Source organism: Pyrgilauda ruficollis, unplaced genomic scaffold (genome assembly GCF_017590135.1).
Source record: "Pyrgilauda ruficollis isolate IOZ18807 unplaced genomic scaffold, ASM1759013v1 scaffold10, whole genome shotgun sequence".
Lineage (NCBI taxonomy): Eukaryota > Metazoa > Chordata > Aves > Passeriformes > Passeridae > Pyrgilauda > Pyrgilauda ruficollis.
The window spans coordinates 5,493,711-5,565,454 of NW_024508101.1; the positions used below are offsets into that span (position 1 = coordinate 5,493,711).

At 44.8% G+C, this 71,744-nt stretch overlaps 2 protein-coding genes across 2 annotated transcripts; both read right to left on the reverse strand.

The window, feature by feature from the left end:
• Positions 1–9,258: 9,258 nt before the first annotated feature.
• Positions 9,259–42,722, reverse strand: LOC121351595 (monocarboxylate transporter 2-like). The gene is made up of 5 exons (XM_041463879.1): positions 42,674–42,722; positions 32,254–32,492; positions 18,668–18,811; positions 12,089–12,937; positions 9,259–9,551 (listed from the first exon to the last, which is right to left on the reverse strand). The coding sequence occupies exons 2-5, from the start codon at positions 32,462–32,464 to the stop codon at positions 9,259–9,261; spliced, it is 1,497 nt and encodes a 498-aa protein (XP_041319813.1). The 5' UTR covers positions 32,465–32,492; positions 42,674–42,722.
• Positions 42,723–51,581: 8,859 nt separating this feature from the next.
• Positions 51,582–60,965, reverse strand: KBTBD8 (kelch repeat and BTB domain containing 8). The gene is made up of 4 exons (XM_041464134.1): positions 60,856–60,965; positions 59,344–59,554; positions 57,600–58,714; positions 51,582–55,264 (listed from the first exon to the last, which is right to left on the reverse strand). The coding sequence occupies exons 1-4, from the start codon at positions 60,869–60,871 to the stop codon at positions 54,801–54,803; spliced, it is 1,806 nt and encodes a 601-aa protein (XP_041320068.1). The 5' UTR covers positions 60,872–60,965; the 3' UTR covers positions 51,582–54,800.
• Between the last annotated feature and the right edge of the window lie 10,779 nt (positions 60,966–71,744).

A 71,744-nucleotide genomic window follows, 5' to 3' on the forward strand; every position in this document is an offset into this window, starting at 1 on the left:
ACGCTCCCTCTGCAGGAAAACGCGGCTCTCGTGCTGCCGGCTAAACAACCTCAGCCGAGCCCAAAGTTTCGGAGGGAAGCACGGGGGAGTGTGGAAACACACTGGGAAGAGAACGCGCATTGCAAAGGGAACTCGGTGGGATGAGAGGATCCCGAGGGGGGAGGATGGTGTCTCGGAGGATGGTGTGAGCATCCCTCGGGGGATGGTGTGGGCATCTCGCGGGGGAGGATGGTGTGAGCGTCCCTCGGAGGATGGTGTGAGCATCCTGCGGGAGAGGATGGTGTGTGCATCCCTCGGGGGATGGTGTGGGCATCTCGCGGGGGAGGATGGTGTGAGCATCCCTCGGAGGATGGTGTGAGCATCCCGCGGGGAAGGGTGTGAGCATCCCTCAGGGGATGGTGTGAGCATCCCTCGGGGATGGTGTGGGCATCCCTCGGAGGATGGTGTGAGCATCCCTCAGGGGATGGTGTGAGCATCCCTCGGGGATGGTGTGAGCATCCCTCGGGGCGGGAGGAGCGCAGGGCGGCCGCAAGCGCGGGGCAAGGCTGATCTCTAGCGGTGCGCTGCGGCTGCGGCTGCACCGATCCACACTTCCCAGATTAATTTTTTTCTTTTTTCACTTTTAAGTAATACATCAGATTGTGATTTCTCCTGCCAAAGCCGTTTCTGTTTTAGCACTACGTGTATGTCTTGGAGCAGTGGGGAGAGATACACTGTGTATCTCTCTAGAGTCCCGGGCTTCCTGACAAAGTTTGTTTGGATAAAAAAGGAAAATGTTGATTTACGATCTTTCTGGAATTTTTCAAATCGTGGTTCAAAGTGATTGCTTCTCTTTATTCTCTGCTGAATACTTGTTTTTTATTTATTTCCCTGTCATGTCCTACCTAGCTCCTCCTATGACTGATGGAAGGGGAAAAGTTGGAGAAAGGAGACGTAAATGCCAGACTTGACGTATTTTTCTTTTGTTTTAAATGGTTTTCTTCCTAGTTCCAACAAAAATAAGTGATGACCCTTCACGCATAATATTTGCAGGGCTAGAGGAACGTGTGCAGGTCTTGCACAATGTAGAAGTTCATGCCTTGAGCTGGTCAGGGCTGGGCTGAGCAGGAGCCTCTGGAGGCTTGAGGGCATGGTGTGAAGTCATATTCCTGCCAGCACAAGCTGGGAACACAAACACATGTACAGGAATCTCTCAAATTTTTACCAATCTCTCAAATTTTATAACCTTTCCTGGACCTCCTTGGTTTGTGTTTTTGTGGGGTACACACTTCTCCAAACTCCTGCTCTCAGGACACTGTGCAAAGCAAGCATTCAGGGCTCACACCCTGAGCATTTTCTGCTGCCTTCTGCCTGCTATTCACCTTTTCCCACTGGCTGTCCCTCTCACAGCCCTGGCAGCCAGTCCTGACAGCATTTGCTGCCCTGTGATGAGGAGCTGTGTGACAGCCAACAGGTAATAACAGTCCTGCAGCAAGCTGCTGTCATCTCTGTGGATCCTTCGGCTGATTCATGCCTCTCCCTCTGACACACCCTGCTCCTCCTGGCGTTAAGGAGAAGCCAGTGAAGAGCTTTGCAGCTGGAGGAAACCACATGCAGAAAATGCCTCTCACTGAGTCTTGATGGGGAATCCTCCTCATCCAGCTGCGTTCACAGCTCCAGAGGCCAAGGGTCCATTTGGTGGCCACTCAGGCACAGGCAGACACAGGAGAAGGAAAGAACTGCCCTATTTCCATGCTCTTTGGCGTCTTCCGGGGGATGAGTGATGGTTCCCCTGCAGGGTTTGCTTTTCCCCCAGCAGTTCAGGCAGCACAGGCTGTGCTTCCCCTCGAAGGGGGCACCAAAGTGGCTCTTTGTCCTCTGTCCCCTCTCCAGGTAAGGCTACTTTACTCCCTCATTTGGAGGCCACAGTGATGGAAGACACACTTAAAAGGCTTCCTGCTTATTTATATAAATATTTATATAGCTGCTGCAGGGCATTGAGGTTTTACTTTTACAGGCTTTTCTAGGTTTTCCTGCCCATATTGACGTCATAATGTCATGGCCTGCAAATTAAAGTAGGATGTCTGGGAAGTGCAGAATGCAACCTGTAGATAAGTGTATGAAGGTCCCAAGTGTTCTCTGCAGCCCTAGGGAGCACAGAGAGGGTAGGAGCCACCAGCCCAGCAGAGTGTGGGGCTCATGGATGGCAGAAAAGCTGCAGCTGAAGTGATAATGGATCAAAAACAAGGAACCAGTGGTGTCTCAGGATGTTGTTAGGGCCACTAGAAAGCTCTAGAAACAGCCTGCACAGGTAGGACTGTCTGCCACATACATATATATGCATATATATATGTGTGTGTGTGTGTGTATATGTGTGTGTGTATATATGTATGTGTGTATATATATATGTATCTCTTTATTTCTATATATGTAAATATATCTATATATCTAAATATATCTATTTCTATGTATATGTATTTATTTTTATATATGTGTATATATATATATATATGTATATAGATATAATTTTCTTAATATATATGGTATCTGTTGTCGGCTTGCAGCACATGCACAGGGGTGTGTGTGCCGTGTCCAGACACATCTGCACATCTGGATGTTCTGCACACTGGCCAGAGCTGTCCTAACTGGATACCTGGGGCCTGGGCTCTTGGCTTACAATGGCCCTGAAGCAAGAGCTGCTCCAGGCCGTGTCCCTGGTGCTGCCTCCAGCTGTCCAGCAGCCTTGTCCCCTCCTGCACTGGCTCTTGGAGACCACACTCACATTTCTGTTCACACTGTGCAAAGCAGGAGCAAAGGCTGCTGCTCCCAGCAGTGCTCTCAGGCTGAGTGTGTTGAGGGCAAAGCCCTGCTCTGCTCATGTGCTCACTGTCATTTCTCACAGGTAATGGCTGCTGCTAAATCAGCCCCAAATTGGTTCTCCAAGCAGTGCTTAACTGCTTACATGCTTAGAAGTAAACCACGTTTAGCTGCCTTTAACGCTTTTCCATCTTTATTTTTATGCATTAAGATCAATTTCATGAACTTTCCTAGGTAAGATGATTGCCATCGGCAGGAAGAATGTAGTAAATTAATTATAGATGTGTGTTAAATTACTTTCATTACCATTCTGAGTTCTGGGAGGGAGTTGTGTGAGCAGGATGACTGATGAAACAGTGTTTTTACATATTCCCCCGGTAATGGATATTTTTACTTGGCTGCCAGTGTTGTTTCTCAGCTCAGAGAAACTGGAATTGCGCATTTCAGAAAGTGGAGGTTCACTGTAAAATTGATCTCCAAAGATTGCCAGAAAACTGTGGCTGAGACAGACTGGCTGGAACACAAGCTGTCTGTTGAGGGCCCTGGTGGAGCACAAAGGTGAACTGAGGGAGGGTTCATCCTGTTTACCTCAGACCACCCCAATCCAAGGGAGTCACTTGCATTTGGGGTGCTGTTCCTGCATGCTGACAAAGGCATAACAGCCAAGACAAAAGTCAACATGAGCAGAAAGTTATTTTCCATATTCACCTTATAACAACCTTGGTGCAGGGTATTTTCTAGGGATTAATGGTCAGGCCAGTTTTATAGCTCTCTGCTGAACTTCAGGCTATCAACTTTCCACAGGGTATCATTAATCCCTGGAAAATATCTAGGTTTATAGCAGATATGAGTGAAAAATAATACACATGTGAAGGTAAGTGTAGTGTTATATATACTGGTATTGGTGAAGGTAAGTGTTTAATCATGTGCTGGCCCTAATTGCTAACTCCAGATGCACTTCAGAATACAAGTAAATGAGGTACAGCTTAGTTACACTGTAATTACAAAGCAGCTTCACTGCACTTCTTTTTATATGGTGTATAATTACTGACTCCTCTGGCTGAAAGCTGAAATCATAATATCATTGTTCCTCATGTGTCATACTGAAATGTGCTACAAAATACTGTATTTTAAAGGATTTCTGTAACAGGTAAGTCAGAGGACAAAAAAGTACTCGGTAAGCTAATTCTATTTATTTCTAGCCACTGCACTCATAGTCCTTTTTGATTAAAAACCCAAAAAGTCTAAAGAAATAAGAAACACAAATCAACATACATCATGTCCCAGGTCATGAGCTGTGAACAAACTTTGTTATATGGTTTGTCCTCCCTGGAAGAGTGGAAAGTGGAGCACAGACATGGAGAGCAACCTGTGTTCCCTCCCCAGCCCCTGGCTGAGGTCTGTGGGTGATGCTGAAAAGAGCTCCCTTCTCACTTCCCATTGCCACTGGCGCCTCTGGGATCAAGGATGCACCCTCAAAGATGCTTGAGGATCGCTCCTGATACCAGATTTGAGTGACTCATTCCTTTAACACATCAATCCAGACATCCCAGAGGAAAGCAGCCCCTGCATGCCAGCCTTCAGCAGGTGGGTTTTCCCTTAGCTCTGTCAGAGCAATGCTGGCTGTGGGTGTGTGCATGTGCACACAAGGTGGGTAGGGCTATCTCAGGACTCTGAAGCACATCACAGAGATTTCCCTGCCCACGCTGCCTCTGCAGGAGCAGGGCTGTGGAGGTTTCCATTAGACTTGTAAAAGTGCCAAAAAAACCCCCTCCACGGTCTGCTGGGAGAATAATTAGAGTTGGCAAGTTTGCTCAACAAGCACTTCTTATACATAGTATTAATGGGTGATAGGTAGAGTCTGTGGTTTTTTCACTTAATAATGCATGGAACCTCCTGGATATCCTAAGGATCTCTCTCTGGAGTTGTGCTTTGTGATCACAGGCATAACTAATGGTCAGGACTGATTACATACTGGTTAAAACTACTTAAGAATGTCATCTGTCCAGGAAGGGAATGCCAGGCTCTGCAGCAGGAGGCAAGAGCTTGTCCCTATTCCATTTTAATCATGCCCATTCATCTGAAAGACTCTGCTTTGCACAGGATCCAGTATTCATAAGGAATCTGATGTGTCAGAATTACACCCTGAAGCTGCCATCTTTGGTGGATTATCTTCCCCTTCTTGGCAGCCAATGGATTTGACCAGGGAAGCACAGAAGCACATTCTTGTTTGGTGCCTGTTCCAAACAGCGGTGTTCCCACAGGAGGTGGGAGTTTCTTCAGGTGACACATTTTGTTGGGATACCTTTGCACTCAGCAGGCAGAAGTCCAAAACCTCTGGAGAGCCTGTGGGAAGCGTGTGTTTCTCTGTGTCTCTCTTTCCATTGATTTAGTCTGATGTGAAAAATGACAAATTTATGGGCTGGACCATTCAGACATGGTGATGGTGTGAGGGTGGGCAGGACCAACTGAGGTGTTTACACCATTAGACTGTCAGATATTTTATCAGAAGTAGATGCTGACTCTGCAGGACAAAGGGTTGTACAGTGTATAAAAGGGAATTTTGTGGTGCTGTTACTACTGATAGCAGGGTCTTGACCACAGTGACACGAACACCCCATTTACCCATGGATGTTCATTTTTTTGGTGTCAGGATGTAAATGAGCCTCTCCAAATCCAAGCTAAAGCACAGCAATACTTTAGTGAGTGTCAGAGAGTTCAGCAAATCAAATCTGTGTTCCTGAGCCACGCTGCCATGGTGGGAATCTTTGCTGACAGTTATGAATGTCACTCATGAAAACGCCCTCACACAGTTCTGATAAGTCCAAATAACACTATTTTATAGACAATGTCACTGTCACTGCAGAGGGCACAAAAGTCATCTTTTAAATTCATTTCAGATGTAATCTGAATGTACCTGTATTGTCTATGAGGTGTTTTCTGAACACAACCAAATAAATTTGGTGTCAGCTGCCATGGGAACTGTCCTTCTGAATAATCTCCTGTGTTGTCTAAAATGATTGTATATTTCAAACACAGAGGTTGGCACTTCATTTGTTTGTTTGCTTGCTTACTAATTTTTAAGTTACTACCAAATTGCCTCTAGTCTTTTGTGGTTCCAGACTTCTCAAGTTTCCTTGTGTGTTTTGCACTTTCTAGACATGGTTCATTCATTCCATTTAAATGATTTTTACATGTGGGGCAAAGCAGCACCTGGCCCAAGGTGTGATGACAGAAAATGTCCCCATCTAGTAGCATGACACTCCATCATGTGGCAGAGTCACTGCTCTAACATTCTTTTAAAAAAGGGAGGGAGAAATGTGTACAATTTTTTCACCAAAGTAGTGAAATATTTGAATTCCACCTCCATGCCTTTGAATTTGGAAAGCTAAATATAGAGAGGGTGGAAGTGAGAGGAACTGTAAACAAAAAACGAGTACATGGGATAAATCTAAATCCAATCTGTGGCACTTGTCACACCTCCCCATCAAACACCACTCTCTCCTGGCTTCTTTTGTGGCTGTTGGGAATGATGGTCCAGCATCCAAATCAGGCTCTTGATGAGGTCTGAGCAGCCCGGGAAACAATGGCAATTACTTCTAATAAGGTCACAAGCTAATGAAATATGAAAAGTCTCATATCATAACTGCACTCCAAAGAAAGTGTTTGCAATCATCCCTGCACATCTGATATCCCGAATATCCCCCATGTGCCCAGCACGCATATTTATGGCACAGCTCTCACACCTCTTGACTTGCTTACACAGGTGCTTTCCAAACCTAAGTAAATATGAATTTTGTGTTCAATTTGCCACACAAATCACTAAATTAGATGCACAGGCAGCTTCTGCTGCGTCACAAGAGCTTTTTGTAATGGTTATTTCATATTGCACTAGTTATTTTTAATAACTGAAAACGTTCTTAGGAAAGTTTGAGAGCTTTCCAAGAAAGGATTACAGCTTGAGTCTGCAAGGTGTTCATAGGATTCATAGGATTTGAGTCAAGGAAGCATTTCTAGGGCTTATAAGTACAGAATTATTTGGCATTGCTTTGCTGCAGTGATTAGTGGGATGTCATGATCAGGGGTTTGAGTGCAGGGTGGCAGCAGGAGCAGCTAGCAGGGAAGAGCCAGGCCACCCACCACCGAACACCAGCCATAACCACAAAATTACCCTAAAATAGTCTGGCTTCGTACCTGACAGAAATAGTGCCATAAGCTTAAAGGCAGTGTAAGTTTCTTTGACAGGAGAGTGAGTAGGTTAAATGAAATACCTGCTTTGTGTTAGAAGAATTCTGAAGCCTTAAAGACCTACTTATCCAATGAAACATTTTTTGCCCTCAGGGGCAGTTTAACAAAGGCATCTTTTCCAGAGGATTTTCACAGATAGCTGAACAGAACACCTTTTTTATTAAAAATCTTATCTGTATTAACAAAGTTTTATGACCTAAAAAGCTTCCTTGGGGTTTCTGAGAGATGAGGAGCCTGAGTATCAGCTCCTGCCATAAGGACAGCTGGGGATCTGGGTCATTGCACTGAGGATTAATTGGTACAACCTGGTGGGAAGGTTTGAAAATCACCTTGTCAGGTCCTTGCCAGGTCATTCTGCACAGCTTTCACACTCCTGGGCCCACACAACTGGAAATGTGAGTCAGCCTGGCCCAGACCACCAAGGATTTCAAAGGAAGCCAAATCAACAAGAAGATGAGGTTGTGACCAAGAGCTGTGTGACCATGTGCGTGGAGCCAGGACTAGAAACCCTCAGAGGACAAACTCCTTACTGAATCAAGAAGCTGCATTACACACACAGGAAAATGCAAACTAATTTGATTTTTTAAAATAATTTTATTAAGTATATGACAGAAGGCATATTGGAAAATATTCATGACCTTCTATTAATGCCTTTTAAAATGAAATATCACAGATATATTTGGCAGAAATAAAGGGTATTAAAAACAAGCACTGAAGGCTAATTATTTTGTGTAGATTTTGTTTTTTCAGAGAAAATAAAAGTTACAATATAAAGCTAAAATTTAAGTCCTACTGAAGTCAAAGACCACTATTCTTAAAAAAAAAAAACCAAAAGAATTCACAGAAAAGGTTTTGTACAAGAAGACCAGAATGATCTAATTTTAAGAGTACAGTGTATTTATGAAAGTATTTTTACAAGCCTTTCTTCATATTGTGTACACAAGTGACAAGAAAATACAGTTCTTTGAAGACAAAACCATGAAAAAAATATGATCTGACCACATATGAGTACCAATGAAGCAAAGAAACATGAGAACTAATGTTTGGACAAGTCTTAGCTTTGGATTTGGGTGATCTGTCTGAAAAGTCCTTGTTTTTATCTAATCAAATCCATGAAATTCCACAGAAGCCTGATGATTCAAATGCGTGGTGCCATGCTCAGCATCCACAGCTCTTGGGCAACAGCTGCTTGGTATAAATACTTTAGAGTACAATTCTTCCCAGATCAAAATTATCACCACAGGATGAGAGCCTGCTATGTGGTCTGAGCTCCACCTCTGCACCACTGACCTGGCAAACCTGACTTTGTGCAGCAGGGTGGCATGAGGCCAGCAGGCATTGCAGTGCCAGCAGCAGGGGATGCCCACCCCAACCCAAACAAGGGGGAGGCAGCTGGCTTTGGATTCCCTCCAGGATGGATGCAACTGAAGCAGGTTAAAAAAACAGCCTGGCACAAGGTCCCAGCTCTGAGACAGCGCTCAAAATCACTAATTGTGATTAGTGTGAGTAGTGTGAGGCACACAGGGAGCAGAAGGCACTGTACAGGTTTAATGCACTGCTATACATTGTATTCCCTTTTTCTAGCAAGGGGATATCTGGGCTCAGCAGGGCTTTTAGGCAACTCAGGGCAGTGGATTCCACTTCAGCTCTGGCACAACTAAGCTTTATTCACTGATGCAATGATGCCCAAAGCTCCTCTGTGCTTCAGTTGTTCATTTGTACAATTAATTAATAGTGGCAACACTTGCTGTCTCACCAGGGTGTTGCAAAGAAAAAGCTCACTGGAAATGGTAAGGCACTCAGAAATTGGATAATAACCACTTGGTAACCTCCTAGGGAAAGATTAAATTTGCACTGTTGGAATGTAGGTCAAGGGTTAAGCTTAAGACTAAATTTCTGCCCTGCACAGACAAAGCATCTGAGGAAGGACTCCTGTCTGATGCCAGCCTCATCCTGGCCCCCTGCAAAGTATCACATTTCCCTTTTCTCTGGGAAATGGGGAATATCTAAAGGAAAATCTTGCAGTGGATAATGCAGTGTCCCAGCAGTTTATGAGAATCGGGACTTGTTTCTGTTCTAGTTTTCTCCTACAACAAAGAAGAGGATGCACATGGCAGAGAATAGAGTAAAATTTTAAAACCTAGTGTGATTTCAGAGCTGGTGCTCATTTGAGCAACCCAGAAGTCATTTCCCATTCAGCCCATGAGAACAGGTTTAAACTTCATTTGTGCCATTCAATTCCTTCTTTAATCCTTCTCCCTTCTCTCTCAAAGGTTCCATCTCAGGCCCATCCTGTATGGAGTCTTTGTTCCAGATTTTTTTGTCTTCATTTTCTGTCCTTACAGATTTAGGATCCTCTTCTCTTGCCTTTCTTTCCTTCTCCTCCTTGGCAAGCATACGATAATTATAATAATTCATGATGAACAGAAAGGTTCCTGCCAGGACCATCACACTTCCACATTTAATGAACATATATTTATAGTCCCCAAAGGTATCAATAAGAATTACTGAAAAATATATATTAAAAAAAAAAAAGGAAATTTAGAGATGAAGGCAAGGGTATTGTGTTTTCAGATCCTGTATATCAAGGAACACTCTTGTATGCCTGAAAAATATATATTAAAAAAAAAAAAGCAAGGGTATAGATGAAGGCAAGGGTATTGTGTTTTCAGATCCTGTATATCAAGGAACACTCTTGTGGCTTTAGGATAAAATATTCTCTGAACTTCTGATCTCTTCCACAAACACTCTGAGCCTGCAAACACTGAACATGTGCTGCACTATGCAGCCTGTGGGTAGTTGACTTTGGTACAGGTAATGCTCTGATAATTTGCACAGTTCAGTAGAAGGGGACAGAACCTACACTGCAAAGTCTGGATCTTTCCAGCACACCTATTTTTTTCCATGCTCCTCTGATCACAGAGCCTGCAGGTAGCCTTCCTACTATCTCCAAGGATCAATTACAAGGATGTCCATTTGGCTTGGCAGCCAAAAAGCAGCAGCTTTTGGGAAGACTTTCATGAGAAGGCACCTGGCCACTGGGTCTCATCTCAGGCTCTTGGCAAAGACCCTGTGATTTATTCCACCACGGGTCACCCAGCAGCATTAGAGGGGGCTCAGCTTTTGGTCACAGCTGCCCTTGCTGCAGTTACACTCATGATCCAAAGAGGAAAGGGCACAGCGTGAAACTGGAAAACATTAGTTCCAGGGAAAGCAAAGATGATGCTGTCAGTGTCAGATAATTTCAATGCCAAGACAAATGTGACAGGTTCCTCTCAAAGGTTAATGCCTCTGCTACGGAGTTACAGAGTAATTGAAGGGAGAGGGCTTAATTGAAATGTCACTGTTCTCCATTATGTCAAAATGTAATGCAAATCTCATTGGGATTATGATCCTGAGCATTAATTCCCATTTACTGGGCAACACCGACCGTTCTTAACATCCCAAATCCTAATTAAAGTAAGACCCACTCCTAACCTGGCCTTCACAATACAGACAATCTTCCCTGAAACTGGCCCATCATCCATTAGCTCTCTGACGTTTTGGAATATGTTCTCCTCCTCAAAAAGAGGGACCTTTAATTACATCTCGATTGACCCTTAATGTTGAAAAGCTGATGATTAATTATCCCACTGCATTACACTAACAAGGGTTTTTATGTTCACCAAATAGATTTCCTGATCACAATAATAATAATTTTTAACTGGTTTTGGTCAGTGGCTTTTCCTGAATCATCCCTAGCTGGCTTGGTACACCATTTTCAATGCAGTGTGTTTTTCATGCTACTGGTGAAACATCAACCAAATGCTAATTGTAACAATTTTTCCTTTTCTGCTCATCAGGATGACCTAGAGGTCTCCTAAATAGGTTTCAATGAGAGTTTTAATGAGTAGAGTATTGGAAAATTCAACAGTAGGATAGTCTTGCCTCTTTTCCTTTGAGAATAAGATAAAGTCATAAAACACACTGAGAACAATTTACTTAGTTCATTAAAGCAGAACCCTGCAGTAGGTTATTAAAATGCCAAAGAACCAATAAATTTGCTGCTTATTAAAATGGTGGGGAAAACCCTACAAAACTAATATTACCGATTATTACACAGAACTGTTTTAGCCTCATTAGCAGACTCTGGTCATTAACTTAATCTCCCACACAGAAAATTATATAATTCAGAAAATAGCCATTTTAAAATTGTATTTTCCTTTGTTTGTCATTAATTAAATAATGAATCTCTAAGACAGCAAGAGGATACAGCTGCCTCTGTCACACTGTATGAGCTACCCAGTAATATGAAGAATTAAACAGCTCTGCAGGATGTGTCATATGAAGCATTAGCCAGATCTGAATTTTGAATCCAGGAAAAGGGTTCAAACTGCAAAAGGAGCACATGCTATAGAGGGAATATTAAGGCTGTTAAATCACTGGAGATCACTGCTCTTACTTATCTTTAGATGACTGAAAGTCCTCCTGGAGACTCAGTATTGTCCACATGGACCTTGGTGGGCTCTGTCTTTTGATATTTCAAACCATGCCATCCAAAATAAATATTCTTAAAAATTATTTTTAGAACAGACTTAAATCTTTCAGCTGCACTAACATGACTGAAATTCCTAAGTGGTGTACTCAGAGCCTTAGAGACAAACAGCAAGGTTTGAGTCAACAAGAGGCTTTCACAGAACTGTTGTGTTTTACTTAAATTGTGGTGGACTCCAGCCTTTTGCAAAAGGAGGAATGTCCAGGAGAAGCTGTCTGAAGTGCAAGGTTGTTGGTACTGCAGGAAGTCCCACTCTGCAAGATCATTTCAAGTATTTGGAGGGATCCAGGATTAAAAGATGACTCTCCAAGACTCACTTCAACAGAAAAGAGGAAAGAGGAAATGCTGGAGGAGACATCAAGGACACCCTTTCCTGTCCAGTTACTAGTGGAAAAATGGTGATTGTGAGGCAGAGAAAACACATGCAGAATAATTTCCCACAAGCTATGCTTGCAAAAGTCTAAATCCAAGTGGCAACCCAGGGGCAGCAGGGGAGGAGAACACACTCACCTCCAATGGGGGGTCCCAGCAGTATGGTGCAGCACTCGGCGATGGTGACGAGGCCGACGGCGCTCGTGAACCGGGCAGCTCCCACCAGGTCCATCAGCGTCTCGAAGAGCATGGCACACACCATGCCAAAGGCCAGCCCAAAGAAGCTGGAGTACACGATGAGCCCCGTGTAGCTGGAGGCCAGCGGGCACAGGAGGTGGCAGGCGCCGTTGAAAGCGATGGCGAAGCTGAAGAAGTACTGGATCCTCGGCCTCACCCACTTGCTGTTGGCAACGATACCGGTGGTGGGGCGAGCAACCATGTCCACAATGGCCAGGATGGAAAGCAGGAAAGCAGCTGAATATTCATCTATGCCAGTGTGCTTTGCATAGGGTGCCAGGAAAACGATGGGGGCAAAGAATCCCAGGAACATGAGCACGTTTCCGATCAGGTAAATCAAGAACCCTCTGTGTTTAAAGAGGGAAAAGTCAAGGTACTGATTGACTTTTTCAAAGCAGTCCTTTTCTCCTTCCTCTTCTGTTTTGTTCTCCATGGGGCCATCTTCAGTGATCTTTTCTTTCAGAGCATCCTTCCCTTCCTCAGTCACCTGGGTTTTGACCAGTGCAGTGCCTGCCCCGATGGGCCTGAAGAGAGCTCCTGCCACACAGCAGTTTAACAAAATTGCCCCAAGAATTAAAAAGCTGCCCCTCCAGCCAAAATTGTCAAAAAGGAATTGGTTGAGAGGTGCCAGGGTGCAAAGCATCACAGGGCTCCCTGCCATAGCAAGGCCATTGGCAATGGGTCTTCTCTTCAAGAAGTATTTCCCTATGATAATCACTGATGGCTGAAGGTTGAGAGCAAGGCCAAATCCTGGAAAACAGTTCAGATAAACAAAGAAAGATTTGAGACTCATTTCTCCTCAGCTCATTGTTTAAGGAAATCCACAGTCAGTTGGTTCACTGGTGGCTCTTCAACACAACAATCTGGATGAAAATCTTGCTCAGGGTGTCCCTGAGTTCTGGCTGCCACATTTGAGTAACGAGACCCCAGAAACACTCTTTCAGTCAGAGAACCCCTTCCTTTTGCACTGAAAATCTCTTGGGTGGCAAAACTAGCACCAAGAGTTTGCTTCAGAATGAACCAAAACTAGTCCCTCATGGAATGCTGCTGGGTTCTGTCCACACACAGCGCCCTTGCTGAGGGAGAGGATGGAGCTGTTTTTAAAAAATAGCAACTCCCAGTTTGAGGAAGGTTCTTTTGGCTTGGACAGTGTCAACCACCAAAGTGACACAAAATCCAGGGCTGGCATCTCCTTTCATGGGCACCCAACTCTGCCCTGGGCAGCCAGACCTGCGCAGAAAATAACACCACCCTCCTCAGCCACAACTGATTTGGTGTTGTGAGCAGACCAGGCCTGATGAAAATGATTAAGAGGTCTGCAAATACACAGCAAAACAGCTACTGAGGATGCTAATTACACAGGACCCCAGAGTGTTTCTTTTAATTAGAATTTATTTTTATTGCATTTAGATATATAAAAGCCATTATAAATCTGCATTGCTAATTCAATTGGCCAGCTTCTCCTGCACAGGTGGAATCTGCAGGCAGAAATACCAAATGCTGTGATGGTGTCAATTTTCTGTGGTTCTGTTTGAGAGCACTGCCATATAGAACCACAGAATCACACAATCAGTAAGGTTGGAAAAGACCCCCAAGACCATGGAGTCCAACCTCTGACCAGTCATCACCTTATGAACTAGACCAGAGCACTGAGTGCCACCTCCAGCTTTTTCTTGAACACTTCCAAGGATGGTGAACCCACCACCTCCCTGGGCAACCCATTCCAAAGCTTAATCACCTTTTCAGTGAAAAAATTCTTCCTGATGTCCGACAATTCTTCCTGATGCCCAACACCAATAATCAGTAGATAAACATCAGTAATATTTTTAAGCATTTCTTTGGCATGCAGTATTTTCACAAAAGTTCATTTTTCAGAACTCCATCAAAATGGCATTTAAAAGTCATGCCACATATTTTCCACTCCATCATCCAGGAAAGAATGAACCACATTAGAACAAAGCAGAAATGTAATCCTTGAAGTGATTATATCAGAGAACATGAGTCCTGAAAATAGGGTCATGCAGATTTTTTCTTGTTCATTAGTCGATATAATTAGTTTGTTTAACTGTGCAGTACATAATTAGGCATATTGCTTTACAGAACAGAATTTACAAAGGTCAAGGTCCTCAAAATTAATTATGGAACACTATCATTAGTCACCGATAGAGTAGAATCCAACTGATACAGCAGAATCCAGCCAATGCTGGATAGCTTCAGTTTAAATGGATTTACAAAATTATGATTTTTGCCAAGTCTAAAGTTCTTTTTTTTAATTACTTTAACGTTTACAACATTAAAAATAAATTCAAATAGCAACACATTAAAATAATTCTGGATACAAAACATTCTCAGCATGAACTTTTTTAGATAGTCCATATATTAGGCAGGGCACATCTTTGGGAAGTGCAACCTGCTTGTAATGCCTGTAGGGCCAAATTCAGGGTGACCTGGGAACCACAGAGGAAAACCACAGCCCTGGTTAAAGAACACCCTTGGACAGTTCTGAAATATAGAAATGTGTCTTTTTCCACCTGAGAAGATGCAGCACAGCAGGTGAGAGTTTGCATTAATTCCCCATTTCCCAGGCTGGTCAGCAAGGGCAGAAATTGAGCCATGGTTTCCACAGAGTCATTTTTGGTAGGGACACACCACACATCTTCCAAAGGAGGAAAATCAGACTGGATGCCAGCTACCCACTTAAACAATAATCAGCTCAATTTTTTTTATTATGTGAACATTAATTTGCCAGTCAGACAAATCTAATTTAATATTACCTCATGCTCTTCCCATTAATTAAATTTGGAGTTTCAAATTGAATAACTGGAATTTCAATTTACTTTAAGCTTTTGGCTGACTTTAATAGGAAATATTTACATCCATTTTATTGCAGTTTTCAGAAACTACAGCAGCTTTTCCATAGCTGGAACTGTTACTCAATAACCACATTTTCTCCCCAGGGATATGACAGAGAGATCTGTCAGTGGTATTGCAAGAACAGAAGCAAACCTGTGCCAGAGGGAGTGCCCTTTCCTGGATTAAATACATCTCACTCATATCAGAAGGAAATAAGTGGTGCTACAGGACTCAGCTGTGTAGTTATTGATCTTGTTCTTGCTTTATTAGCAAGGGACAATCTGACCAGGTATTTCAGTGCTCAACGTTTACAGCCATGGCAAAGACTGCTCTCGTTAGTCCACGTGCCTCACCCAAGATCCCATTTTATTTCATGGCAGTCTAATTGGTGCATATTGAAATAAACTCTGACCAGTCGTTACCACCTTGCAATTAGCTTTGAATTTTGCTGCTTCCACCTCAGACTATAGAAGAGGCTGCATGCTGAAACACCTACATAATGCATCCAGGCTGGCATCTGTCCAGGTGGACAGCTTGCAAACCCCATTTCTTTTCCTAAGTGCTGCAGGGAAACAAATGGGAAGAGGCTGTGGGGTTTCCTGTGCATGCAAAGTGCCTCGTGCAGCCCGGAGTGCCATCAAGGACAGAGCTGCCTCCACCAGCAGAGCCTGGTTCCTGCTCTGCATGCAGATGGAAACAGGCATAATCAAGTCAGCAACTGAGATTGCTGTGTCTAATCCCTCCACTGCAAACAGATACTTCCTGCTCTGCTCCTCTGAAGAGATTTCTGTTAATATGCCAAAGGCACAGGGTAGCAGAGACCTCCTCGTACCAAGACCTTGTTTTTACCTCCATCCCTGTGACTTACATGAGCACAGGCTTTTACATCAGTCTATTTTCTTTCCAGGCTAGTAGGAAGGAGGCTACAAAGAGTGTGATGTTTACAGGTTGCTTTACAGTTACTGCAAATCCCATTTACAAAAGCCTATCTCCTTGTGCAGCAGCCCTGTCACAGCTGTGTGATGGGCAGGTGGCTTCCTAATTGCCCTTGAATGCTTCCATGCTAGGCCTGACCAGCAAAGATACTTCAAGCTTAATTGGAGGCATCAAGCATGTTAGCAGGCTTACAAGCGTCTTTCCGTCTGTGTCAAATTAATATTCCTTCCCCAGCACACCCCCCGTGCCTGGAGATGATGGGTTATCAGCCAGCACCTCATCCACACAGCTGCCCTTGCTCAGCAAGCAGGAGGAAAAGATGCACACAAAAGATGTGCCCTGCTCAGAGGAATCAGCACAGCAGCGCAGAGGTGTGGGTGTTTTAGCCCTGTGCCTCGGGGCTGGCACGAGGGTCACCTGTGTGCACTGAGCACTGCCCACACTCAGATCTCTGGTGGGTGGTGGAGCAGACCTGCAGACACGTCCAGGGACCGAGAGCAAGGTCTTTATCAATCCTAGATCTGTTGGGGTTGTGCACAGAGCTCCCTCCTGTCACCTTTTTAGCCAAGTGCTTTAGAACAGAGAAGCTGGTGCCTTCCTACAGCCCTGTTTCTTGTCTGAGTCCTTCTGCTCACCAAAGTGCGTGGAATACTTTCAGCAAAGGATTTATGGTGTCCAGATGCTAATCCAGCATCAGTCAACCTAGAATCACAGAACGGTTTGGGTTGGAAGGGACCTTAAAACTCATCTCTTTCCAACTCCCCTGCCATGGCAGGGACACCTTCCACTGTCCCAGGCTGCTCCAAGCCCCATCCAACCTGGCCTTGGACACTGCCAGGGATGAGGCAGCCACAGCTTTTCTCTTTACAACCTGTGCCAGGGCCTCCCAACCTCACAATAAAGAATTCCTTCCTAGCATCTAATCTAATCTGCTCTCTATCAGTTGAAAATCATTCCCCCTTGTCCAGTCACTCCCCCCTTTGCCTTCCCAGAGGACATTTGTTTAGGAGGAAATGATGCAAGCTCATGCATTAAGAAATATTGGGAGACATTGGTTAATTTTATTTCCCATCACTTTGTTTCTGGAGTCTCTTTCAAGGAATCTGCAAGATTTATTCATCCAATAATAACACAGTTTCATTTAATTACAGTGACAGTCCTTAGGAATGGTAAAGTTTAAGAGAGGGAGTGCTACAGAGGTATTTATTCACTACTGTACAGATTTAATAAAAGAATATTGATATAGAAGAACAGGATGACAAAATTTTTGTCCCAATTTACTTTGCTAGTGGCTGGTTTTATTGATTTTAAATGTTGAGCTCACATTTTCACATTCAGAAAGCAGCAACACTTAATGCATCTGCAGAGAGATTGGGAACATTCATTAAACCATACACCTGGCAACCTCAAAAGCCAATTTTGAACTCATTGTGTCATGCTTCCAAGCAGATGTCCTAGCTGCACTGGAATAAACTTTGGCTGTACCTTATCCAAAATAATAAAACAAAAATACTTACAATTAAGCATCCATACACACACAGGTGGAGAGCTCTAATCCATCTACTTTTAAAAGCAATAACCTGGCACCTGCAGGCTTTAAAGATGCTGGACTGAGCCTGTGCCTTATTCTACTTGAGTTTCCAATATGGTATTTCATATTTCAATACAGGCAATTCAAATTGGAACTTCAAGAAGGAAATACAGGGTTGGGTTTTTTTCACAGTAGGGATATTTTTGGTCAATTCCAGCAGTTCTCATTTTCAGATAAAGGACCTCCTCACCTCACAAGCTGGAAAAGGGCAAGCAAACTAAAGCAAACCCCTGAAGTCTCACCTCATGTATCTCACAGAGGGAATAAAACACACAGAAAATAGGAACAAGAGTGCTTTCTTTACAGTCACACTTGTACCCAGAAGGACTTGCCTTGCCCAGGGTAGAGCACAGTCAGCCTGGGATTGCTTCAAGGGGAGCTGAGGGCACTGGTGGCCACCGTCCCCAGCACCTGGCCCAGAGCATGGGGCTGCACAGAGCCTGCCTGGATCCCACACACCATGTCCAGCCAGGAACACAGCACAGGGAACTGCTCTTTGCTGGAGTTCATCCCCAGCACTGATAAGAAATGTGGCAGTCATATTTTCTGGAAAAATCCCTTTGCCCAGGATTTCTCTCCTGGGAAGCTGAGAAGCCTCAGAGAAAAAGAAAAACAATATTTTCTCATTTGCTTCTCCTGTGTTTTTCTGCTTTGGAATGTGGTTGGAGATTGTTTATCCAACAGGTGATTGTTTAATTGGTTTAATGTGAATTGTTTTGACTTAATGACCAATCAAAGTCAAGCTGTGTTGGGACTCTGGAAGGAGTCACGAGTTTTCATTATTATCTTTTTAGCCTTCTGTAAGTATCCTTTCTGTATTCTTTAGTATAGTTTTAGTATAGCATTCTTTAATATAGTATCATAAAATAATAAATTTGCCTTCTAAGAACACGGAGTCAGATTCATCATTCCTTCTTTCATCTGGAAACCCCACAAACACAATAAAGGAGGGCCTTTGTCCCACCGGATTTTATCTCACAAGATTTTTATCTCCCCAGCTTCCCAGGTGTTTGTGCTGGTGCAGGCATTGCCCAGGTGATGGCCCCAGGCCATCAGAAGGGAGCCTCCCTGTGCAGGGGAAGGAGGTGCTGTGCCCTCACCTGTGATGAAGCCCACGCAGATGTAGAGCTGCAGGATGCTGGTGCAGAAGGCAGCTGAGATCATCCCCACGCCACACAGGAGGCCCCCAAACATGACCACGGGGCGGCTGCCATAGCGGTTCACCAAAATGCTGCTGATGGGACCTGGGGGAAGAGGGAAAAAAGGACCTTGAGGTTGGATCTTCTGATAGGAGGGCGTTTTTGCCACAAAGCAGGTAAAGCTCTGCAATATCAGTGGGCCTGAGCGCTGCTGACAGCTCCTAGGGTGAGCTCCGGAAGAAAAAGGAAAAGCAGAGATCTTCCACACGGAGATGGCAGCATGTCCAGTGGCACGGGGGTGTAACCAGTGACAGCTCCTGCCCCCAGGACTTCCAAGTGTCACCAGAGAAGGCAAACAGCAATAACAAATCGTGAACACAGGATCCCAGCACGGGAGCTTCTTGATTTATGATGATGTTAAACTGCACACGCAAAGCAGTGGCTTATATTGTGAGGCAGATATCACAAATGCTGTTGCATTTTTAATGCCTCTATTTAATGCAATTCCAATATTGCTGACCAGGACCGAAGCTTCAGCAGAACAGTGGTTAATTAAATCTTAATAGCAGTCCATGTAGGTAGGAAATGTTGGGTATGATGGATTAGCCAGAGCTCAAAAGAACCAGTTTGGACTTGCATTTATGCAAAGAGGAGGTTCAGGGCAGCGCAAAATTATGAAAGAGGGAAATGGCTTGATAAAAACTGTGCACACTGAAACGAAGCATTGAAATCTGAGGAAGTGAGACCAGGATCACAGTAAGATATATATTGGAGGGACTTTGATGGTGCCTCAGGACCAACCTCCTGCTCAAAGAAAAGCCAGTTCTGAAGTTAGAACAGACTGAGAAGTCAGAACTAGGAAAGCCAAGCTGAACAGGAAAGAGCAATCCAGAAGTCCAAGCTGTGAGATGTAAAAAAAAAGATTCTGTATTACTCAAAAGTCCTGAATCAAAATGCTTCAAAAGTGATACCGGAAATGAGGAAGGGGAATAGAGGCAGATTTAACATCTGAATTTACCTGGCTGTTTGTGGTGCTACTTATCCTACAATAATGGTGTTTCAGAGCCCAGTGTGCCTGCTTGCTTCCATTCCTGCCACTTCCCACACCACTCACACAATATTGCAAACTGGTATTTTAAAGGCACGGGCATCTCTGAAAAGTTTGGCTGTGGGACCTACCTCACCACAGAGCCATGGTAGAATATTTACCTTTGCTTAGATAATCTCAGCTGGAAATAGCTCCAGAGCTCTCTCCAAATCCTGCAAACCACAGCACTCCTGATCACAGGAACGAAACCCAGAAACCCCAACACCCCCTCAGCATGGCTGACAGCATCCAAAGAAGCTCTCAGCTGTTATAATGTGCAGGAATAGAAAACAGTAGATATGGCTGGTTTAATTTGGGGAATGGAGCCCACAGAAATACTTGCCATTTGATGTCTCAGGTCAAAACATTCATAAATTAAATGGACATGAGCACAGTCTCAACAACATCCCTGAAATGATCCCTGTGTGATCTGCGATCTAGTCCCTATCAAAATGCACCATTCAATTAAAATTTCTGGGTGTCTAAAATTACAGGGAGAGTTTTTCTGCTAATCCTGTAACTGGATTCACACAGGTGCATCCTTTTGCTGCACAGAGCACTACAGAATTCAATGAGAAGTTCTGGGGAAAGGGATATATATTTCAGATCAGCACAGTGAGAAAGACACCCCCTTCTGTCTGAGTTTCCCCTGGTCAGGGCCTGAACTTGCATCATGCTTGAGCTGGTCTCAGCACATCCAGTAATTCAATAGATTGAGCCAGAGTTCCTCAGAAAGGCACCAACATATTCATCTGCAGCCTCAGGGCATGCAACTCTTCCATTTTTCAATTTTCCACATGTCTGCATTTCTGCAGAATCAATCTAATTACTCAGCTAAGAAAATGTGGTTTCCATTACCTTTGCCCACTGGCAGGGTGCTTTCACCCTACAGGGTGTTGTAACATGGAGCAAAGCATTTAAAGCCCACAATATTCCTGCTGAGGCTCCTCTCCTGCTCTGACCTGGGACAGCTACCATGGAGAGAGGCCCCTGCTCTGAGAGCAAAACCAGGACAGTCCCACTCCTGCAGCATTCCAGCTTAGGAGAAGGGAAATTGGGATTAATGTCCCTCTCAGTCCATAAATGGTTGTATTGGCTTCACCCATCAGAAAGGATAGGCTTGCAGATAATGAACTGGAAGGGGCTGAGGGTGGGATACATTCTGCCCAGCTGTGGGGACAGCTGTAGACAGCTTTATTTTCCTCTGCTTCAGCTGTAGAGGTTGAAGTAGAGAAAAAGAAATGTTTGTATCCCAACTACATTTGTCTTTACAAATGTGTCTTTACTTTCTGTGTCCCTGTCTCATGTGTGCTGTGTCCTCAGCCATACCCCAGCTCCCCAGCAAGCACTTATTAAGCCATGAGACTGAAACTTTCCCCCATTCTTGTCATGTGTGATCTCTCAGCAGTGTTTTACAGGAGGTCTGCATGACCTTCACCTGCTGCATCCAGAGCAACCAGTTTTACAACAGGAAAATCAGCCCCACGTTTGCCAGTCTGGGTGGGAGAGCTGTGCTCTCAAGGGCGTCACCTGCCTGGGCTGGGCTGGGCTCACAGGGGACTGGCACAAAATTCAGAAGCACAGAGGCTTTCCCCTTCCCAGCCTGAAGTGTCCAGGCCCTGTGAGCCTGCTTTGGTGCAGAGCCACAGCCTGCAGGATCACAGCCTGGGGGACAGCACCTGACCAGCCTCACCCACACAGGACCACGGGGAGCTGAGACCTCTCAGACACTGAGAGCATCCAGTTAGAGCACAAAACAGGAGCAGAACATCTGCTAAACCTTCTCAGCCACAGAGAATCCACAGTAAAAGCCGTGATGAGCACTCAACCTGCAGGAAAAGCTAGACCTAGCAGGAAAACCTACATGAGACACCAAAAAACCCAACACAAAGCCTCAAAATTTGGGAAATCAGACTTCCTTGACTTGTTGCTCAAAGGCTGAAGGATTTATAAAAGTTCTGAGCAGACCTTTCAAATGCATTGAAGCAAATGCAAAAATCACATACCCAAAATTACTTCCACTTAAGTAATTTGGACCTAGAGAAACATCCACAGGCTTTAGCAGAGCAGCCTTTTGAAATCTGTCCAAAATTGCACACGCAATCTGTCACATTTGGGAGCTGTGCACACTTCAGCTCCCAGCCTGGGCAGGTGACAGAGCACACACACAGACCCCCTCACCCTGCCCAGGTGTCTGCAGCAATCAGCATCACACCCAGCAGGTCTGGGTGCACCCCCTGCCCTGCTCTGCAGTAAATTTCTTGAGGGGGAAGTTGATTAAACATCAAATATTAGATGAGTTTAACAGCAGCATTGTGGGGGAGCTTCAGAAAACATTAAATAGCTCAAGCTGGGGCAGAGGGCTGAAGAAGAGGGAACACAAAGCCAGCACTGCAGTTGTGGGAAATGTGAAACACAATTACTGCCATGCTTGCAGCTATTGCACAAATTAAAAGTGTGACAGGCCCTGGCAGCAAGGTGGAATTGAAAAGCAGGACCTGTCATTTACCAGTTATTCAGCTGGCATGGAAAGAATGAAAATATTGTATATTAGCACAGAGAAACCATTTAGGGGAACAGTGTGTGCAGCTTGGATCCCAAGGCCCCTTTAGCTGCTGATACCTGCCTGGTCAAACGTGCAGGACCACAGGCTCCCTGTCCTGGCATCCAAATGAAGTCATTGCTCCCTCCTACAAGTCTGCAGCAGGACAAGATAAGAGGATGATTTTTGGGGGTGATTTTTACTTCTTAATTTACAGCATCAGGTGAGAACAGGGCAGGAGATACAGCTGGCAAAGCTCTCAGAGAGCTGCCATTTGCCTGGCTTGACCTTGCAGGAGCAGCCTCACAAACGCTGTGCCAGTCCCTGGAAAGTCAGAGCGAGGAGCAAGAGCCTTGCCAGCTGCTGAGAATGTCCCCAGTGCCCTGGGGCTTCTCAGGGAGCAGAGCAGTCAGGGCTGTCCCCACAGCCCCAGCACCAGCACAGCCCTGCAACTTCTAATGATGGAATTAGAGGTATCATTCAACAAACCCCTTGCCCCCCAGTGCATTCCAATGACAAGAAAGCTGACATTAGGGTGGTGTTTTGGTGCAGGAAGGGATGGCATTCCCTCCCACCCACCCAGCCAGCCTCATGGCAGCCTCTTCCATGACCCAGTGACTTCCTCCCTTGCAGTGAACTTCCAGCCATGGCCATCTTTATCATCCACTGCAGGGGGACAACACGGGACAGCACAGGACACAGTGGGGATGCTGAGACTCATCCTGCTGCTGGCTTCACTCAGAGCTGTGCCTGTGGCTCTGCACCTCCCCTGGCTCTCAGGGACCTGCTCTCCCTCATCTCCATCTTCATCCATCTCCATCTCCATGGTAAGAGCAAGGAATGCCTGCTCAGAAGTGCTTCACTTTTACACCCCAAGACCTTGCAGAGCAGGGTGCACACCACGAGGCTTCCACTTCTGCCTGAAGTAAAACTCTGCAGCCTGGAGAGCAACAGTTTGCACCAAATATCCCCAGAAGATGCAGCTGGGATCATGGAGCCCCTGGAAGACTGATGAAATGTAAAGCACCAACCTGAGCTCATATAAATCACCCTGGTTTAGTGCCTGTCCTGTTTAAAGCCTCTCTTTTCTCACACCTGTAGCAGATTTCCATTCTTTGTTAGCTGGTACATGAAAGGCCATGTCAGAGGCTGCTCTTGGTGGCAAGAGAAGCACAGAGACTCGCCGGTGGGGAATGCAGCAAGCCTGAACTCATTTGTTAGCTTGTCCAATTACTTTTCACCTTGAGTTTTGTGTTTGCACAAGTGAAAAGGGCCCTGAAGAGGAGACTGTAAAACCATAAAGAAGAAGCAAAATACCCTGGGCTCTCCTCTCTTCTCCTCCACAAACCCAGGCCACCTTGTCACTCATTCTTCTTGAGTCACTGAACTATGATCCAGAGAGGATCATAATGCAGAGCTGGCACATAACAAGAAATATCAATCCAGACTGGCTTAGACTCTTGCAAGTATGACAGTGCTCAAAAAATAGACACCTGAATTGCCTTCCTGTTTTCCTCAGCAAGCCTTATGAATTTTTTATGAGCTGCAAAACTTCCAGCACCGGAGTGAAACACTGATGTATTTCTAATGGGGACTAAAACATTCTCCTCTCCCATACCTCTGACCCTGTGTGTGTATATATATCTCCCTTATTTGTAAGGTTTGGTTTTTTTTTTTTAGTTTTTTTTTTTTGTTGTTGTTGTTTTGGTTTTTTTTGTTTGTTTGTTTTGTTTTTGGTTTTTTTTGGGTGTTTTTGTTTTTGTTTTTTTTTGTTGTTGTTTTTTTTTTTGTTGTTGTTGTTGTTGTTTTTAACTTAACCTGATACTAATAGTGACAGTATTCCTCCTTTCTGGTGGAACTTGTCCTGGATGAATTTCTGCTGCAGTATTTCTGTGTAGGGCTTTCAGATAAGCAGCTAAGAGCTGAGGCCCTGACAATCTGTAACCCAGAGCCTTCCAGCAATGTGGGTTTTTTCCAGGTTTCACAACAATGACCTTCTGACAGTGTAAAGTGGCACAGAGCCAGTGCAAATGTTCTGCTGGTCAGACCATTTGATGACCACACAGGTGATAAAACAACAACACTTTAAAATACTTTAAAATAGTCAACTCACAGGGCTGGAAGGTCTGGGACCACCAGTGCCCAAACAGCTGGGGCTGGAACATGCAGCTCAGCTTCTCCACAGTGACAAGTGGCTCTAAAGAGCTCTTCCTGCCCAGGGACATTGGCCAGCACCAAAAGAACTGCCCAGATAGTTAATATTTCCCAAACTATTGTGAAAATACAAATAGGAGCTCGGCATGCCATGATTGCCATTGACTGTGGGGAGTCACTGGGGACATAAGAAGGAGTAGAACAGACTCAGCAGAGAGGGAAAGGGGGGAAATCATTTATACTAATGGAACAGAGTCTATTATTACACCAGTAGTAAAACAACAACAGGAGCAGGCCTGCAATTTCCTCAGTAATCATCTCACGCCCTCCGTGGAATAACAGCACTGCCTTTGGCTTGGTAATTTATCCACCAGGGTACCAGCCCACCACAACAGAGCCACCTCCTCATTACCCCTGCATGAAAGCAAGTGCCCCCACGTTATTAATGTGCTGCCAGAGCCCCCAGCCTCGGGAGATGGGGGGATCAGCCAGCAGCTCCTGGTAACAATGCACAGCCTGAGAGGGAGGCAGCCAGAGAAAACACAGGGCCCAGCTGCAAACATGGGGGGAAAGGGATGAGAGGGTCCAAACCTGCAGCCTTTCACTCTTTGTCATGCCAGAAGAGGCTTGGATAGCTCATGATTTTAAGTGTTTGGGTGTGGAGAGCTGCTGCTCACCCTCAGGTAACTGAGCCCTGCTCCTGGTACTGCAGGTCACTGGAGGATAACTGGTGGTACCTGCTAATCATGAAGCCCAATAATTATTAGTCTCAGCTGCTTGGTTCAGGTGGTTTGGTTTTCACCTGCATGAGCTGAGGAGCCCACAGGGCACAGACCCTTCCTCAGGCAGTGCTGCTGGAGACAGGATGGCCACACACCGGGGACAAGTGGCAGTGAGCACACCCCAGGTGACAACCACAGCCTCAAATACTCCTCTGCCAGGCCTGCCAGAGCAGCTTCCAAAGACCTGTCCACACCTAAATCACCATGATGCCTTCTATTAGTGTTATTTTACATTGCAAATAATCGATTTTAAATAAGGAGGCTGAAATCCAGCACATGCCACAGCAGCTCTGACAGCTAACCTGGCCCCAGAGATGCCTCATTTGCTTCCTCCCAGGTGAGGAGAACAGTCAGTTCATTTAAGGGGGCAATGGCTGCAGCTGCAGCACAATCCCTGTGAGATGATTCATAAGCCAACCATGGGAGAAATTGTCTGGACACACATTATTCAGTCATCAGACTGGTCAGTCCTGTGGTGCCTGGGCAGGACTGGCACTGCATTCAGCTGGGAAGGAGGTGAGGGCAGTGATCCACTGCAGCAACCCTCCCTCCCTGCACCCCCAGGCATGGCCCTGGGAACACAGGGACCCTGACCTTCCTCCTGAAACTTGCCACAGCAGCAACCTGATGTCAAAAAAAAAAAAAAAAAAAAAAAAAAAAAAAAAAAAAAAGAGAGAGAGAGAAGCAAAGCAGACAAGGCCCAAGCTTCAGAAAGACAAAGTGTTCTCTTCCTTATCCAGCAGTCTTATCTGATCAGTGCTCTGGCACTTCAATTTCCAGATTACCCAGCTCAGATGCTGCTCCTGCGGTGCACGGAGGAGCCACAGGCCAACAGCTCCCAAACTGGGGCTGTGGCCAAGGTCCTTTGTGTCACTTCCAGTTTAGGCAGTTAAATAACCTCTCCTGCAAAGGGACAGCACTCAGTGGCTCCCCCAGCTGCAGGTTTGGATCTCACCATGCAGCGGATCACAGCTCACCTTCACAAGGTCACAGCATCACAGTGTCTGAGTTGCTCTCCTGTGATTTCCTTAGCTGCCCTCTTGTCTTGGCAGGGCCCTTCCATCTGGCTGTGATCCCTTCCACCACTAGAAGCCCAGCTGCAGGGCAGGAGTTCCCTGTGTGGCTGGAACATCCATTCCTGGAGGTCAACAGCCCTGGTTGCTGCTCTTAACATGCTGCTCCAAGCTTGGCTCCTGCCTGGTGGTCTCCAAAGGGCTTTGCTCATCCTGGGACCCTGCATGACCTGACCAAGGGTTCAGTCACACTGCAGAGCCCATCCAGGGGCAGAAGAGCTGCAATGCTCTGGGACAGGTTGGTATCTGGGGGAAGAAGCTTTCACATGTTTGAATTCCACTTGGGGAGAATGGATTATAACTTACTCCTTGGCTTAACACCATTAACAACCCCCCAGCCAAAACTCCTCACTTCCTTCTCCCTAGTTCTTATTAATCTTGGTTTTTATTAAGTCTATCACATCTCTATTACTGCTGCCTGCTGACCTTGATAGCTCCAATGAAGGGCAAAATGATAAAGCTTTGTGACCAAGTCCACGAACACAGAAATATTTCACCTGAACCTACAGTGCTATTATTGCTTTTAAGTAGAACAGAGCTATTTAAAAAAATAAAAAATATAAGCCCATACGTGGTGACCTTGCAGAGCTGGAGTGCTCTCTGAGAGTCAGGAGAAGTATATGAACCTGCAGCACCATTCATTACAGAAATCAAATCATTCCTCATCCAGCTTTCTTATCAAAGCCTTGGATTCTGATGCTGCTGCTGCCCTGGGGATTGCCCCAGCTTGGGGAGGATGTCTTGTTTCCACAGCATGGGGAAAACATGATTGGTGGGGAGGGTAAGGAAAAAGGGGAAGTCCAGCATCAGGGAGCACCTGGCAGGGCTTGGGTAGGATGCTATGCTGGATATCCACAGCTCTGTGAATTAACAGAATCATCTCCCTCCTTTTGTTTCAGCCTCCACAAAATATCCAGGTGGAAAAGCACATCCCTGGGGAAATCCTAGTACAAGCCCTGCTGGAGAATGAATGTTGAACCAGTGCTGTAAGCACAGCAGTGGAGAGAGCTGACACAGGTGAACACAACCTTGTCCTTGAAAAAACCCACCTCCCACCCATGCCTCAGTTTCCCCTTGCAGTGCTGTGGTGCTTCACAGCTCTCTGAAGGCAACTGAGATGGGTGGAGAGCCCTGGGTGGGCTCTTCTAGAGGCAGAGGAGGTTTTGGTAGAGTCTGGACCAGCGCAGGAGAGAACATTGGCAGTTTTGATTAAGTTAAAAACTGCAGAATCAAACTCATTATTAATATAGCTTTATGCCACTGCATGTTGTAAGGTTCTTTCTAAACCTGTCACTGCAATTTATCATGCTAGCAGTGTAATAAAATACAGCTATAAAATTTTGGATTAAATGTTCAAGGTCAATGGTGGACTTTCAGCTTCCCTATCTCTTCCTTGCTGCTTTAGCAGATGCTCTATTAAGCACTTAAAAGCTCTGGGAGAAAGATTTTTTGGAGGAAAAGATTCAGTTGTGGAGCATTTCCAGAATTAAATCTTCAGGTAATTTGATCTTCACCAAATTACAAGCCAATAAATAACAAGACTAATAAACACTGGTTGGTTTCAGGTGGAGATTTTTTTTACCAGAAACACTCTCATTTTTATTGTGTTTGCAAAATGTGGCTCTCTGATGCTGTCTTTGTAAAATATACAGATTTTCCTTAATTTTAATGGGAATTTGGATGTGAGAGAGCAGCACCCTGGAGATTTGGGGGGAGTTTTACAGTAGGTTATAGCAAAACTGAGACAAGACTCCACTGCAGTACATTCTAAATAAAAACAATGATGGTGCTGATGCCATGAGTCTGAGCTTTTTATGTATTAAAGGCAACAGAAGCAGCACATATTTACACCTACAAGCTGCATACAAACATGCACAGCAATCACAAAAGAGTGAAATTGTTCAAAATTGCTAAAAAGAAGCTCCAGTATCCCCTGGTGTTGCCCCAGCTATTCAGGACAAGCAGCTGAAATGACTCTGCAGGAGGATCTGCTCTCTGAGCTCCTCTTGGATAATTCCTGTTATTCCATTATAAAAATGGAGGAAGCATTTGGCCACACAGTCACCATTTAAAAAAAATTTAAAAAAGAAAATCCTGTCCTAGTATTAAATTATTCTCTCTGTTCTGGCACAGGTACCAGGAGGCTGGCTTGTTGTTCAAGCTCTAACAGTTAGCCATAATAAAAGATATTCCTTCTTCCCATGATCCTTACCTCTCTTGCAGCCTCACAGGAGACCATAAGAGCTACAAGAACATTACTGCTATTAAATTAGTGGCATCACTACTTCTTATTTTCAGAATGTTTGGCTGTTTCCCCTGATGCTGAATAGGGCAACTAATTTACTAGCGAATTAATACTGCTTATCTTTTCTTTCCTGAGAGCTCTGCTGCCTCCTGCTTTCCCTGGCTAATGGCTTTCCCCAGGGACACCTCTGTGGCCTGGCTTGAAATGTGTCACCCTTAAAAGTGGGACAAGGGCAGCTCAGTTTGTTGAACCTGGCACCACCACGCAGCCCAAATCAGGAGGTGCCAGGGCCAAAGGCTTTTGGCTTTGCAATGAAACTGTTTCCTAAATAAAACTCACCCCTGTACGTGAGGCAAAACTTTGGGAATCTGGGTCTTGTGTTGGCAAAGTGCCCAAGAAAGCAGTTTGCAAAAAGCAGCCCTGCCCAGGGCACTGGCAGCACGGTGGGTACCCTGTGGTGCTGCACATTTTGGGACGTTTGCTGTGTCCTCCTCGCCCCCAGAGCCTCTTACCTGGGGGCTGAGGGGCAGCTGAGAGCACCTTTAGGGAAGGATGATGCCATGGCCCTTGGTCCCTTATAGAGACAGAAAATCATTAAAAGACCTCTAAGACCATTGTTCAGATCCTTTTCCCTTTTTTTTTCCATGCATCAAAGACTCTGCTCTGCAATGCCTTTCTCACTTGGGGTAAGGAATGAGCTCTTCACCCATGACAAGAAAGAAAAGAAAAGCAGAAACATTGTAAAAGAAATCCTTCTTATCAGATTGATTGGGCCTCAGCCTGTGGAATTTGGTCAGAGAAAAGCAATGTTCCCTCATGCTCCTCACTCTCAAACCTCCCAGCCTGCCCTTTGCAATTGGAAATGTGGAATTGCTGAACAGGAGCTCTGGCAAGAGCTACAAGTACCCCATCATAAAGTCCAGGCTATCCACTTTACTGCACAGTAATCTGTTTTACTACTTGTATTATAGTGACAGAATTGTTTTCTGCAACCTAGTTCAGATTAAGAAACTGGGGGATAAGACACATTAACTTCTGTAATATATATTGCCAGAGCCCTGGCCGGTATAAAACAGCTTCCTGGGGGAATTCAGCAGAAAGCGAAGGGCAGAAACAGTCCTGGCTGCTGATTTTCAGTTTCAGTCTGAAAAACTGGAACTCCTTTGGTGCTACAAGCAAAGCTCCAGGTAGTCACTGTAAATCTGCATCCATGCTGTCAAAATCAACACAGCTTCTCCAGTGGAGATTTGGTTTAGTTCACGTATTTTCAGAAAATAAGCTTAATTTGCATTATTTATGAAATGCAAACGCAAGCTCTGTTACAGTGTAAGCAGCACAGTCCAAAAACAAGTCCTTAGACCCAGGAGAACACCAAGGAAACCAGGCATTGTGTCAACAAAAGCTGTGGCCAGTGAAAACATTGAAAACATTGGTCTCTGCATGCCCTACCAGGGCACCGGGCAGCCAGGCTGCCCCTGGGGCTGGAGGGAGCTGGGATGGGGCAGTCCTCATGGGATTGTCATCCATGGCCACACCTGACACAGCAAACTGGCCCCTCCAGCCCTCAGGGTCCTGTCCCCCCTCCAGGGACATGTACCAATGTTTTCAATGTTTTCACTGGCCACAGCTTTTGTTGTCCTGCAGGGACATGTACTTGATGCTTTGTGTGCTCAGTGCTCCCAGTGTCCCCACAGGGCTGCAGACAGCATCACCTCCACACAGCCTGTGGCTCTTCTGCCTCATTTGGGGGAGGAAGGGAAGGGATGGACATGCTGTGGCAATAATCATCTGGTTTGGTAGCTCTATTAGCTGCTCAGGAGTATGTTGAAATCTTGGCGGTTTTAGAATTTCTTATTTTGGAAAGATTAGCAAAAACCCAGTGTTAAAGCAGTGTTAAACTGCTTTCTGGTTTTTCAGCAGAGTCAATGAAGCCTTGCATGCTCACAGGCACTGCCACAGAGCAAAACCTGGGCAGCTCAGAGGAGCTGGCCTTTAATGAGGATTTCCAAATCACTGGAGTCGTGCATAAGCTACACCCACTCTGGTGTTAAATGCCCACTCAGTCAAAGCAGAGTGTTAAACACACTCTTGGGCACCCGTGTTCCATTGCTCCATGCTCCAGCAGCTCCCACCATGCCACTGAGCCACCCAGCACCTCAGCCAGGGCACAGGGAGGATCCCAAGCACCAGCCTTACTCCAGAGCAGATGAGGGGAGGCTGTAACTGGACATAACTCTGAGCAGCTGCAAGCAAGAGATTGTACCAAGGTACAGACACCTCAATTCAGCTGTACCATCCCCCACAGCACCGTGTAACAGCATCAGGGAGAGTGAAGTTAAAGCTCCTGCAAAAAACCACATGCTCACTTAATCAGGATAAAAGTCCACTGCAACGTCCCAGGTACAGAGCACACAGCACTACTTGGAGAGACAGAGAAGAAGGTGGGCTGGAAAATGAGCAGCTGGAAGGAGGCAGAGGGGATCAGAGCAGCATTTCACCTGCTCCAGCACCTCATTGGCATGAACTGAACCCCAAGGGGTTCAAGCTCCCCACTGAAATCCCTGTGAGCAACTTGAGGTGCTGCCAGGTGCAGGGTTAATCTGCAGGGCATGTTCCTCACTTGGTCATGGTCAGGCACAAAGCATCTCTTCCATACCAGGGGAGGGGGCAACATTTTTTATTGGAACACAAAGCAGAGCTGCCAACAACTCACAGAGGTGTCCAGGGAGCCCCCACCCCACAGGTAAATACTTTGGCACTTTTATTGCAGTGTAATAGGACAGCCAATGGGACAACACCACTGGCACAAGCAGGGGATTTCTCTTTCTAAACCACTGCTTGGGTTCTGTGCTCCAAGTGCTCCATTTTTGGGTTCCTGTACAGGAACTCAGCCTTTGCAGAGCTCATCTCTGCAGGACCAAGTCTGGGTTACAACAGAGTGGATTACAATAGGTTCTGACTCAAGCCTTGCTTCCACCTTACAAACTTATACAAAGCAACTTTATTTTCATTAGCAACTGTGTTCTTCAAGAAGCACCACAGTGCATTATGAAGGAAAAAAAAATAAGGAGCCTTTGTAAAAACAAAGATTATTCTCAGAATTTCTTTAATAGACAGGATAAATATTGATGAAGCTTCCTGCAATTGCAGAGTGTGGTTCCTGTCCACCTCCAGCTGAAGATTTAATCAAGGGCAGCCCATGTATTTTATTCAGTCATGAAAGTGATATTGAAATCATAAAAAAGAGCAGAGTTACATGCACTGCTTTACAACTGATAAGAATGACTGGCAATTTCATTGCTGTCATTATCAGCTGCCACAATAAACAAGCAGCTACTTCATTTATTATTCTGCTCCACACTCAGCTCTGGCTGAAACCCAGACCTAGTTATTTCACACCAGCCTACTCTCAGGGCTTTTCCCCCAATGCCCATAGAAAGTTTTCATAGGTAATCTTCTGATTTCTGTGTGGGAGCCCCTCAGGCTCCACATATGACTTGTCTGCCTAAACAAATATTTGGAAACATGATCAGAAAGTAAATCTGTGCATGGTGCCCATACAGATGGACACTTGGTTGCTCTGCTGTGGCCCAGAGTGGAGATTTCTGGCTTACTGCTGCTCTTACAGCACCCCGTGCCCAAGGGCTGGTGCAGGACCACTCACCTGCGCCGTAGGTCGTGGCCAGCATGATGGAGGAGACCCAGGCGATCTCGCTATAGGACGTGCCAAAGAAATCCTGGATTTCTTTGAAGAAGATGGCCAAGCCTTTGGGGAAGGCATAGGCGAAGCCGATGGAAACGAAGGCGCCGAAAACAACCACCCAGCCCCAGCCGCCGTCCGGCGGGCCGGGAGCGCGCCCTGCCTCAGCGGGCATGGCCGGGGCCCGCGCTCCCCCGGGAGCCCTGGAACACAAAGGGGGCAGGTGTGGGGTCAGTCCCGGGACGCTGCTCCTTTGGGCCCTCTGTCCTGGGATGCTTGCTGCTCCTCCAGAGCCCAGTCCTGGGGTGCTGCTCCTCAAACCCCCACAATCCTGAGGTCCTGCTCCCCTGGACCCCCAGTCCTGGGATGCTGCTCCTCCAGACCCCAGTCCTGATATTCTGCTCCTGCAGACCCCCAGTTCTGGGATGCTGCTGTCCTGGAACCCCAATCCCCGGATGCTGCTCCTCCAGACCCCAGTCCTGAGATTCTGCTCCCCTGGACCCCCAGTCCTGGGATGCTGCTCCTCCAGACCCCAATCCTGATATTCTGCTCCCCTGGACCCACCAGTCCTGGGATGCTGCTCCCTTTGACCCCTTGTCCCAGGATGCTGCTCCTCCAGACCCTAGTTCTGAGATTCTGTTCCCCTGGGCCCCCAGTCCCCAGATTCTGCTCCTCCAGAGCCCAGTCCTGAGATTCTGCTCCCCTGGACCCCCAGTCCTGGGATGCTGCTCCCTTGGTCCCAAGATACTGCTCCTCCAGACCCCCAGTCCTGGGATGCTGCTCCCCTGGACCCCCAGTCCCAAGATGCTGCTCCCCAAACCCCCAATCCGGAGATTCTGCTCCCCTGGACCCCAACTCCTGAGACCCTGGACCTGCAGCCCCGGGATGCTGCTCCCTTGGACCCCTTGTCCCAGGATACTGCTCCCCACATCTGTAGTCCTGAGATTCTGCTCCCCTGGACCCCCAGTCCCGGGATTCTTCTCCCACAGAACCCCCGTCCCGCGATGCTGCTCCCTTGGACCTCCAGTCTCAGGATTCTACTTCTCCAGACCTCAGTCTTGGGGTGCTGCACCCTAGACCCCCAGTCCCGCGCTGCTGCTCCCCCTGAGCCCACCCTGCAGTGCCCACACACCTTGGCTCAGGTGAGTCCCGTGTGCCGTGCCGCCCACCCGAGCGCCGGCAGCAGCGCCGGGGGAGCGGGACGGGGCAGGAGTGCCACGTGTACCGGGGGAAACCAGAAACAGCGGCTCCAGCCCGCTGCTCCGCCCCTCCCCGCTGCCTGCCGAGCCCCAGGACACGCGTGGGACACCGGTGGGACACCGGTGGGACCCTGGTGGGACACGGGACCCGCGGGCGGACCCACCTGCGGAACGCGGCGCTGGCTCTGCCCGGGCCGGGCGGGGAACCCCAACCCCCGGCACTCACATCCCTCACCCAGCTCCCTGTCCCCTCCCGTTTCCTCGCCCCCAGCCGAGGCAGCAGCACCAAACACCCCTCTGGTGTTTATTAAACCACCCTCAGTTACTTAAATGCAAATGGTTCTTTTTTACTTCCCCTGTGTTTCCGCCTGCATCCTTCCTCTTTTTCGCACTAAATCCCAGCTATTTTCTCCTCTGTACCAAGTTTTTTGCTGCTCTTCTGCCCCTGGACCACATCATTATTATAAAAATAAAAAAGAGATAGATTTTTTACACGGGTAGATGCTGATAGGACACGAGGGAACAAATTTAAACTGCAAGAGGAGAGATTTAGATTGGATGTTGGGAGAAAATTCTTCACTGTGAATGTGACGGGGCATTGGCACAGGTTGCCCAGAGAAGCTGTGGCTGCCCCATCCCTGGAAATGTTCAAGGATAGGTTGGAGGGAGCTTGGAGCAACCTGGGATAGGGGAAGGTAGCAGGGGGTTAGAATGGGATGGTATCTAAGCTTCCTTCCAACCCAATTCAGAATTCTATGGTGCTGTGATCATTGCAGACTTCTGCCCCCGTTCATGCTCACCGGTTTGCTGTGCATTCTAGTTTTCACATGGAGCTCTGGTTGGGAAAACATTAAGCAGTGTTTGCTCTGGCTGGGAAGGTGCAGTTTCACCACAGACCTTTTATCTTTCTCAACCTTGCCTCCCCCTGGCTTAGCTAACAGCCCCGTGTGTGTCCCATTTTTCTGCTTGCACCATGAAGCAACTGAGAGGGGAAAAAAATCAGGGCCTTGTTCTACAGTTTACCTGACACAGTCAATCTGGAGCTTTAGAATCTCCTCACAACACAACTGTAAGAAGTTTTATTACTGCCATTTCTTTCTTCCTGTAAAGTGGAGTAAACTCAAAATGACCAGAAACCTTTCCTCTCAGCTGTGGGGTCACAGCGTGGTGACTTGGAGAGTTTTATTTTGGCACAGCCCTGACCCACTTTATGGGCTGTGAGGATACCAGCATTCAGTTGCTTCAGCACCTGCTTTCTGTGTTCTGTTAAAAATCAAAAATAAGACCAAAACAGAGTAAGCACACCTGAGCTTGAGCTTGGCACTTCCTTAGCAGCAGCATGGAAGGTGGGAGGACAGATGGAAAGCACAGGGAGCAGAGGGATGGAGAAGCAGGTACAGCTTCAGCTACGGAAGCTGCAACAACTCTCAGCTGGAAGATGAGAATTTCCTCCTCCAGAAACACTAAATTGTCTGTCACACTAAAGAATGGCCCTGCAGCCAACCCCAGCAGGACACCTCTGGATAAGCTTTCACACAAACTCGTGGCAAACTCAGAACTGGAGCAGGAAACCAGTTGCAGCAGGTGATACTGGGGGCAAATAAATGATTTCTAAAGATGTCTAAATGTGGTGTTTGCACTGCTGCTGCTGCTCTGAAGAGAAATTCACAAGCAAAGCAGCAGAGCCCCAGGGCAGAGGGTGGGCTGACACTGGAAATCCTGGGCTCACTAGGTCAAAAAGGGCTTCCTGGCAATTTGGGAGCCTTGGGCTCATCTCAGAGCAGCTGCCTGTGCCAGTGCTGCCCCTCCACAGCTCTCCCCTGGGACCAGGCTCTGCTTTCTCATCCACTGACAGCAGACACTTCCTGGAGGGCAGGTTTTTTAATTTGCTGGCAAGCAGCAACAAAATTGATTAAAATTGCAAAACACCTTTTCAAATGACTCATTTGCCTATCACAGTATTCCATGTAAATAAGTGCCTGCTATTGTAATTCCCAGTGCTCTGCTCCAATGCTGCTCAAAGAGGAGCAGGCAGGGAAAAGGGGCCAGGAGCAAAGCAGAATCTGAAACTCTTCTTCTCCCCCCATCTTCCAATATTCACAAAGCTTTCTGTGACAGTTCCCAGGTCACAATTTTCTAATCAAATGAGCTAACAGCCTTTACTTATTGAAGCCCAAGGTTTGATAGACAATATTTAAAATTTTAGAACCACAGAATGGCTTGGGAGGACAGGGAACATCCCCCTGGCATGGGCAAGGACACCTTCCAGCAGACCAGGTTGTTCCAAGCCCCATCCAACCTGGCCTTGAGCATTTCCAGAGATGGGGCAGCCACAGTTTCCCTGGGAAACCTGTGCCAGGGCCTCACTTCACTTCAGCCATTGAGTGGAGCACTTAAGTTCCCCCCAAAAAAGTGACGAGTGAGGACAACTTGAGTGTTTCTTCTTGTCTTGGAAAAAGAAAAAAAAAACCCAGGGTCATAGGAAAACCTCTGGGCTCAGGGCCTCACTTCACTTCAGCCATTGAGTGGAGCACTTAAGTTCCCCCCCAAAAAAGTAACTAGTGAGGACAACTTGAGTGTTTCTCCTTGTCTTGGAAAAAGAAAAAAAAAAAAAAAACAGGGTCATGGGAAAACCTCTGGGCTTCCTCAAGAATCAAAACCATTTCTATTTATTTTCGGTGAACCACTCTGGTACTTGGAAATAATTTTATTCAATGCCTTTTATGCAAAGCAGTTTATAGCAGCCAAAGGTAAGAGCTACAACTGTGTAACTCCAACAGAGTTTTCCCTTCATTGAGTCTTTGGAAGTCAATTAAAGATTTTAGAAATTGCTTCCACATTACATAAAAAAATCCATACCTAGCTCTGCTGCTTGAAAACAGCATCTGGTAAATGCCAGAAGAGGTACCTCTGCACTTTTTTAAAGGGCCTTTAATGGCACACCCCATTTCTTAACCTGCTCTATTGTCATGTTCCATTTGCTCATAAAATGCTGCAGCAGTGAAATCCACTCCATAGCCAGTTAAAATGGAGCTCCTGAATTAATGGATGAGAATATAGGCAGCAATTTTCTGCAAAACCAAAGGGCTGGACCCATGTGATACCATCACTGGAAGATGAGAATTCCCTTCTCCAGAGATACTAAATTGGGTGCCTTTCTAAAGAGCATCCCCTGCAGCTGCCTTGTGTGACCTGTCCTAGGAGAAAGACATCCCAGTCCTCAAAAAATAGGCCCATTTATTTATGTTCCTAATCAATTTCTTAACTTTTTCCAAGGGATCAATCCATACAGATACAGAGTAACACCTGAGAGTAGATTTCAAGTCACCAAAATTCTTGGCTCTGGACTCCAACCAGATGCCATCACAAAATATCATTTTGGGAAAAAAGCACCATTTCCCTTCCCAGTAGCACAGAATTACCCTCGTACCTTGTGCTCTCCCCACCTGAGCATGACCAGGCTGATAAAACACATTCCTCTGTGTTTAGCCACAAGACTCCAGCACTCAGGGATTTACCACTAATATTTTCATGCCTGGGTTTTTAATTAAAGGGAACCTAACTCTGGCTGGTGGCTCCTGGGGCAGGAGGGGTGCAGGCAGCACCCAACCAGCACGTTCCAAGTGGCATGTGTTGGTCAAACATGGTCAATCCCCATCCCCTGACTTCTCCTTGGCTATTTGGGAGGTGGAACCTTTAATTCTTGGTCAAACATGGTCAATCCCCATCCCCTGACTTCTCCTTGGCTATTTGGCAGGGGGGAAACATTTAATTTCCATGCAGCCTCTTTGCTGCTGTGTGAGATGTTCTGCTGCAGGCAGAGGCACCAGCCCCTCGCCCCCTGCACCTGGGGATGGGGTGACACTGCACAGAGCCAAGTGACACCAGTGCTGGCACCAAAACCACCTGGGGCACTGGCAGAGCCTCCTGGCTTTGTTTTCCACTGAGTAATATGTTTTACAGGAGGGTCAAGGAGAGGTTGAAGTAGAAAGTTATGAAATATCAAACTTGCTTTTTGTTAAACCCCGATATTAATAGCATGAAGTGCAGACAGCAGAGGGATTCATGACATGCAATAAGTCTCTCCAGAGCCAGGAAACCTCTCAGACAGCCCCAGCCCTTTGTCTGTGCCATCAAACCAGCTAGGTGCATGAAGCATCACTGCAGGATGTGCTGGTTTCCTGGAGAAAACAGAATAAACCAAGCAATAACATCACCTCTTCTGTTTTTCCCTTGTTGCAGGAGTTTAATCAGCAGCTCAAACTAAAACATTCTTGTTGGTAAAAAGATGGTGACAATTAATCTAGACCTAATAACTGGAATGCTTTCACTGGGGAATTAAAACAAATTATTCCTTTGCTATTGCATCTTTGTCTCATTTACATTTTAATCCCAGAAGGATCTTCCTCTGTAATATTTGGAAAATGACTGCATAGAAAGGGAAAAACAACATGGGAGATGCATCAAGAATTTAGCTACTAACTTTTATGGCAGAAGTCTGATGATGCCAAGTCCTAAATGGCGGAAAATGAGGAGAAATACTGTGTTTTTTCCAAACACTGCTGAATGCAGAGCCTGAAGGCATTTAAGATTGTGCACACAAAGACAGGCAAACAAACAGGGCAGGAGGTTCTGTTGAAGGTGTAATTACACATTAGCCAGAGCAGAGCAGGTCACCCTTTCTTTGTACTGAAAATAAAGGAGACTCCACTGGTGACACTCTGTGCAGAGGGAAACCTCTGCCTTCCCCACCCTGTGCCTCCCCAGTTCCAGACTCAGGCCTTGTCCTTGTGAGGTTTTACTACAGGATAAGGAGTCCATACACTTTTACTCAATGTAAACACTTAATGAATAAAGACTCCTTAGTGTTGCCAAAGTAAAACCAGTGTGGTATTCCACCCCATCCCAGTCTGCCTCACCCACGTAGCCTGCCTGTGATTTCTGCTGGAAGTATTTTTGTGAGGGTTTCCTTACTCCCTTCAGTGAAAGGGAGCCAGGTTAGCAAAGATCTGCAGCTTAGACAGCCGAAACTAATCTGGTGAACTGTGGCACATCCAACCCCTCCACCAGCACCATGTCCAAGGCATGGCCCTCAGCAGCTGTGGCACATCTGGGTGCAGAAAACCACTGCTGTCTCCAGCCCACCTCCAGTAAACCCTCAAGTAGCTTTCAGCAGAGCAGAGAAAGAATCAGCTGCCTCAAGGCTGCCTGAACAACTCTTCACCAAGTTGGAGAGCTTTAGATCCCATTAAAGCCTCATGATGTTTGAGAGAGGTGCTGCAGGATCACCATGCAGAGTGATCCCCACCCCAGAGCAGCACAAACCGGGAACTGCACAATGCTGACTGAGCCTGAATTGAGGGTCACTGACCTGGGGACAGGGGGATGTCACAGAAGTTTCCAAGTAGTCTCTGGAACACCATTGTTTGCAGATCATAGTACTCCTAGTCATTACAGAATGCAGGTATTTTCCAAAAAGATTAACCCCAACTCACCCAAGTTTTAAGACGAAGGGATGGCCAATTGTAAGTACAGAAAATTATCATAATGAGGCAGCTGGGGCTTTGGTGTAGGTTTTGGTTCCCCACCAAATAAAACTGCGATTGTAACTCCACAAGGGAGTCTCCTCCTGACATGAGTTTCCCCAAGAAATCTCTCTCTAGGACTGCAGTGTTCTGGGAGCAGGTGCTGCTCAGTATGTAGGACACCTTTGATCTGCTCCAAGGACAGGGATGGTCTGAGCAGCAGCCAGTCTCAGCACACAGTGCTTGTCACCAGCGAGCTCTGGGCAGTGTAAGACAGCAGGTGGGAAGCAAGACAACAGGATCAAGCCTGCAGCTCCTTGGAACACAACCAGCTCCTCCTGGTGGGGTGGAGGACAGCCAGGAAGCTCATTACCCTTCAAACTCCGTAAAACTCTGGGATATGGAAACAAGAGATGGAAACAAACCTGGGAGGAGCTGAGTGCAGACATCACGGGGTGCAGAGAGCTGTGTAACACCCCCGTGCCCTCAACACAGGGTGGTGCAACTCACAGGATTGCTGGGGATGAGCTCAGGAGGCTCCTGGGCCTGAATTCTCTGTGCTGCTTTGCCCTTCTGGCTGACCATTGCCAGCAGGTCGAGCACGGTGCTTTAGCATTAACTTTCAAGGTCTTACACAGAGAGTTCTTAAGGAACTTGCTGAACTTCTGACATTGCACATCCCTGTTACCCCACAAGGACAAAAAACAGGAGATTTTTTGGTCCAAGTGCAGTATTTACTCAAGCCTGCTGTAATCCCAGGCTTACAGACTGACCTTCCCCTAAGTTCCACAGAAATGACTCCTGGTAAGACATGCTTCAAAGAGCCACTTGTTGCCTGGTAAGGTTCACAGGGCACTCCATTACTTCCCATTCCTGAAGACCTTTGGAGAAGCCCCCTTTCTCAAAATCCTTGAGGCTGAAATTTGCCAAACTTCTAGTGCTATAGTTCAGCAGGTCAAACTCAGCAGCTGAAAGATGAAATCCTGGCTCCACTAAAGGTGATGGTAAGATGCCTGATAACCTCAGTGCAGCCCAGGCTTTACCCAAAAAGTTATATTCAATGTTTGTTGAAGCTTTTATTTTCTATTTACTCTAGTGTAGGCTGTCCTAAACAAGTGTTTTATATACAGATAGCTGCAGCTTTTCTGAATACTGTAAAATAAAAGCTGGGGTTTGAAGGGATCCCCTGCATTCCTCCAACCACTCTGGGCAGGATTTGTTGGTGCTTTCCTCCTTCTTCAAACACAGCATGCAGCTTCACTGGATGCTACAGAATTGCTGTAGACTTATGCTGCTATAGCTGAAAGGAAGATCAAACTGAGTATTCAATTACTTATGCACTCAAAGGTATTTATTCCCTGAGATGAAAGTCCTAAATCTGTTATTATTGCCATTCCCTCTTCTATGACTATTAGCATGCTGCTGCTTTCAGATCTATGGAGATGTCAACACCAGTTACTGGCAGCAAAACTGAAAGATGAGAACATGACAGGGAAATGTTTAGAATTATGCATCATGCTCAAAAACAGATGAGACACTTGATCTCCCTTAATTCTAGAGGAGTACGCAGGGATTTTTCCTCAGATTTATGTTTTTCCATTATCTATTTCAGAGCTGCAGGGATTTAAAAGCTGAGTGAGGTGAAGGGCAGCAGGCACTGTCTGGGGGACAAACCCCCAGAGAGGAAAGGTGCTCTTGGAGCAATGAACACAAGGATTTGTGAAAGTGACAGGACCCCCCGACCAGCACTGAGCTCTTGGCCCAAAGTCTGGGTGAATATAAATGCAATGCTGAAAAGGAAAAGTTGACTTTCTTCACAGCATCTTGTATTTTTCTGCTTGTGCTGCACCCTCCTGTTGTTACAGGTGGCACCTGGGAAAGCCAGGCACTTGCACCCACAGCTGCAGTTTATAATAACAGCTCTGCAGCAAGATGGTGTCAGGAAAGTGTATTTAAAGATGGGAAGATCAGTGATGAAAGCCACAAGTCTGATACTGGAATGGCTTCTTCCCCCATCAATAGCACGGCCAGCATTCTCTTGCTGTCCTTTCCTCTATTTCCAGCCAGATGTCAAGGACCCTCACTCAGGGAATGTGGAGAATAAAAAGCCATAAATCCCAGGCACTCTGAGACGTGTGCAGTGTCTGGTGCTCAGTTTCAGACATCCAGCTTCCAGAGGGCCCTGAGCAGCCACCCTGAGGCAATGACCCCTCTAAATGAATCTCTCTTCAGTCACTCTGACTCTGTCAGCCCTTCCCAGCTCCTGACACAAAACCACCAGAGCCAAACAGCAGCCAGAGGACACACAGCCATTGTTTCAAGGGGAAATCAGTGTTCTGCAGAGCTGCTGATTTATTCTCCCTGGAAGCAAACCCTTCTGTCCATCTGCAGCAGAGAGCACAGGGAAAGAGCCCAGGGAATCTGCCTCACTGACAGTCTGATCCACTCCAGCCACACCTGAAAAGGCTCTTTCATCCCTCACAGCTCTCTGGTCATACACATCTCCTTTCACCTTAATCCATCCCACACCAGCTCCTTTTTTACTGCCATGTAAAACCAGTTCCTAAAGTCCAGGAGAGTGTGAGCCTTCTGTACACAGAGTGTACCCCTGATCTTTGTAATGAGTGACCCAGGAAGCCTCCAAACCACCCTGTCCTGAAGGTGAGAGGGTACCAAGAAGATCCCTCCATCTACAAAAATTTTTGTTATAGTCTTCCCCAAAGAATGTCATAGACTTTTTTTTGGGAGAATACAGGTTTGGGTAGGTATGAGGTTACTCACACTTAGGTGGCTATTCTTATGTTCTTAAGTGTTAATCCTTTTACCTTTCACCCTTGCAAAACCAGCTAAGAACCAGCAGGATCTGCTAAGAGCCCAGGAATAACTACCAGCAGTTGCACCTCAGCTGCCTAAACCAGATGATCTCTGCTAACCATTAACAGCAAGATTAACCAGCTGCTCAGACTAAAGTGGCAGACTGATAACCTGGAAACATCCCTCAGGGAACATCCATTTCATGGTTTCATTATGAGGACAGTAGATACCTTCTCACAACAGCAATTTTTGCAGCCAAGGTACAGGTACCCACGAAGATTTTAATTTGAAGAAACCAGTGAATGTGGGTTTTTTAAGAAAGATTCTACAGAGAAAAGTCTAAAACATCACCCCTTACTTATTTGAAGCAAGATTTTAGCAACAGATTTAGGGAAAAACATATTTCAATGCGCTGTCTCAAGATATACGTGCACATATTCCATGTCTGTACGTCAGCAAAACTTGGGGTTTGAGTTTCAGTGGCTTCTCTGCAATCATGAGTACAAGTCACACATTTTGGTTCAAAAGGAAAGACAAGAATAGTAACAGAACAAAAGACTAAGTATACCGAAATAACTGCCCAGACTGAAGTAATTCCAAGCCTCTACTCACCTCCACATAGCAAGGTTTCTGATGAAATAATAATTGATGGCTTCATATATGTTGGCAATAAAAACTCAACACTACTGGTTTTCTCAGTTTGGCAATATGTATCATCAGAAAACAGAAAGCCAGACTTAGAGTTAGCACTTTCTGGGAATTTTCTCAAAGAAATGCTTTCTCCCCTTTTGGTGCAGAGCTCAGATCTTCTCTTTCCAAAGGAAGATCCAGCCTTGCTTCACTTACCTCCTCCGTAGGTGGTAGCACACATGATGGATGTTGTCCAGGCAATCTGGCTGTAGGAGATGCTGAAAACAGCCTGGATCTCCTTAAAGTAGATGGTGAAAGCTTTAGGGAAGGTATAGGCAAACCCAATTGAGATGGAGGCTCCAAACACCACAGCCCAGCCCCATCCACCATCGGGGGGGACATAGCCCAGGTCTGAAAGGACTGGAGGAGACATGGCCAGAGCAGATTCCAGAGCAAACCCTGCTTCCCAGGGTCCTGCAGAGCAGAGGAGATGTGTGTTGTACAGAATGCTCATAACACATGGTCAGGCATCATTTTAAAGCAAATTAAATTGATTTAGAGCTACAGAGAATCATCCACCTTTGAAGCCTTAATCCTTTTGCTGCCTTTTAACAGTTCTGTTGTTCAATTCTAACACAACCAAGATCACCCTTCCCTCTCCAATAACCCTGTCCAGCTCTTCCAGCTGCATTTTAAATACATACCCTCAAAATACTCCTATGGCCTCCATGTCCAGGGGCAGACCTCAGTCCCAGATGAAGTCAGTGCCAACACTTTCTGCTCTCTGCCACACCCAGCCTGTGGCTCTGTGTCCCACCTTGGGAGATGGCTTCTGGAGGTTACTCCTGTCACAGTCCTTCTGGAGAGAAACCCGTGCTGTGTCTGTGCCTTTTTCAGGGTGAATCCTTCATTGTGTACTTCTCAGACATGGGTGGGAGTCCTTATGATTTCAGGTGATTCCTGCTCAAAAGAAGAATCCCCATGAGGTAAGCAGCAGCTGAACAGCCCCACATGGGCGCAGCTCCCCTGTTCTGCAGGGGAACAGGGCTCTTCTGGCTGTTGCTTCCCTCAAACTAACAAGCAAACTGAGAAACTGCTTGCAAAGGGGCTGGAGTTCCTTCCTACTTATGGGCAGCAATTCCACTCGTGCCTGGTGCCTGCCAGGTTACCAGATTATGCTCAGGAACAGCACAGATCAAGGAGGGCATTCACTCATTTGCATTCTTCCCATTTTCCCTGGTCATTAAAATAAAGTGAGGATAAAGAGAAAAATAAATAAAACATAGATGTATTTTCTGTGAATCTTTCAGGTAGATCAGGGATGAGTTTTGGAATCCTTTTGCAAAATAGTCAGACCTCCATTGAAAATTTCAGTCCTGTCCTGAAAGGCAATCACTGATTTTTGTTCTTGTCATAGCTTCTCTTCACTGTCATTTTTTGCTACAGACCAAGACCGTTCATCTCCATTTATTTTTAATTGAAGGAAATCTATGTAAGCCCATGTCTAGTGCTCTAGAGGCCCTCAGAGGGTGAGAGTTTAATGGGAGAGGATCACCACACCTGCTCCATCCTCATCCTCATCCCTGGGCATCCTCTGCCAGCCTCTGTGGGTGAGGAGCCATGGCCAGACCCAGAGAGGGTCTGACCCACGAGAGGATTCACTGCCATTTACACACAACCACAGAATGGTTTGGGTTGGAAGGGAGCTTAAAAACCATCCAGCTCTAACCCCTTTCCTAGGATTTCACTGGAACATGAGAGGAACTTGACTGTAACTGGAAAAAATTATTAGCACAAAATGCTAATATATAATAAATCCACTCTAATTTCTATCTGGATAATATCCACGATGGCAAGTTGTTGGGTTTTCTGGGATTTCCTTGCTATATCAAGAGATGACCAACTAAGTCTTTTATGATGAAATGATAAATAATAAGGAAAATGTCCCATGACACTACGAGGGATGCCATGTTTTAATTTCAGGATCAGCAAGATTTGCAAAGTTTCTCTTGCTCTGATATTAGGTAATGAAGTGGTCTGACAGATATTCATGAAACATTTTTTTTCCCTTGCAGGTACCCACAGTATGTGGAACATTCTGATGCAGAGCCTGCTATACCCCCTCTTCTAAGCCTTTCCATAAAGGGAAATAATTTTCTTTTAGAATTACATTAACTCGACTTCATTACTGTAGGGTGAGATTTTAAAAGGAAAACCCAAGTTAAAAAGTAATAGTGGTGATGTTGGAATGCCTGTCTGTTGATGTTTAAGAGATCTTATTACTCATCAAATTGCATTTCATTGCACTGCTTCTTTCATTTATGGTTATTCTACCCAGTTTAGGCCATTCAAATATTATGGAGAATACCAAGCTCCTAAAAATATTGACATATACTAGTGGTCCTAAACTAGGCAGAATAAAACTGATTAAGGGGTGGTTAGAGTGAGGACATGTTTCCTTATTTAACATTATGTTTGGTATTCACAATCTACCAAAATATAGGATATGCAAAATTCTCAGGCCCCTCAAATTCAAATTTTTTGGTAGTCCTTTAAAAAGGTTGAGCCTGAACTTTATACATGGGATTAAAAAGAAAGGATATTTTCTATTACCACCAATTCTAAAACTATGACTAACTATACATCACCTTTAGAAGTCTTACATGATGAATATATTTGTGCATTTAATTAGATTTTTTGTTTAGTGAGAGATATATTGAGAAGATAGTAGCATAAAATCAGACTATGGTATCAGAACATTGTCCAGTTTTTCTATATCAAGGCAAATTAATACAGTAAACCAAAGAGAGGAACCAAAGTTAAAAGAAAGTGTAGTGTACAGTCAAAAATAAAAATCACACCAGCTGACTCTTACTTCCCCAACTCTAAAACAAGGCTTTCAGAGGAAGATTTAGGGGAATCTAACTTTGGGATTATAAAACTTGGGATTGTTTTTAGAGGGTTTAATAGCCTGAGCAACCAGCAGGCAGTGATGTGATACAGCCCCAGTCTCCCCTCATTCCTCCTGTGGCATCCCTTGAGGTTTGTGGGACATCAGCACCAAGGAGGGCCCAGGACCATTCTCCCATGGGCATTACCCCTTCTGTTAACACCCTCTTAACCACAACTTTAGAATTTTAAAGCAAGAGTTATCTTTGTCTGGCACAAGTTTACTTGTCAGCTCTCTCACTTTACCCCGATTTCCTTTTTGTGATGTTGGAAAGTCTGGATATCCCATTTCTCCACTTACCACTCCCTGCAGGCTTCCTGCTTAATTCCTGCTAATTTATTTAGAGTTACTCTTTAGACAGGTATTCTGGATCTTTTCTCCACTATTCTTCAATCCTCTTCAGGAATCTCTCTGAGGCTACAAACAACAAATTGGAAATAAAGGAAGTCCAGGTTTCTTCCACAATCAAGGCCCTTACATCTCAATCCAGTTGACATTTACCATCTTCTTTCCTTGATTTATTGAACAGCTGTCTTTTGAAACCAACACACACAATCACAGCCTTCATTCTGTAACCCAGATCAACTGGGGACCTCTCTTGGACTGTACAATTATTTTTCCACACCACTTGTTTTACTTGGCTGGGGCTGGGTTTTCTTGCTAGGTGACAGCACCGTGAAAAATCAAACCTGAGTCTGATGAAGCTTCACCTGCGGCTCCAAGGGGCCAAGATTCCCTCCACCCAAGCACAGCACCACCACAAACACTCACTGGGCACTGGGCTGCTCCCTGTCCAGCAAGGCAGCACCGCTCGGACCTGTCCCTCGGCAATAGCGGCTGCTGGCTCCCCTGGGAGTGACCTGCTGCCTTTTAAAGCCACCTGCCCACCTCATCCCCCACCCCAGAGGAGATCAAAGGTTCTGCTCTCACTTGGAGCACCCTCTGCCACCTGTCAGACCCAAAGGCTGCTGTGTCTCACATTAACTCCTCTCGAACGGGGGTGGTCCTTCACAGCAAACTCTCCGCTCGCTCTGCTTGGAATGCTGGCATGTCTCAGCTGCCTGTGGATGTTGTTAAATTATTTGTCAGATATCTTTTTTCCTTGTACATATTAACTTATTCTTTCTTTACAATGTCTTTTTGCAGGCTCAGCTCCCACTCTGGTGCAGGGAAATTTGCATATGGAGGTCTTTGCCCATCCTGGTGTTTTACCCCTCTGCCTGAGGTTCTCCTGCATGACTTCTGGGTCACCCAAAATCCTGCATCTGATTGATTTTGATCACCCAATAAAGGCGTTGACAAGCCACAGCAACACTTATCAAGGGGTAAATATCACCCTGGAGTGCAGGGAAAAGATACAGAGAATTCCTGAATTTTTTACCAGTAACCAAGCAGTTGACTTGGACTATTAAATGAGCAATGTCCACAAAGAGAGTCCATGCTTTGGAAAGGTTAATGTAACCCAGTTTCAGTAGGAATGTTTCCACCAGACTTATGTTGCAAATCCCCATTTGGGGGATTTAAAACATTCCCCTGCCGTGTTTATAATCCCAATGCTGGAACACACTACAGAAGCACAAAAGAAAAATAGGAAAGAAACTGATTGTAGGTGGGCCAGGGAAATGTTTTCATCCAATCTGAGTAGAAAATTAATCACAAAGGTAAATGGAGGTAGGAAAATGATACACCCCAGTTAGCTTTGCCAGTCAGCATCTCCTGCAGCTCATATTTCCTGCCTTGTAGCCACATGCAGTCATCCACACTCTTCCATAGCAGATATATCTTCCTTGCAAGGACACAATTTGTGCCCAAACCCACACACAAGTTCCCAGTTTGCTTTAGCACAAAAGGCTGCAAATGGTGCTCTCCCAGGCAGCTCAGACGTTCTTCTCACAACACAGACACACAACACACATCTCCCATTTAAAAGGATTTTCTACCAGGCAGTTGTAACAGCTTGATAAAAAAGTCTCCAGTGGTCAGAAGACAGCAAGATTTATTCTGGGGAGAAATCCATTGAGGGCTATTAAACACAGAGATGTCACCTCTGGCATTGCAGATGGCAAATAGCTGGAGCTTGGGGAGTATTGACAGGCAGCTCCATGCTTGTCTCCCCAGGCACCCACCATTAGCTCAGAGTCAGGGAACAAATTCCAATTGCACATTCCTTGGCCTGATCGATCCTCTGGTCCTGCTCTTTCTGCCTCACCAGTCATGGCTCCTACCAGTTATTCTCTCTAAAAATGTTTTACAGCCAGAAATATAACGAGCATATCTGGTGCTTTTTCTGTCTTCTGAAAGGAGTAAATCCTTAAAGGCAGTTGTAGGCGCTGTGGGGATTTGTTACAGGTTGCTGGAGGTGCATGTGGTCCTCTGTGCTGCACCCCATGGGAGGGCACCAGGAGCTGCCTGTGGAGGAGAATGCATCCACAGCCAGACCTAGAGTTCATGGGAGTCATTTATTCCTAAAAGCGTAGAGTTGGAAGAATGCTACTGTAAAATAGAGTGGCATTGCAAGCAGTGAAATCCCTTTAGACTTTCAGAATAAATTAACTTCTACACTTCCAAAGATGTATTTTCTGTTTTGCTTGTGGATACTCGACAGTTCCCTTGACACTGAGCCAGTTTAGACTGGTGCTTCACCAAATTAAAACATGGATTTGCCTTTGTTAGATATTGTGCCTCCTTCCATCTCTGTGTTAACAGCAATTGCCCAATTTATATAGGTTTTTGCTGATAGTTACTGGCTGTGACCATTTCTAGTGCACTTCAGAGACAATAGCAACTCATACTATTGAGACTGCTCTTCAAAATCACTTCGGAAAATCTTGGACACCTCTCTTGTGGCTGAGACGTACAAAAGCAGCAGAAACTCCACTAGTTCATTGGCCTACGAAAAATTGAACTTGAAGGACTAATGCAACTGCTTTTTCTTCTTAACACTTACACTCCATATACCAGTTTTGATATAAAATGTGGTATAACTTTTACTTAAAATGTAAATTTTCAGAATAAAGACAATTTCAGCACTTAATTTATTGGCTGTTGGAGAAGGTTAATTTGATATTCACCAATGATTCCTACCCCTGAACTTTTCAGAATCGATAAAGGAATCTGTTATCGAAGGAATATGAACTGAATCAATCTGGAAGGGTTTAAGGAAATTCAGAATTTCATCTGCAAATCTTTTTCTGCAACTGATGTGTCACATACCATCTTGACTTCAAAATAATTGATCTAATGGAATTTAGAACTGAGTTTATAGATAATCAAAAATTAGATATGTATCATTAAACAAAAGGATCAAAAGCTGGCACAAAGTGAGCCTACAGTCCACAGTTCTTGCAATTGTGTGACAGCGAGGGCTGCAAAGCAGAGGTCACGTGCAGATCTGAGGAGCACAGAGGGCATTCCTTAAAACAGATATATTTGGTAGCATTTAGGTTGATGTTTTACAGGTATGTTATCATTGCTAGCACTCAGTGACACTTAAAGGTCTAAATACGCACATAGAATGCGTAAATATGGAGCTGATCTGTTAAAAGACAGCAGCCTGAGGTTATTTGGGCACAACCTCCAGTCCTGTCACCCTGGTGTGACTTTGGGACCAGGCTGTGCCCTGGCTCACAGCCACAGAAAGAGGGAGGGCAGAGGGGAAAGCTGTGACCCACTTGTATGAATTACACAGAGATCCTTCATGCTAGGAAGGTCTCCCCATCATCCAGGTGCTGCAAAGAGTAGGGCATAATGCTTTACCTATTTCCCTTTTGTTCCTCTTCAGGCAGATCTAGGCCTTCTTCAGTCAAAGTCTGTGACATGCAGGAATTCACCTAATCCTTCAAAAACAGTCAAATCCAGCCAAATGTTCTCCAAGTGGGGATTTTTAGCACTTTTTCCATGAGGAAATACAATATTCAGGGTTCTGTCCATGCATTCGATCACTCTCACTGTCTGCTCACTGCCCCCCAACTCCCCAGGTGGAGGCTGCTTTAAACTCCATTTTGTAGAGGGCCAAAGCTTTCAAAAATGTAGAGTCTGTACAGGATTTCTGTCCTACTGGTTGGTTAAAAACAAGAGACCCCACCAGCACCTTCTGAAAGGGAAAGCTGACAAATGCCTTCGTTGTACTTCAGAAATTCCTCTTGGAGAGATGTTATAAATCAGCTGGTTTTGCTGCTCCTAAACATGATCACATAATCTTTGTAACAGTTAATGAATACCTGCCTCTTACAGTGGATATTTGATTGTTATTTGTGTGAAACACAAAAATCAGCAGTGAGACACGGGGACCTTTGTGAGATATTAAGAAATGGGAGAGGTTCCAGCTCTGCTGGTCTCACCCTTCCATCTTCGAGAGGCCCAGGGGGGAGAACATGTGCAAAGAGATAAGGAGAAAGCAACAGCTGGATGGTTCTTTCCCCACTCTTGGCTGCACACGAGTGCCAAGCTGGGAGACACTCCCCTGCACGCAGCAGGCACTGCACAGCTTTGGGGCACAAACACAGTGGATAAGTTCATTTAATTAATGCTGCTTTGTTTTAGGGGGTGTGCAGGGCTTTGTGTGTTCCTGTCCTTCAGCAGACACCTCCAAAAGGAAGTCTGAAAGGAAAAAAATGCCCAGCAAATAATTCCATCCCCAACCTGCAGACGGAAAGAATCTCTCAAGGGCTCAGCTACTTCTCTCTTCAAAAAATACATTGGAATTTACTTTAGTATCCAAAGAAGGAAAGTCCTTATTGACCCTTAAAAGAGTATAATCATTTGCAAACCTGTGGCCCCCCAGCTCCCTCGGTTAGCTGCTCACCCTCCTTGAACCTGAGCAGGTTAACCTGACCCTGCAAAGTCATCCTCTTCTGTTACAGCACTGGCTTTGTAACACAGGCCAGCATTGAGAGGAGTTCACAAGAGTTCCACAGGAACTTGGGACACTGGGGGACAATCCATGTAGCTGTTCTTTGCCACGACAGCAGGAGAAATTAGGGAATCAGAGAGCATGGTTGAAACACTCCTGTCCCTCTCTTGTTCTGGTCCTGCTTCCATCTCCTGTGTATTTCCTGCTTATGCAGGAACTGAATTCCTTTTTTACTCACACAGGTGTCTTGACCCTTTTACCCAATTTCTTTTTCATCAGGTTGCATCATTTTAGACCCTGAAGGAAGAGATCCTTTAATATAAGTTACCTTACTCTTGGACCCCTGTTCCCTGCAGGGCCTGTTCCTATGGGATTGCTCCAAGATCTCTGAAGAGGCAGCCTGGAGAAAGCCTCATGCCCTCGTGCCCAGGTGGCCTGCAGCAAACACCCACAGCAGATCACCCTGACCAGACCGTCCTGAGCAGAGCACCTACGTGTCAACTCACTCATCACCCACCCCAAGACACACTTTGACATATTCCAAGACATCACCCACCCCAAGACATACTTTGATACATCCCAAGTGCTGCCACCAGATCCACCGAGCCTTCCTGGTCTGTCTTTCCCAAAGAGTGCAGCCCTCCACAGCCACGTGCCAGTACAGGAGCCAGCCCAGCACAGCCCTGCAGTCACAGGGGGATCAGAGCCCCTGACTGCACACAGACACTGCCTGCAGAACCTGACAAAATCAGCATCATCCCCAGCAAGAGACTCCCATGGTGTTTTCCCAGGCTGCCATGGCTTGGCATCTCCACTGGTCATGAGAGCCTCTGGAAGGGAACAAAGGTTCTCAACCAACCAGTATCAGGTACAAGCAGTTCTGCTAAGCACCATCACCGCAGCAGGAACCACAAATAATGCTGGAGCTTTTCCTTAAAACCCAAGGGCCTCTAGTTCCCAGCTCTGCAGCAAGGGTGCTGAGAAATTCAGTGTAAAGGGGGCTGGGGTTTTCCAATTGTGTTCTCAGGCTGGAAAGCCCCATGTGCCACTCCTGCTGGGATGCCAACAGCAACCAAAGGCATGGAGGAAGGGAAGGGAAAGACCATGTTGCCCGTGTATAAACAAATCAGACGTTACACCTGAACAGCCAGAAGGAATGAGACAAAAGGACAAAGCACCTTCCATATCAAAAACAGTGACATTACACACAGGTGAGGCACAAGTGCAGAAATAGAAGAACAAACATCAAAAATACATCAGATTAATTTTCAGAAATTTACTAAAATGCACACAGATTTGCCACAAAAACAGTTGAACTCCACTGTATTTCAACAATAGGTTTATTTTAAGAAACATAACATGACATTAAGTAAAAATGCAAAATTGTGCAATTATGGCAAAATGTTTAAAAATCCACACATTTGCCCTCATAGGACTACAGTACTTCTTACTAACATACCTGAGCACTGAATGTTGGATGCCACTTCTCAACAGCCTCACGAACAGGGAGCTCTTGGATCTCTTGTAGAACATACACACACTGCATGTCTGGTGCACCAAAACTGCTTTGAGTTATTCTAAATTTCATTGATGGAAGCAAGTGGAAATTACAAAATGTTTCCTTCTAAAGTAACTAATAATTTTGGAAGAGATTTACACTCACCTAAGCTCTTACAACACTAGAAATTCATTTCATAAAGGGAAATAAACAAATGCAAAAAAAAAAAAATCCAAATGAGCAAAATGTACAGATCACTGTTCAAATATTATCAGTACCTTTGGTGCAATTATTTTTTTTTGTGCTGTGCAAGTTTACTTAAGCCTGACTCTAAAGCAAAACTTTACCAGGAATCTGACTTTCAGCATAACGTAGAAGCATTTAAGAATTGGCAAAATGTCACAGCTACATTACTGTCTCAACAAACTCCTCATGCAAAAGATTTAGTATATTCTACTCCCACAGCAATTTCCAGGATTTAGCTTTCAAACACATGACAGACTTGGATCACACCCTCAGTTTGAATGGTTAAACAGAATGGAGATCTTCGTACTTTAGTGCAGATAAACAAAATTAACAAACCTACTGCAGAATTAACCACAGCATATTGTACTTCTATACATCACATGACCAGTCAACTGCTAACTCAATTCTATTTCATAGTTTCAAGTAATATATTGAAATTTGTTCTACTAAATAAATATAGATTGTCAAAAAGCAGCAAGAAATCTTGTAAATAGTCAACCAAGCTAAAAAAAAAAAAAAAAAAAAAAAAAAAAAGAAACACATAGAAACAAGGAAAAAGTTACATAACACTTTGCAAAAAAAATGGTTTTACACACAGATGCAACACTGTTAGGGAGGGTGCTTCAGAAAGCTTGCAGCTAGAGGCCTACAACAGCACAGAGAGAGCTAGCCAAGGGCTAAGGATCATTAGTTAAACATTAAATTAGTTGTACTTTTCAGAAAACCCCTTATTCTTGGCTATGCATATAGATAAAACTATCCAGAGGAAAACTAAACAAAGAAACGATACACCTCAACGCTGTTGGAAAATGCAGTCTTAGCGAGAATTGCCAAATTCAGGAAAAAAACCAAAATGCAGGTGCTCGCATTGGAAGAAGAGTTTGGTGAATCTCCAGAAGATGAGGTATGTAATGCAAAGAGGCATTTTTATTTTGCTTTTCATTTCACAGTTTTTTGTTTGTTTTTGCCTCTCAAACATTTTGTGCAAGAATTAATAAATAGAACCAGGCGAGTATTTTCACGTGTTAGGAAGATTCCATTTGGGAACAGGAAGACCACATAGTAAACAAACATTATCCAAATCCTCAGCCATGCCAGGGGGATAAACAATGAGCTGAATATTTGGCTGACTGAAATATCAGCTGTTAAGCCAGATAATGGTAAGCACTTTCAGGCAGTGATGGCCAGTGCCATGTCAAGTTAACTAGTTTACTTAGGTCAACAGGAAAAAACAGGAAAGAGTAAGATAACCTAAAGCTCTGCAAAAAGTAGAGCTGTAAGAAACCTGGTAAATTACAGCTGATGCAAGTTTTAGGAGTCCTCTTTTCCCTTTTAAATCCAATTTTCACTACTGAAGTAGAGGCTGAACTTCAAACTTATTTACTTTTTAAAAATAAGTTAAATGTTAAATACATAAAGACAAGTGTTGCAATATATTCCTTATTCTGTATTTCCCCTAAGATCATGTAAGCCATGGATGCTTATTGTCAATTTTGCTTTAATACACCAGATAATGCTGACAGCTCAGTAGTGCAATTTTTCACATTATAGATCAGAAGAAAATAAAAGATAGTTGGGGGCTTGACTGCAAAGAGAAAAGAAAAACAACTTGCAAAGTTAAACCACACTTTTCCAATTCATCAGAGCACATGCCAACTCTGCACATAGCACTGTAGTGGAGACAGAATGAACACTCCACACAAAGAGGAAAAAATAAAAGAGAATCAGTATTATTAAGGCCATATCCTGTCACCATTCTGTGCAAGAACACCACTGCAGTAAAAATGTTATGTTAGAAAAGAATCTGATGACAGGACAGGGCCTGAAGACAGACACACACTCCATGGAAAATAACAGGCTGTCTTAAACAGTAGCAGAAGGCTGGCCCAGTTCAGACAAACAAGTATTAAAAATGTACTAGCACCATCAACTTTTGGGTTAAAGCCCTTTACGGGGTGAAAAAAAAATGTATTAATCAGTGTTAAAAAAAAAAAAAAAAGTTTTTACAGCACTACACCTATGTGGCAAAAAACAGGTTTGGGGTTTTTCCCCCACTATCATTAAGCTCAATCTCAACAAAAATCCACAGACAGGAACTGGTACAACAATATGAACAGGCCTCCATCCGGGGCAAAGGTACTCCACAATCCAATTCTGACTTGAGTTTTTCTCCCAAATTGCAGTGCACAAACAACATCACAAACATCTTAGCAGACTTCAAAAACAGTACACAAAGAAGAGATCATTATGAATCAGGATCTACCATTCCTCTCTATGTACTTTCAATCTAAATTAAAAAAAAAAAAAAGCAACAAAACTTAGTGATATTGCCTCAAATTTTACCCGTATTAAAAAAAAAGAGAAAAAGAAGAAAAGTCACTTCAACACATCTTGGACATCCTTAACTATTAATGCTAGATTTTCTTTCACTGTAGTGCATAGTTATCCTGGCTGTTCCACTTAATTTGCTTTTACCACAAAAAAAACCCTTTACTATGACATGATTAAGTGTTTACCAGAAAAAAAATGCTGATAATTGCACTTTGTAACCTCCTTCTCATTTCCCAGGAAAATATCAGTAAATATGAAACTGAACCAACAAGTCCCTCCCCGGACTGCAACCTTTAAAGAGCACCCATCCCCATATACAAAAAACTGTCTGTTTCATCTTACAATAAATACTGACAGAAATTCTTTGTTTTCTTTTAAGACATGTTTTCTCTAGCATCAAATTACCACTGAAATCACTAAGGCCTGTTACTGAAAAAAAAAAAAAAAACCAACCAAAAAAAAGAATTTAAATAACTTTCTGAAGACACTGCGGATACAATTTAGCAACAACACATTCAAAATGCCGGCCTAAATCCCAGAGCCTGTCTGGAGTCTCGTACACTTTCTGCCACTGGTCAGTGACCTCATCGTACTGGTAGAGTGAATTCTTCCTGCTGGTTCTGAAAACGTGTTCTTCAACAGTGACTTGAGTAGCTCTGACAAAGAGATGGAGTTTGTTTTTGAGGAGAACAAGTTTGATGTATGGATTGATGGACTGGTCGCAGGGGAAGTCTTTCTTTCGAGTCCACTTGTTCTGCTCGATGTCGTAGGCCTCGACGGTGAACATGCGCTGATGGTTCCCACAGGTGCCAGCTATGTAGTAGATGGAGTCGTTGTACACTGTTGCCAAGCCTTGGATTCTAGGCACAGTCATTGGGGTCAGAAATCCCCAGTAATCCTTCTGAGGATCGTAGCAAAGGAAGAACTCCCCTGAAAAGAGAGGAAAAATAAAACAGAACTCATGCTTTGTTTCCCGACCAACAGTTCTGCGGTAATTGAGCTCTCAGGTGTGTTCTTCCACAGACAGAAACACTCCGCATTTTCTAGAGCCCGGATCCCAAAACAAACACCCCAGCACCATCAACTGCTTTCCTTTTAGTGCTTTACAAAAATATTAATAGCATGACTAAATCCTACTCTGAGTTTCTGGTTCAGCTGAAGCAGAGAGAATTTGAAGCATATTTTACACAGAAATATGTGTAAACACATATTACACAGTTCACAGAGTTTCTAGGTATCCTAGAAAGCAACACATTTTACACAGTTTCTAGGTATCCTTTATTACTTCTAAACCATGCTTTTTAATTTGGGACAAAACTTTTCAAGATTCCAGTCTTGAAATATCTGAAGTTCATTTGTTGCACTCTAGAACATCTTCATAATGTGTCATCTGCAGATGGGGAGTCTCACAATTATTTGCTCAGGTTTAGCAGCTTTCAAACTCTGAATTCTGTCTTATACTATACTCAGATTATGAAGCTACTGGTATCAGGCGGCTGGGTTACAAATTTAGGCTGATTTGTTTAAAAGGAGGCCAGGTGAGAACCTGCATGAAGCTACTGATTCATGGTTAGGTTTGTGGTTAGGTTATAAAACACCTCTGCTGCTCAGTGCACAGAGCAGCAGCTACACACTGCAGATAAAGGAAGTTCAGATCACCAAAAACTCGTGCTCTGTACATTTAATGAAAAGAACACAGATAAAGACCACCTTGAATTTCGTAAAGTCCAGTGGGACAAAGGCCTTACTTCTGCCAAATACTAGCAGAATTCAAACCAAACATTATTTCACCAGGCTATCTTAACCAAGCTATTGTGACCAAACACCTCAAGTACAACAAAGAATACAGAAGTGAGACAGTAAAATTGGTGGAAGAGAGTTTAAGTCTTACAGATAATACTAATTTTGATTATTCAGTTTTGTTCCACAGTGCAATCTCCTGTGACTGACCCTAGCATTCCATAGGCATTTTCACACTCCCATCAATTGTTATTAACTGCTTCTAACTTAGGAGTTTTCCCTAGAAAAATTACTAAAAGCTAACCTCTTTGTACTACAGCACAGCTCAACCAAGGTTTTATCTAGCTACCCATAACACTACTCTTCAGAATTTGCTGGTTAGCACAGGAAGTAGCTTATTTGTATGAGCAGTCAGTTGTCACTTAAAGCACTGAAGCACAGAATCAGTGCAGCTAAAATTTGTGAATGAGGTGCACTGGTATTCTATAGGTTATAATAATATCATCCACCTTTTATGAGTTCTAAGAAACACTAAAAGAACAAATACTAAGTTCAGTATTCTTGAGCATTCCTTTCTAAAGAGCTAAAGCAGACATCTGAGCCAAGAGAGGTTTAAAGAACTTTTTAGCACAACAGAACTATTTAAGGCCACAACCAACAAGAGTGGAACATGATACAGAAACAATGGGAGAAGAAAACTGCAAGTCACATGGAAGATCAGGAATGCAAAGTCAAGAAATAATGTTAACTTCTTCTGGTAAATAATAAGGATCTTACAGTATTGTCTATCCTGTTTCTTCCCCGTGGTCCAGCTTTGTATGGAAGTGGCCCAAGGAGGAGCTGGTGTGCATCTGAGACCCCAACTTGTGCAGGTGTTCACAGAGGTGGCCCTCAGCAAAACAAAACTGGGACACCTCCCCCTCCTTCCTTCTTTCCACTTTGTGGGCCTCTTACCACAGTCTCTGCACTTTTCAGTGTGCACTGAATGTGCAGGCAGTACTGTAATTACTGACCAAAGAAAGAGAGTTAACTAAGAGAGAGCTTTATCTCTTTCTAGTTTCTAAGATGACTTCAGAAAGCAGGGTAGGGCAGGAAGTGACGGCTTAGAAGTCATTAATCAACTTTTACAAGTCACCAAGAATAAAGACACCAGGAATTTTCTCAGCTTTAGCCAAGTAAAATGCAGTGCTTTTTCACAGGACAGTATCTTTTCTTCAGCGTTGGTGCATTTCACCCAGGTAAAGATTTAACAAAGAATTTTCAGAGTTAATTTTAATACTGTATTGTTGACTCAGAATACCACCAAAAATGCCATCTTCGCAATAACTCAGCATCACAACTTAGTGACACATTCCCAGGGCATGAGAATTCAAGCAGCAACCTCTCTCTTCCTAGTTCCCCCGCTCTTCCCTCCCACCCCACTGCCCAAGGGGGTTTTTCCAAATTGCTTAAGAAAACACAGACAATCAGAATGAACAATCCCCACTTCCAATAAAACACCACATAGGCAGTCAAACCACCTTACCCTGTAAAACATAGATGTTATCCTTATACTCCACAGCGCTGTGGAACTCCATTGCCACTGGCATGGGACACACAGCTGTCCAGCAGTTCTCCCGGCTGTCGTAGCACTCCACAGACTTGAGGGAGTTCCGCCCATCTCCTTCATAAACTCTCCCCCCGATGGCGTACAGCTTCCCACAGCAGTGAACCAACTTGCAGCCTATTCTGGCCCGCAGCAAAGGAGCCTTGGGAATCCACCTATTGCCAGAGTGATCGTACATCCAAAAATCACTCTCGGCTCGGTGGTCGATGGAGACCTCGCTGCTGCTGGGCCTGTACCCACCCGCAATGTAAATGTCGTTATCAGGAGACACGAGAATTCCCACCTCCCTCAAGTCATTTGGTGGCTTGCATAGTTTAAACACTCTCCCTGTGACCGAATCTAAACAAGGCACTGTTTGCTTCTTTCCTGAGTGTTTGTGGGCAGCATCGAAGCATATGATCATTTCGGAAGCGGTCATTCCAAGCCGTTGCGTGTAGCCATTGGCACTGGGTTGTCCCTTTTGTACACAGCTTTTGGCCATCGCCTGTGCAAACACGGGAGGGATTTTCTCTAAAAATGTCTCGTCCAACAGAGGCATACGGATGCATTTGGCAAATATTTCTGGAAGGTGCACTTCTCTCTTATTTTGTTCATGCTCAAACCACCTTATAATGCTCTCATAAACATGTTCTTCTTTATCTACATTTAAATCATCGCTGTTGAGGATACTTATCAGTTGGTCTTTTCTCAACTGAAGAAACTCTTGCTCTTTGGTGACACTCAGAAACTTCTTGCGAATGTAGTCTTGTGACCTGTCTTTGAGTTCCTGATGACCATAGTGATCAGCAAAGATGAACACCCCAATGGAGTTCTGCGGGTCCAAATGACTGATCATGTATTTAGCACACTGGTCTTGTATGGAAGGGATCTGGAAGATACTGGCTGCAGTGAACAAAGCTTGAACGTTGGCCTCTGTCAGCACTACTCTGGAGGTATATGCATAGTTCAACACTAAATGCATGGACTCTGCCTCGACACCAACGATCCGAACTTCCTTCTGCGTGCTCTCGGTAAGGCCGCTCGTGAACATCGATCTGCAAAGCAAACACCAGCAGTTTGTCTGCAATCGCCTTCAGCTACAGGCATAAAATTAAATTTATTGTACAGCCAGCCCCAATGCGTTTGTCCCTCTGTCAGCACAAACACATTTAGCACAGGTGTTACACTTTCCTGTTAGGGTACCTAAATTTGAGAACATTTCTACACTTAACTAAGCAAGAAGTTCCACTTTTGTTTCAGTATCTCACTAACCCCACGTTAAAATTCACTGAGTTTACAAGCAAAGGTCTTGACATAGCCAAATCTTTGCATTCAACCTTCAACAAGTTATTTCATATACACACTCTAGCATGCTACAATATCTAACTTGAGAAGAAAACAAATAGTTTCAATATGTTCTTACTGTATCTCTGATACTCTCAGTACTGGGGGCAGTTTTGCTTGGCTTAAAATTGTGTGACATTGTCTCCAATGAAACTTTCCTTTGAGAAACAGACACAGACAATTCATTGACCTTAAGAGAACAATAATCTTTACTAGCCAGGTGCACTATATTACCTATAAACACACAGAACTTACTTTCATTAAATGAAAATCTAAAAAAATCATACCTACACTAATATTCTATCTGCTTGATCCCCACTAGAACAATGGATGGTTTTACCTGAAATAAGGACTGATTGCAGCAAGAACATTCCTGTGACAGGAGAATGTTTTCCCATGATCCACTTCCACCACAATATCTGTCAGCTGTCCTTCATCATACATGGTCTTCAGCTGTTGCAGAATACTACAAGCATGGAAGGGGTCCATTCCACTGGAGACTTGGTTTGAGGGAGGGACTCCGTTCAGTGTTTGTGAAAACTGACTTGGTTCTACAAAGGAAAATTGAAACTTTAACAGAAAACAACCAATAACAAACACCCCACCCCTCGAAAAAAAAAAAAAAAAAAAACCCAACAAAAAAAAGCCTCCAGAAAAATTCATACACGAGCCAAAAAACCATGCATGACCAAGAATTAGCACAAACTGATATTCCACACTTCCTCAGCATCATCATCCCTCAACAGCAAGCCAAACATTGTCAATGGTGAGTAAATACATAAAGAGACCTCAAAGAGACCTTTTCTTCCTTTTCACAACGTACATGTCAGTTACTATTCAACTATAAAGTTTATACCCCTATAAAGTTTATAACCATTATGGAAAACAATACAAATACTTCACACAACTGGGGAAGGGGAAATCAAGTCAAGAAAAACAACACTTATTGACCTTTAAAATGAAAAGGGACACAGAGGAATAAAATAAATCCCCAAAGTACCCCACCATTACACAAGCCTGTATGTAAATATTTAACTTCACATTGAAACAGGAACTGGCTCCTGCCTTACACAAGTAATGGTTGGAGCAGAGGCTCATGAAGAAACAGCCCTACAATAAGTCTTAACTCAAATAAATTTGTAGATAGTTACATGTTTTCTCTACAAATAAAACAGAATTATAATTTGAAATTTCTCAGGTGTGAAGGAGCTCATATATCACCGTGGAAACATATTTAGTAGAGCATATGCTGCTAAATAACATGTGATAAGCCTAATGAAGTAAATCCCAAAGTGAAAATTGAGCAATAGCTCAAGCACAAAAATCTGTTTCGTAATAGCACCAAAATTTTTACGCAACAAAAACAACAAAGGAGAGCTCAAAAGAAAAACATTAGGTGGCCAGAGCCGCAAATCAGGTAAAGCTGCTGACTGCAACAGAGTGCTTCCAACAAAATTTAGGCAACACAAAGGGGCAGAGAGGAGAGAGAGCACACCCATTTTCACAGAAGCCTTTCATCAAGCCCACTCGCCTCTCCCGGCTGCGCCCCCCTCCCACAGCAGGGGGGTCCCTCACGGGACAGCGTCCTCGCAGCCTGGCACAGCACAGTGCCTCGCTCAGGAGCCCTCTCCCCTCACGCCATCACCTCCCACAGCCGAGCACCGCTGCCCTCCCAGGGACCCCTCCCAGCCCGGGCACCCCCGAGCCGCTCACACGGTGCTCCCCCCAGCACAGGCCCGAACCCCCTCAGCGCCACTCCCCCCCCCAGACACCCCTCAGCACACAGGCCCCGCTACCCTTCACCAGGACCCCCCCTCTCGCACCGGGCGCTCCCCCGGCGCCCCGCACCGACCTCCCAGCGCTGCCATCCTGGGCCCCACTCGGGCAGCGGCTCCGGGGGCGGCCCGGCAGGAAATGTCACCGCGCCGCTTCCCCCGCTCACCGCCGGCCGCCCACCCCGCAGTATCGACAACACCGATTGGTCAGTGCGCCCGCTGCCTGCCGGGAAATGTAGTGCGGGCCGGCAGGCCTTGGCGCTCGGGGCCTGCCGGGAGTTGTAGTCCCTCCACAGCGGGATGCATGGGAGTTGTAGTTCTGGGGGGGAGGCTGGCCCTGCTGGTCGCGTAGCAACGAGACGGCGGCGCCTGGGGGCGAGGCGCCATTTTGGGCCCCGGGGCAGGGCCTGGTGGGCTGTGTGGGAGCTGTTCCCTGCCCACCAGGGACACCCGGCAGAAATGGCCTCTCCAGAGGGGTAAATTACCCCCTCCGCCCCCAATCCCTGCAGTTCTGCCCACGCTGAGCTCCTGGGGCAAACCCTCGCTGAGGGGAGCGGAGGTGTGAGCCGGAGATGCCCAGCGGAGCTGCTGCCCCCCTCAGTGCTGAGAGCCGGCAGAAAGGGGCACAGAAATGCCTGCCAACATCCTGGTGCTGCAGGATGTGAGACCCACAGCTGTCCAAGGCTGAATTAACCTTTGATAGAAACCAACAATCTGCTGCTTGGTCTGAAAGCTTGTTACACCAGGAATATTCTGAATTTTTCCAGGGTTGGCAACCCCAGCACGCTGTGAGCAGGCAGATCAGCCCTACCTGTCCCACAGAGTGCAGCACACAAGTGACCTTTTTGTTGCCCCTGACCCTTAATACCACATTTCTCTCTCCATCCCAGAGGTGATAGTCACCAGGTTTTCCAGTTTTCTAAAGCAATTAACCGCTGGTCTCATTCCTGGGACCTGTGTCATTTTCAGGAATTTGCTGTGGAAGAGGTTTTGAGGTTTTTTTCTTTGTGAAACACAATTAATGAAGAATTAAAGAATGGAAGTATTGCAAAATTGTGTCCATTTTTCCTGGTTTTCCACGAAATAGATTTAATACAGCTTCACAGCTTTTAGCTGGGAAGTTTTGTTTGGGGAAAAAAGCAAACAAAACCAATTTGAATAATATTTTTAAATTCATTCCCCATTAACTCTCAGAAATTAGTAGCCTGAGTACGTGACCACTTCTCCAAAGCAGGTGAATTTCAAGGCAGTGCCACCCCACTGCTTTTACTTTTGCTTGCAAGGCACAGCCTTCCCCTCCCTCAGCAATTATCAGTGGTGTCCAGGCTGCTCCGATGATAATGCTGCACAACGCAGGAGTGATGGAGACCCTGATGAAGGAGGTGTAAAAGAAAATAGAACTTCACGTCTGCAAATCGATTCTGCAGTTTTCCAATTTCCCCATTCAGCAACGGCACGGCCTGTGAAATTGTCCCTAGAAATCTGAAACGAAGGGATGGAGAATTCCTCTGCTCTTACCCTTTAGCAAATGACATTGCCTGATACAGTTCATTTCCTTCGGTGTGGGCGCGTGGGCCGGGCTGGATCGCTGTTAAAATGCAGAAGCCAAATGTAGAATGTTTTTTAATACAAATCCCACACTGAACTGGCTCTTTGGAGCGTGAGCCTTTCTTGAAATAGCTTACCTTTGTATGGTTTTTGGTGAAGCAAGCAAATTGCCATACAAACAGGTTTAGATGTGCTTTAAGAGGTATCAATAGCAGCACTTTTGCTGAGACTGAAGCCTTTCTCAAGTGGAATAACTCCATCACCCTCTCCCCTCCCTGGAAGCCTCCATCAGCTCCCCGAGGATGCAGCACCATGGAGCACTGCCATGGAAGTCTGGAGATCTGGGTTTTTCACCCAGTTCTGCATCCTGTTCCCTGGAACTCTGAAGGGCACAATGAGATGTGTTGCCTGTGCAAGCTGCTCTGAAATCCATGACAGTCACACACCATGTTAAAGCTTCATATAAATGGCATTTGCATTGCACACAAATATTTGAGCCTGTTGTTTCAGAAATCACAAGATGCTTAAAGAATTCCCTCTCCCTTCTGCTGCATCGTTTTCTTTCTCCTGTTGTTGTTTTGTCTGTGGAGTGATGCAGGCTCATATTTGAGTGTAAAAGTGAAAAATTGGGTTCTTAGCTTGATGCTGCCACAAATTTCTTCATGGTGTTGATCAAATAATTTGATTTCATAAATTCTGGCTTTCTAGGGGACAATGGGGAGCTGTGAATAGACATTAATGTATATTATTTTATCTTATAATAGTTTCTGGTATGTATTTTAATAATTTTAAAATGACTTGGCTTTTTTTTCTTTTAGTTCTTTTGTCAGCAATGCACTGAAACCTATTTTAGAATTTTGCAAGGATTCCAAGTCCTTGTTATTGAGGGACCAGGATGCTTTCACTTGTGCTTTAATTTCATACCTAATTTATCATTTCTGCAGATAAAGCTTGAAAACACACACATGGTGGTGAAATTTTCCCATTTGATATTCCAAAGGTTCAAAATAAAAATGAAATTATTTCAACTGATAAGGAACAAACAGTCTGTGTCTGTCTTTTGTAAGTGATTAGAGAGATTGGACTCCTTATAAACTCACAACTGGCACTGTGTGTTCTGGGATTCTTGCCTTCAGAATAAAAATGTCTTTGTCATGAGCCCGTGAGAGAAAAGAGGAAAAGGAAAAAGTTTCAGGGGAAAGTGAACAAAATACAAACTTTTTCAGATATTTGAGAACTTAGAAGATATCCATAAAAAGAGTTTGGACAAACAGTGAAGTTATTGAAAAGGTTTTCCTTTGTCACTGCACCTGCAGAACAAGTTAATTAGAAAACTGGTTCATCTGGTTGCCTTCAGCACAGGGGCAGAGGGAACACCATATCTCTGAAATGGTTGGTTTGGGGCACCTGGGAGGAACCTGCCCCAGTGCTCCTGCTGCACGCAGCACTTCTGGAACAGGCAGCTCTTGACACACATTATTTGGTGTGTAGGAAACTTCCCGTGTATTCTCCTGTCAGCAAAATGAAGATAAGAAATGCAACTGGACCAAAATTCAAAGAAAATTTGAACCAGGGTTGCAGCTTTAAAAAGGAACAAATTTTAATTCACATGAATATTCCCATTTTTGTTTTGGATATCTTGTTTACTTTAAACTTGTAGGAAGAGATCACTGCATCCTGTTTTCCTTTTTTTCTTTGCCTTTTTTTCTGCTTTTTTTTTTGCTGAAAAGAGGGCAATGTGAAAGGAAGGCACAGCCTATCCCCACATATAGCCTGCAAAGAGAAAACCAAGAGCTGCAGAAGCTCTTTAGTTTTTCTTGACAACATTATGAATGGTGGCATTTTTCATGACTCTTGAGTTTAAACAAGCAAACAAAAATCCCACCAAAATAACCCCACAGTGATTTCCAGCAAAATTGTTTACCTATAAAATTTAAATATGAACTAGTAAAAAAAAAAAAAAAAACCAAACAGTATTACTTGCTAACTCCCAAATATGTCTCAATTACTATTTCCTGTTTTTCAGTTATTTGTACCTGTTAATTTGCACTGTGGCACTGTGAGAAGCAATAGAACTGATGCAGCTCTGAAAACCCCTCATATTTTAATTGGAAAAATCTTGATATTCGCTGTGGAACAATCTAACCTTGAAAAACAATCTTTTACTAGGTTGTCTTTAATGCATAAAACACTGCTCATTTTCTGCAATTCTGTCACCGAGGGGCACATTAATTTAGCTGCACAATAATTTAATACATCGATCCATTGATTGGAGCAGAGAGGTTTTTGTTTAGCGGTTCCAAGAAATCACACATTTCTTGCAGAATCGGTAAAAAGACACTTCTGGCTGCAGTTTAAGCAGGGGGAATTGCAGATCATGAGGGAAAGTTGCCCTTCAAAGGCGATCGATCCCGCCCCACTGAGCACAGTGGGGGTTCCATCAGGAGAGAGGGCAGGCTGGCAGGGGGCAATTAATGGGGCAGATATCGGAGCGCTTCCCTGATTACCCCATGCCGGACCGTGGGCTCGGCCGTGCTGAGCCAGGCTGGTAGAAACAAGAACCCTGATGAGATATGGCTCTGCTAATGTCAAGAAGTGCCACTTCCTAGCAGCAGGAGCAACTTTATTGAAACCATCTGTTGTTTTGGAAGACACATGTGCCTGCACATGTACTTCCTCCTCCTGAAGTCTTTAACCTTTCTCTTAAGGCTGAGATCGCAGAGCTAATCCCTCCTTAATCTCACAATGACAGGCTCTGCTGCGGTCAGCAATTCCCAGCAGCTGCTACAAACTGGGGTGACTGGTGCCATTTAGGTGATGTGACAGTGATGTATCCTGGAGCAGTCACTGCAGAACAAAATAGCCATTCTTCCACTGTCAAAATAAGTTTGTGTGATTACCAGCAGCCTCAAGGAGAAGGATGGGGTACCTGCACCGAGACAAGAACTCAGTACTCAGCTGGATCTCACTGCTCTGTGCAACACAAGGAACACGAAGAAGAGATTCAGTGAGTTTGGTCCCCCTGAAAAACTCATTTTTCAGCAGGTATAAGCCAAAGCCATCTGAAAGGATACAGCCTTGTTCCAACTTGTCAAGTCTCTAATCATCAGTTTTATGGTGATCCTTCCTTAAGACACCAGGACCCTCGAGCTTCTCATGCTGTGTTAGAGGTGAGCATCAGAGCCCAGGTTTCCAGCAGAAAATGTGGCACTACCAGAGCATCCTCTGAGACTGGCTTTCCTCCAGCCTCCTTGCAAGTAAAGTTTTTCTGTTGATCTTTCATGCATATCTGTGTGCTTCTTATTCCTAAAAATGGTGTTTAAAAGCACCACTTAAAAAATAACCAGCTCCCAGCTCTTTGGAACAAACACTGCATATCGGACCTGGAATCTCCAAAGTCTCTCCCACCCACAAACATGACCCATATCCCCCAGGCTTCCTGGTCACTCTGTAAAACAAACCACACAGAGATGTCAAATAATGGCCCATCCAGAGCAGGAAAAGGTGTGTTTCTGTCCTTGTCTGCAGGATTTGAACAAGTGGTTCAATCTCATCTCCAAGCCCTTCTGGCTGTGTCCTCTCTACTTCCAGACAGCCCAGATCAAACCCTTGTGATGAAGGAAGAGGTGAGAACAGAGAAGAGCAGTGATGTATTGCTGCCCCTTCTTTCCTCCATCCATTTTTGCTTCTGCCTGCATGTGTGTTACTGAAACTCTGCAGCTTGCATGGACAAACCCAGAGCAGCCTCCACAGAAATATGTCACTGCTGGCCTGACCAGTGGCAGCAAAGAACTGGGACTTCAATGCACTGCTGTAGATGCAAACTGATCTTGCTGTGGTCAGAATGTGATTCAGCTGTGGGAAAGGTGCAGCCACTTCCTGAAGAGCACAGATGGATAGAGAAAGGTGACAGCAAAACTAAAGTGCCATTTCTGCCTGGAACAAGCCAAGAAAGGCAAGAGCAAACTAGCTTTCCTCCTTAATTGTGGGAGCCAGTGAAGCCAGAGGGATCTTTTAGCAGAAAGTAAACTTGAATTACTCAACACCATCCTGTATCTCTGGGCTGTTCTGAAGTCATCACTCAGAGCTGGTGCGTTTTTGAGGTCTTCCTCTCCTCAGTAACTTTTTGTTTTTTCATTTTGAAGAATTTGAATATAAAACATGCAATCCCCAGAGCTGCAATAGGAAGGAATGTAGCATTCCCCTTCATCCTTTCAGCCTAAAGAAAACTGGAAGCTTAATACACTGGAGTTCTTTTTAAATCTCAGAAGTCCTGTAGCTTTTTAAAAACAAACATCTCACACCTCTAACTTTTAATGGCTATTTTGAGTCAGTGCTATCTGAAAAGATGGAGCAGTGTGGTGTTACTCATAATGCAGAATGGTAACAACCAGAAACAATCTTAACATCCTGGAGAAGGTCATGGATAGTGTGGCCATTTTGATAATAGAGGAAAGCCCCATTTGTCAGCTTCCATAAGGGAATAGTTTTAATACAGGGCATTAGTTTATTTTTTAAAAATAATGAAATAATGGGTGTTTTACAGATACCCCAATAGCTTCTGTTATTTACTTGCCCCATCCAAATTCAATTGCATCATTTGTATTCTATGGACTATGATTATATTCCGTTTGGAATATTTGACTCTAAAACTTCAGTTTATATATTTCTGTTTATTGGCAATTTTTACTTTCTCCTTGTTGTCACTATCTTTGTTTTTGAATGGAGGGACACTGAGCTTGAGGTCCAGAATGAGTAAGATAACTGGAAGTCAGACAATGGCTGGGTTCCTAGAAATTATGTGCAAATACTGCATTAGAATGTACAAAAAGGAAGATGACTGATTCTGAAATCTAAAGCACCAAGATGGATAATGATCTTTTCCATCGTTTGATCCCCAGCACCCACAAATAAGGCCACTCAGGTTTTGCTCACTCATTCTTTCCCCAGATAAGGCTGTGTCCAACTGCAGTCACTCAGCTTTTCCTGCCCCAGGGAGATTCAGCAACATTTGAGCTGTGGTGATGCCAGCTGGGATACAGAGCTGCCACCCAGTTTGGGCTCCTGAAGCCTCAGTGACAAAGCTGCTCTTGTGTCCCTGGGCTTGTCACAGCACACCTGGCTGCACTTCCCCACAGACCCTGCCACTGCACCTCTCAAGCACAGGAGCCCTTCCAAACTGAATTCTCCTCTACAAGCCTGTCTTAATCATCTGTGGGAGATAATTGCCAGTTTCAAAGGCCGTTTGGAAAAGTGCCTTTTTGAAAGTCCTGACACGGCACAGCTTCAAAGCCTGGAACTGGGTTCCACATACAGGAGGCCTTGAACTCTCCCTGGGCAGCCCACTTTCATATCCTCTTGGATGGAACACTTTCATATCCTCTGAGCTTATGCATTTCATGGTAATAAGCTGTGGGATTTAACTGGGCTGAGACAACATGCCTGCTGCTTAACCTAGTAGAATAAAGAAGAGCTTTCCAAATAAAAATAGTTAAGATGGAATGGTTTATATTATACTGAGACCTGGCAGAGCATTCACTTTTTGCTGTTGGGTAGCAAAGGGAAGGCTGTCCAAGGTTTCAATTCTACAACCACTACCTTGACTTGTAGATACCTTGTATCCACTGTCAATTCCAAAAGCCACTGCCTTGACTACTGCACATCCCTAGGGTGTTTTGACAGACTGATATATAAATAAAAGTAGAAATTCATATATAGATATCTGTGTTATCCTGCTGTAACATCCATCCATATTTAAACTTAATTATTTTGGTCTGCTACACAAGTTGAAGAGCAAACACTAAAGGCCACATTGGAATTGAAAATCAGGATTCTTATTTAATCATTTTCCCCAAGTCACATGCCAGGCAAGCACAGGACATACAATTCCCACAGGAAATCCAAGACAGTCACACTAGGAATCAGGAAATCACCCACCCTGGAGGATCCATCGCTGCTACATCTGCACTTTTTTTAAAGCCTGCTTGTGCCTCCAGGACTGAGCCTGCTGATCAGCCAGGGCACAAACTGGTCTGGCTGGGCCAGCCAGGGCGCTGTGTTCCCATGGGCTCCTGGCAAAATCCTCAGGCCACTGCAGCAACTCCTCAGCAGGCACAGCCTTCCCTGCCCACCCCTGGCTTGGGAAGGGCTCCTCCCTGCAGGGAATGACCTTCCCCTCCTGCTGCCCCAATCAAACAGGAAGGGAAAACTTGTCCACCACATGAGGAGCAGGGCAGGGAAGGAATTGAAGGGCAGGGAAAAAAGAAAGAATGTCTAAACTCATTTTCAGGTTTATCATGCTTGCTTGTCATAAGCATGAAAAACTCTGAGTTTGGTTCTTTTTCTAATAGTAGCAATAGTACAAATGGAAATAGTGCTAAAGGTACAAGGTACAATACATACAAAGGTACAATAGTGCTGAAAGGGAAAGGCATTTTATTGCCACTTCCTTCTTGCAGAGACTGTTCACATTTCAAGCATGTTCTGTGCAGGCAAGATCTCAGGCCAGTCCCTCTTATTCACCACTCTTTTTAAATTTCAAATCAGGGGAAATTAAAATTTTCCTCTATTTGCCAAAGAAGGCAATTGCACTCTGGGGACCTGGTAAGACAATAAACTACCATTTTTAACAGCCAGCATAGCCACTCAGCTAAAAGATTCAAATCTATATCAATAAGGATTTTATAAATTCAGATCTGAAAAAAGATTAATCTTTTTATCATTAAAAAAATTTAAACTCAGTTCTGTCATAGTCAATATGAATATCCCTTGGAGGCAAAGGAAATGCTGGGAGAAAATTCACTATAAGCCAGACACTTCTCCACAGAGTAGTGGAAATGAAACTTGGGAGAGAACTTAGCTCTTTCAGTGACTGAAATATCAACAGTTGGGAAAGCAAAAGCATGTACTTGTTCAGGGGGGTTCCTGTCTGCTAATGGCAGTAGTGCTCTATGTCCTCCTGAGTTTATGTGCAGACTATTGGTCTTGGCATTGCAGCTTTTATGTCAGGAGTAATGGACCAAAGCATGCACGCGTTAAATATAATATACATAATTTGGGCATATATGTAATACATTATGTATTGTGTCTACTTTCCATGAAATATATAGGCCTGTCATTCAGCTAAACAGAGACGGACCTGGAATTAGATACCACACACATTCTTAAGTGTAAAGCATCTGTTTCAACTAATATATTAAACCCTTTACCTTGGAGCCAGGGGCCAGGCTCAGCTCCTGCCTCATTGTTCTCCTCTCGAGCTGAAATGTGGGATTAATTCCACTCCCTGAATCCAATGCATAGCTAAGCTTACCTGATGTGACTCGAGCACAGCTCCTCAGCAGGGAGGTTTGAAACCCAATAGTGGAACAGGAGCAGAGAAACTCCCCAGCGAGCCCAGCGCAGCAGCAGCGTGTGAGAGGCGGAGCCGCGGGGAGCTGGGGATGCTCCTGTGGATGCTCCACACGCGGCAGGGCAGGATGCAGCTCCAGGAGAAGCAGCTGGATCGGTGAGGGAAAGAGGAGAAACTCAGTGCTAGCATTTTGGAAAATTAGCTTGACTGGAAAGTTTGGGATTTAACATGGGAGTCTCTTCTAAAAGCCATTTGGTGTTTCAAGAGCATCCCGGTTTTCTTTCTTAAATGTTACAGCATAGAGAGGAAAACAAAAGAATTAGCAATGGCAAAAAGGAGATGAGCCAACTCTGAGTGCCAGAGGAAGGTGTGAATGTCACACCACAGCACTCCACACTCAACAGCTGGGGCCATGTACTGATCTCTGCCACCTCATCCCCTGCCAGACCTTACCTGGTGTGTCAGATGAAAATTCAGAGTGAAAGAAAGAGCATAGAAAATAAAGGGAACACACAGCCCAGTGGAGAGCAGAGATGCCTTGCAGAGACAGGGAATTTGTGTCCTGCAGCAGTGATCTCACTCCAACCTCTGCTTCACCAAATCTGCCCACAGAGCTGCCCATATCAGCATTTCTCTGTGAAATCTGTCAGCACCACAGCCCAAACACTCCCCTTCAGTGACACTCCTGCCAGCAGGACTTGGCTGCTGCTGCTGCCAGTCATTTTAGTTTGCTCAGACACAAAGGGCTGGTGCAGACATCCACAGACAAAGGGGATGTGTCACCAGTTTAGTGACTTCTGGGTCAGGAGCAGCTCCCAGACAAGGGGCCAGGACAGTGGGCTGCCTGCTGTCATCATCCCAGCAGCCAGTGTGGGACAAACCCCCTGGGTACCTCTGCTGGGCTCTTTCCATGAGGAATACAGGATGGATGCTTAATGGCATCACTAATTCAAATTTTCACTTTTAATTTACACAAACAAACAAAAAAGCCAAAACCAAAGAACCAAAGACTATTTGCATGACCCTGAGGTAGAAGCAAAGAAAACAAACCCCAACTCTGTATTTGCCCAGGCTGACATTTCCCCTTCACTTTGCTCTGAGCCAGACACTTGACTTTTACCTCCATTCTATTGATTTTGAGGCTGAGCATTTCTGAACTGCAACTGTGCAGCTCAGCATCACTTCAGAGCCTAACTTTGCTGTTTTACAGCAGTGGAGCATCCTTAATCGAAGAAAAAGCTCAGGAGAACAGCAGCATGTAATGAATGCAGTCCAATTTCCAACCAGCAATATTCATTCCAAGGCCAGGATCTTTCAGCCTCCCTGCACTGCCACACATTACCTGCCAAACCTTCCCACACTTGTGGACTGGAACAATACCAGAAATGTTGATTAGAGTAAGTCAGTAAATAACATAGGATGAAAACAAATTAGGTAGTAAAAGGACCCTTGAGAAATTAGGAAAAAAGCTCTGTAGCCTTTCAGCTTATTCATGATTTACCAGAAAGTTGTATAATGTAGCAGGCCTAAGAGCCAGCTAAAATACTTCTAAGACCAAAATATCCCAGTTTGAATTATTATGGTACCTACTGAGAGCCTGGGGAAGTATTTAAAGTAAGTTAAAAAGAAAACTGACACTCTCCCTTCCCCCACCCCAAACCTTTGATTAAAAAAAAAAAGGCAACAAAAATGCTAATCTTCTGTGGTTAAGCAGAAAGGCTTAAGAAGTGGCTGACAAACAACATGAATTATTCAGAGACAAGGTTACTGCTATTCCATACACATTGCTCCAGAGTGCCAGCACAAAGCCACACAAGCACAATAATTTCTACGAGTGTTACAGTGATAAAATAGTTTCGAGTAACCTCCTTTAATTGCATCAACATAATATAGCCTTTCTGGGTCTTTAATGCTCCATAAAAGACTCTCTAAAAATGAAGGGCCTGATCCCAGCCAAAATGGAACAAGTTTTGTAAATGATGGGACTTCAGGAGGGCAAGTATTCCACTGTGTTGAATGGATATGGTCAGAAGCAGCCCCATTCTTCCATCTGTTATTGTGACTCAG

Coding starts and splice junctions, on each gene's coding strand:
- LOC121351595 (XM_041463879.1), bottom strand. CDS start 32,464: ATGCCCGCTGAGGCAGGGCGCGCTCCCGGCCCGCCGGACGGCGGCTGG. Junction 12,938..18,667: donor CTGCGTGGGCTTCATCACAG/GTGAGGGCACAG, acceptor ACTGTTTTCCAG/GATTTGGCCTTGCTCTCAAC. Junction 9,552..12,088: donor GCTGGGACCCCCCATTGGAG/GTGAGTGTGTTC, acceptor TATATTTTTCAG/TAATTCTTATTGATACCTTT.
- KBTBD8 (XM_041464134.1), bottom strand. Junction 58,715..59,343: donor GCAATCAGTCCTTATTTCAG/GTAAAACCATCC, acceptor TTTGCTTTGCAG/ATCGATGTTCACGAGCGGCC. Junction 55,265..57,599: donor TAACATCTATGTTTTACAGG/GTAAGGTGGTTT, acceptor CTCTCTTTTCAG/GGGAGTTCTTCCTTTGCTAC.